Source organism: Microcebus murinus, chromosome 5, assembly GCF_040939455.1.
Source record: "Microcebus murinus isolate Inina chromosome 5, M.murinus_Inina_mat1.0, whole genome shotgun sequence".
Classification (NCBI taxonomy): domain Eukaryota; kingdom Metazoa; phylum Chordata; class Mammalia; order Primates; family Cheirogaleidae; genus Microcebus; species Microcebus murinus.
This window is the reverse complement of record NC_134108.1, coordinates 95759928-95832016: the sequence shown is the minus strand read 5'-3', so window position 1 is coordinate 95832016 and position 72089 is coordinate 95759928. Positions and strand designations below refer to the sequence as shown.

The following is a 72089-nucleotide window of genomic DNA, read 5'->3' as shown; positions in this document are numbered from 1 at the left end:
ATATGGCTTATATAATTTTTATGTAAGCCCCGTCTATGCCTATTTTGTTGAGCGTTCTTATCATAAAAGGGTGTTGAATTTTTTCAAATGGTAGACTTCCACTATTGTGTATTGGCTATGTATGGAATAGGAAGAGTAGGAGGTATGAGAAATGGCTATGGTTTTGAGTTTGTGAGACTGTTGGTCCCCCACTGGATCACATAGAAAGAATTGTGTGTTATCCAGAGATACTCAATCTTGAGCAGATGCACTAACTGGACAAGACATTTCATTGTATAGTGTCTTTTGAAGAAGGAATACTTTTATATGCAAAAATATACACAGATACTTGTACATACATACTTGGATGGCCAGAGTGACAGTCTGTCAGAAATCATTAATTTTCTCTAGTTTTTATTCACCAACTCTCCCCCCACCACCTCCTTTTAGCAATAACATCTATTGATTTTTAGTTGGGTACAAGGTATCTAGCTAGAAAGAATACATTCTCAGGCCTCCCTTGCAAAATAGGCCTTATCATACATTTATCTATAGCCAATAGAGCAACTAAAACAAATATCTGAACTTTTTGGATCATGTATTTATAAGAAAACTGATTGCCTTTCAATAACTTACCCCCTCAGGCTGGTAATCAAATATTAAAAGTTTGGGCATTCACCTCATACACATATTGAACCCACTTAATAAGAGCAACCAGGTTTGTTATACAGGTTTTGTTCCCCAGATGATCTTGTAAAGGAAAGCCCAAATATTTGCCCTGGACTTTCATGTGAGACACTAGTATGTTTGAATCTTGTTTCAACTCCTGAAATTTTGGTTCTTTTTTAAAATACTGAACCATAGCAGCTATATCCCTGGGATCGGTATAGTATTATTAACCTTCTCCTTAAAAATATGTTGATGTTTCAAGGGTATTGAGATTTATATTTGAAGCTCAATTATTCAGAATACTGAATACATAAAATTGGAACATAAAATGTTATATGGAACATAAAATATTATAGCTGAGAAAAGTGACTCTGTATTTTTACTCTTAATTTTTTTTAACAAAATTGCCTTGTACCAGCTCTTTGTCTACAGAACAAGGCAAAATATTTTTCAGTAATTTTTTTCATTTCTTCTACACTTATTATTTTATTCTTCTAGCTTCTAATATAGGAGAGTTTTTATATCTCTGTTTTTCCCATTACTAAACTAATTATATACATATTTATCTCAAAAACTGAGCTTTAGGATTTATCAGTTATATTATCTATTTATCAAATAATATCTACTTTGAAAATAAAACAATTAGTTCTTTATTTACAACCTTGGTTTAATTCATAGCTTCTTTTCTAACAAACATATACATGTACTCTTGTGTGTCCATATACGCACAGACATAATTCATTCCTTGGGTTCCAATTTCTTTTTTTTAGCCTCTTTAGCTTAGTATTTTTCATTTCTATTTTTTCTTATTTAGCAAAGAATTTCATGGGTACTCGTGGTGTTATGATATATGTATGTTGATTTTTGTCCACAGTCCCTGGCTCATGAGTGCCATAGTCCTTGTTATAAGCTGGGAGCACTTTAGGCCTTAGGAGCAGGTCTCAGGAGATAGAACCTCTCTCTCTGACCTTCTCCTGCCTTCCTTTCCCCTGCCCAAGGCAGGACTCTAATCTGGTTGTGGGTCCAAAGCCCCTCATTCCAGAGGAGGTCCTGCCCCACACCCTGGAGGATGGAATGCTACCCGGAGAGGCCAGAAAGAATCTGGACAGACAGGCCTTGCTGGGCTCAGATCATGAGCTTTTTGTCCAGTCACATCTCTACATGGTTGTCAATCATGCCTATGTAACGAATCCTCCATAAAAACCCAAGAAAATAGGGTTGGGAGAGCTTCCGGATAGCTGAAAGCATGGAGGTTCCTGGAGGGTGGTGCACTTAGGAGGGCATGGAAGCTCTGCACCCCTTCCCCTGTACCTCACCCTATGCATCTATTTGTCCATATCCCTTTGTAATATATATCCTGTGTCCTTTATAACAAATCAGTAAACATGTTTCCCTGAGGTCTGTGAGCTGCTCCAGCAAGTTAATCAATCCCAGTGAGGGAGGGGGCCCTGGGAAACCCAACTTGAACCCAGTCAGTCAGAAGCTCCAGAGGCCTGGACTCATGACAGGTGTGGGAGGGGGCAGCCTTGGGGACTGAGCTCTCACCCTGTGGGACCTGACACTATCTCTGGGTACATAGTGTCAGAATTGAATTAGAGGACACCCAGCTGGTGTCCACTGCTTGGTGTGTGTGGGGAAAACCCCACATTTGGTCACAGAATTTCTGTTCTGTGTTGATCATTGTGGAGTTTAGAGGAAAGGATGGTTTGGGGAGTGTTTTTCCCAAAGCAGTACCCTCTGCTTTAATGGTACCCATCCTTGAGTTCTTATATGTAATTATATTTCTCAGTTTATTTGGGCACTTTTATTGTTTTTTTTTTTTTTTTTTCTTTGAGACAGAGTCTCGCTTTGTTGCCCAGGCTAGAGCGAGTGCTATGGCATCAGCCTAGCTCACAGCAACCTCAAACTCCTGGGCTCAAGCAATCCTGCTGCCTCAGCCTCCCAGGTAGCTGGGACTGCAGGCATTCACCACCATGCTCGGCTAATTTTTTCTATATATAATAGTTGGCCAATTAATTTCTTTCTATTTAGAGTAGAGACAAGGTCTCGCTCTTGCTCAGGGTGGTTTCGAACTCCTGATCTCCATAGATCCTCCCGCCTCGGCCTCCCAGAGTGCTAGGATTACAGGCGTGAGCCACCTCGCCCGGCCATGGGCACTTTTATTGTTTAACAGTTTGTCAACTTTTACCCAACCTTGTCCCAACAACTTGGGTTTTGTCTTGTTTCTATGTTTCAAAAAGTGAAACCATAACAAAGATAGGCTACCATAAAAAGAGAGATTCAGCTTATTCTACTCACTTTCTTTAATAGGCAACTTAAGAATATGTCCTCCCTACAAAGAGCAATGAAGTTCAGATGAGATCTTGGAAAGAATTGGCAGATGCATGACCGAACTAAAATGAGTTGAATTGCAGTGCTGATGTTAAGAGTTGCTGATGGCCCACTGCCTGTCCATTACCAGGGTCTTGATCTAGGGGTAGTTTTTAACAAAAGTCAAGTTGAGATGTACAAGTATTAAGCTGACCTAAACGCTGTGGACAGGAAACAGGAGGATGTAATAGTCTTTCAACTACACGTTGCTCAGGGCTTCTACTCCAGGAAGGACTTTGCCTTCCAGAAGCTCTAGACTGGCACCGCCTCCAGTGCTCACATGGCTGACTTTGTCTTCAGTATTCCATTTGGCACAGCAAGTTGCAGTGTCTCCGCCTCCTATAATGGTGACGCAGCCCTTGGAAGTGGCTTTCACAATTTCATCCATGAGGGATTTGGTTCCCTTAGAAAAGTTATCCCATTCGAATACTCCTAAAGGTCCATTCCAAACAATTAGCTTTGCTCGGGCCACGATTTCAGCATGCTTCTTGTTGCTCTCAGGACCACAGTCTAAAGCCATCCAGCCGGAAGGTATGCCAGATGCTACAGTGGCTTGCCCAACCTGAGCTTTCTCGTCAAACTTGTCAGCAGTGACAAAGTCAACAGGAAAAGTAATAGTTACACCATTCTTAGTTGCTTTGGCCATGATATCTTTGACAATCTTAGCTCCCTCTTCATCAAACAGGGAAGCACCAATCTCCATGTTGTTGAGTACCTTAAGGAAGGTAAAAGCCATTCCACCACCAATAATCATTTCATTGACCTTGTCCAGCATATTTTTGATGAGTTGGATCTTGTCTGCCACTTTGGCTCCACCAAGTATAGCCAGAAAGGGTTTCTCTGGGTTTTCCAAGGCTTTGGCAAAGTATTCCAGCTCCTTCTTCATCAGGAATCCGGATGCCTTCTGGGGAAGATTCACTCCCACCATAGAACTGTGAGCTCTGTGAGCAGTGCCAAAAGCATCATTGACATAGACATCCCCTAGTTTGGAGAGTGATGCTCTGAAGGCTTCTATTTGATTTGGCTCAGCTTTAAGCTTCTTTCCAGAAGGATCTTGTCCCTTTCCTTCTTCCTCCACGTGAAAGCGCAGGTTCTCCAGCAGGATGACTGAACCAGCAGCTGGGTTGGCACAGGCTTTCTCCACTTCTGGGCCTACACAATCCTTCAGGAATAGAACTTCTTTGCCCAGTAAAGATTTGAGCTCAGCAGCAACAGGTTCTAAGGAGTATTTGTCAGGCATGGGAACACCATCAGGCCTGCCTAGATGACTCATAAGAACTACTGACTTTGCTCCATTATCCAGGCAGTACTTGATACTTGGGATGGAAGCTTTGATTCTTTGGTTGTTTGTGATCTCTTTCTTGTTCATGGGAACATTGAAGTCTACCCTCATGACGACTCGCTTCCCTTTAACATCCAGTTTGTCCAAAGTCAACTTTTTAGAAAGAGACATCTTGATATTATAAAGGCATAAGATGACACTTAGATCCCAATGCTGAAGAACCGGTTGGCTGCTGGGAGGCTGGGTGGGTGGTGTTTTCTAACGCTCTTCCTCTTGCCCCACCCCTTACAACCTTGTGCCCCACCCCCAACTAAATCTCCAGGACAACAGCCATTATTAGACTGGGAAAGGAAATCTAGCTCTGCGATTGGTCCATGGTCCTGTCAATCTGGATTTGCTAGGTACGCATTGAAACTGCGACTGCTTAGTGAGTAGGCGTACCTGCCTTAGGGTACGAGTTGGGGTGGTGAAGAAACCCTGGAATAAGAAAGGTCCAGAGGACTGAGACTCCTGCTGGCTTCTCCACCCCCTGACCCCCCAATCTCTTTAATAGTTACTCTTAATCCTAAAAAACAAAACAGAACACCTCCAATAACGTGCACACCCCTTATCCATGTCAAATCTTAATTATATTGATATGCAAACAGCTCTGCAGTGCCAAATAAAAGGAATTTGAAATAATGGATCTACAAAACCTTATTTATTCAAGGCAACATTGTATGGTTCTGTTTTTTCTTTATTTTGATAAATACTTCTATTGAGGGTGTAGCTTGGTGTTAGCGTTCAGTCTTAGGTATATTCTATGGTGGGATGGGAATGATGTCATGTTTTCATTACCTTGCTTCTTTCATTCTCAGGTTACCACGAAGGAGTGCATGGTGACTTCTGCAGGGGAATCCATAAGATCATAGTAAAGAGAGTATCAGTAATAAGTGCTGAAAGTAATGGTGACATTTCTTTCAGACTACAAAGTTATAATGAGGCCCATTTCTTCTCTCTCTACTCCAGCTATCTTTATCACATAGAAATTGAGCCAAAAAAGAGACATGGTTTTTGTGAAAATGAAAATATCTATTAGAATTGAAAATGAATGAGAGATTTTAATTTTGGAGAAAGCAAATACATGCGGCTGATTGTTGTAGTAATAAAAACTGGCTTTGCAGTTTTTTCATTCAAATTCCTTCATAAGTTGAATGAACTAAATATGTAGCATGAAAGCTTTGATAGAAATATATGTGAAGTATCATCACCCACTAAGATGGCGCTAATAAAAAAAAGACAAAAATTAGTGTTGACAAGGATCTTGTCAAGGTGTTGACCAAAAAATGAGTGTTGACAAGGAAAAATTGGAATCCTCATCTATTGCTGATAGGAATGTAAAATGATGCAGCCACTTTAGAAAAAGGTTTGGCAGTTCCTCAATATGTTTAACATGGAGTTGCCCTATGACTTTGCAATTCCATTCCCAGGTATTTGCTGTGCGATATCACTATAATGGCTAAAATTCAAAAATCTAACAATAACAAATGCTGTCAAAGATGCATACTAACAGAAACTCTCACTTGTTGCTGTTGGGAATGAAATATGCTACAGCCACTTTGGGAACTATCTTGGCAGTTTCTTATATATAAACATAGACTTATCATACAAGTCATCAGTGCTACTTCTTTTTTTGAGACAGAGTCTTGCTTTGTTGCCTGGGCTAGAGTGAGTGCTGTGGTGTCAACCTAGCTCATAGCAACCTCAAACTCCTGGGCTCAAGTGATCCTTCTGCCTCTGCCTCAGCCTCCCAAGTAGCTGGGACTACAGACATGCGCCACCACACCTGGCTAATTTTTTGTTTCATTTTTAGTTGAGTGGCTAATTTTTTCTATTTTTATTAGAGATGGGGTCTCACTCTTGCTCAGGCTGCTCTCGAACTCCTGAGCTCGAGCAATCCTCCTGCCTCAGCCTCCCAGAGCTAGGATTACAGGCATGAGCCACCATGCCCGGCTCATCAATGCTACTTCTATTAACAGATGTTTATACAAGTACATCAAAACCTATATTCACTCAACATTCTGTTTACATGTTAGAGCAGCTTTGTTTACATAATTACCAAAAATTGGATGTCCTTTAATTGGTGAATGGATAAAGTTGATAAATCTATACAATAGAATGTCCTAAAATAAAAAGAAACAAGCTATTTACTTACACAAAAGTCCTGAATAAAACTTAAATGAATCTTGCTAACAAAAATAATCCAGGCAAAAAGTTATATAGATATTATATAATTCCATTCATATGACATTTGAAAAAGGCAAAACTTTTGGGATGGTAAACATATCAGTGGCTGTTACATGTTAGGTGAAGAGGAGGTGGTTGACTCTAATGGGATTACACAGAAAGAGTTTTAGTGTGATGGAACTTTTCTGTATGGTACTGCAGTGGTAGATACAAGAATGTATACATTTGTCAAAAACCATACAGTTGTACATTATAGAGAGTGAACTTTAATGAATACAAATTAAAAAATTGAAGTAGGATGTTGGAAAATGCAGCCTCTGGCAAATAGGCCTAGCTGTCTTACAATGCACAGCAAACCAGTGGCCAAAAAACGTATGAAAAATGCTCGACATCTGCAGTCATCAGGAAAATGCAAATCAAAACCACAATGAGATATCATTTAATTCCAATGAGAATGGCCTTTATCAAAAAGTCCCAAAACAATAATTGTTGGAGTGGATGCAGAGAGATAAGAACACTCATATACTGCGGATGGTACTGCAAACTAGTACAACCTCTGTGGAAAGTAATACAGAGATACCTTAAAGAGATACAGTAGAACTACCATTTGATTCAACAATCCCATTATGGGGCATGTACCCCAAGGAAAAAAAGGCATTCTATAATAAAGACATCTGCACACTAATATTTATAGCAGCACAATTCACAGTTGCAAAGATGTGGAAACAACCCAAGTGCCCATCAATACATGAGTGGATTAGTAAAATGTGGTACATGTATACCATGGAGTTCTACTCAGCCACAAAAAACAATGGTGATCTAGCACCTCTTGTATTATCCTGGATAGAGCTGGGCCCCATTCTACTAAGTGAAGTATCACAAGAATGGAAAAACAAGCACCACAGGTACTTACCAACAAATTAGTATTGATCAACATTTATGTGCACATATGGTAGTAACATTCATCGGGGGTCGGGCAGGAGGGAGGGGAGCAGAGGGGATGGGTATATTCACACCTAATGGGTGTGGTACGCACTGTGTAGGGGATGGACATGCTTGAAGCTCTGACTTGGGTGGGGCAAGGGCAATATATGTAACCTAAACATTTATACCCCAGTAATATTCTGAAAGAAAAAATATATATATTAAAAAATAATAAAAAAATAAGCATACTCCTAAGCAAACTTGTAATTAAAGAGGAAAATAAAACTGAATTTTTTAATTTCACAGAAAAACAAGAGGGCATAGAGGCAGTGACTTATAAATAAATAGGCAGTGGAGAAGGGACAAATCCTCCCTATAGAAGAATTCCAAACAATGTGTATAGATACTTTCCCCTACTAAAGGTAGGGCTTAATTAATCCACTGCTTGATTGTGGATAAATAGGTTCTGAGTATCCACAGTATTATATACCATGATTTATAGATATTAGATTTGAAAGACACAAAAAGGAAATATACTGTTCTGCTTTGGCATCTTTCCATAAGGAAGACTTGCAGTGTGCCCTGCACTGAGCTAAACCACAAGGGGATTTTGTCACCATTCCCCTACCCCCTTACCCTCATGTAACAGGATCAAACACTGAGGATCTTGTCTTTCAAAATTAAAAATCCTGATGCTGTGTATCATCCCACATAGAGGTCAACCTGACATGTGTTCCTAATTAAATCCATTTAATCTATGTTTACAGGATAAATACCTCCACATCCTGCTGTTCTTGGGCAGGTTTTCCAGGTTTTACTTATGCCAATATCCTCTAAGGGTTATTCTAGCAGGCCCTTTCAGGATTGCTTGCCTAGCTACTAGTATTTGCCCATGTTGGTGACTGAACTCTGTGGTGGGAAGGTTTCATTACAGGTTATCAAATAGCAGAGATTAAAAAAAAATTATATAAAATTAACACATGTTGTAGGTATAATTTATTATTTCTGTTTGGAAGACTTTGAAAAATTTAGAGCATTTTAGCTTGAATTCACCTTTCTGTTGACTGTAAATATAAAATATACATTCCACTATGCTATGCATAGTTCTGGGTGCTAAAACGACCAATAATCTATGTTAGATATATAGTTTCATCATTTTAGTCACTAATTTTTATGATTTAAAAATAAACCAATCTCTCCTTTAACAATTTTTAGAACAATTCGTAATTGTTGATGAATTGATAAATGTTCCTATTGATACTAGTAGCAAACTATGATTTTTACATTCTAAAAAAATTTTATGAGCACTTAGGATCATTGTAAAAGATTAACGAAGGGGAGTGCAATGCTGTATAACAATTTACGCAGTGTAGAATTAGTTTTTAAAAAGCTAAATAATTCACACGGTAACATCATGTACAGATTAGCCAATGTATTTATTTTAAAGGATAATTTTTTATACTTTATAAAAGTATTATCCTATTTGCCTGTTCATCTATTCTTCTAACATGGTTCTGTTACATAAATTTTAAGTAAAATTTAATATCTTCATATTTTGTTTTTATACTCTGACTTTTTTAGACGGTACAAAGCACACTTGCAAATATGGCCAAAGTTAAATGGCCAAGTTAGCCAAATTACAAATATGTAATTTTTTTAGGAATTTTGCATATTGAATTCCTACAGATCTCTGTTTTTGGTTATTAATTGAAGTAGGCACCGAATAGGACAAAGTAATGATGTAAAGGCTAAGATAATAACTTTAATGTAATTACAATGAGGTTAATAAAACAAAAATTATAAATATTATATTATAAAATAAGACAAATCATCACCAGTTCAAACTAATCCTAGGAGAAGATTGATTTGTTTCTAAGATTAGGCTTTGTTTTACTTTCCCCAAAGTTCAAATTGTAGATGCAGTCGCCCTAAACAAAGAATTGTATTTTAACAGTTGTGTTTTAAAAGGGTGTTTCAAAAGGGACCACTTCAATTACATTTTTAACAAAAGATATTAGAAGCTAGACAGTTTAAATTCACAGTCCCAAGTTATTTTGGAGCTATTTTTAACTAACTAATTAATAACTTTGAATTATTATTCTAAAGATATTTCAATAACTATAAATATAAATTTATTAATATATATAAAAATATTATTAAAGTGGTGAGGAAAGGGTACCTAAATAAAAGTGAAGTTTCTACCCTTCATTCAAAGGGACAAAACACTGATATGAGTAGACTGTGATAATTTATGTGTATATATTTTAATATCTAGATTAACCACTAAAAATATTATACACTCGACAACAGTATAAATTGAGGATGGAAACACTAAAAATATTCAAATAACTCATAGGAAGGCAAAACAAGAGAAACAGAGGAACAACAAACAGGAACAAACAAAAACCAAATAACATAAGGCCCACGTAAGCCTAAGTGTACCAATAATTTTAAAAAGATGGAAGTGAGAAGACAATGGGGCTGGGGAATCAAGAGAGATCATGACAATTCGTAAAGGATTGACTCTGAAGCTTGGTCAAGATAAGAATTCTGGCCAGGAGCGGTGGCTCACGCCTGTAATCCCAGCACTCTGGGAGGCCGAGGCAGGCGGATTGCTCGAGGTCAGGAGTTCGAAACCAGCCTGAGCAAGGGTGAGATTCCCGTCTCTACTCTAAATAGAAAGAAACTAATTGGCCCACTAATATATATAGAAAAAATTAGCCGGGCATGGTGGCTACATGCCTGTAGTCCCAGCTATTTGGGAGGCTGAGGCAGCAGGATTGCTTAAGCCCAGGAGTTTGAGGTTGCTGTGAGCTAGGCTGATGCCACAGCACTCTCTCTAGCCTGGGCAACAAAGTGAGACTCTGTCTCAAAAACAAAACAAAACAAAAACAAACAAACAAAAAAGATAAGAATTCTGCTACGACAGTATCATTTGTCAAATTTTATTTTGACATGTACATGGATACATTTTCAGCAAAGTTTATCACAAGGACATCACAAGAGAAATTTCAATGGCAATTGAGTCTTCTTGACTACCTCTGTGAGGCATGATGGAGATGTGAGAATAGTATTCTAATTAGGCAAAGAAATGGCTAAAATGAGACAGAGAACCTCTACGGAAAAGCTTGTATAGTTCCAGACACAAAGAGTGGTACCGGGGCTGAGACTCCATCCCAGCTCTGTTCTCTAAATTGAAACAGGTGTCTCACCTAGAGGCAAATTCCCTATCATGTTTATAATATTGCAATTACTTCCAAGCCAGCGAATAGCTCAGTGTGCTACTTAGTTTAACAAATATATAGAAGTCCTATTTATAAAATGTTTGGAATGGATGCAGAAGAAAAGAATTTCCAAATCTAAATCTCATGTCTCTATTTTCCACATCAAAATCTTTTAATAGCTTATTGCTCCATCTAGCGGTACACTGTTTCATTGCTTCTACATTTTTAGGATCTCAGAGCAAGGGTCTATTACTTTCAAGCTATTTAACCATAAAGAAAGAAGTCATACAAAATTTTGGAATTTCAGTGTCCACATATGTATAATTTTAATAATAAATCCCACCACAGAAAGCTATTGTACAGTTGAAGTGATGTCATATAACATAGTATATTCTTAACAATCAGCATAATTCTAGACACCTGAATATAGTTATTATTTGAAATAATTATTTCTGTTATTCACAACCTCAAGCCAGAAACCTAAATGCAGTTAAGATTTGCAGAAGTGAAATCATTTCCTTGCCTTTTAAGAAATAATTAGGCTTTATTTACGGCAATACACTTTTGAGAAATCCTCTAGTAAATAATATCCTCAAGTTTTTTGTAATATCATTCATTCTATCTGCCTAGAGAAGTTCCAATATTTGCAGAATCTTACCAACAAATGTTAAGTTTTTCATACATCAGAAGCACTTAGATAAATGACACACCAAAAGTTTTATAAGGGTAGCATACAGATTTAAGTAAAACACCAATGATGAGCCCAAACAGTTCCTCCCCCAAAAAGATTACTAAATGCAATGTGTATTGCCACAGAATGCAATAAATGCCATTTTGTGGTTTCGTTTTGAAATTTCTTCTCAGTTTGAAACTTCTTTTCTGGAAGACTTTTGTGTTTAGGTGGTAGTGAATTCTGAACTTTAAGTTCAAGGAAGGCTGAGCAAAACATCTCTATTTCATCTCTACATTAGGCCATTGGGTTCACAGATGTAAAATGTGCTGCTTCATCATTTTTCTTCCTGTAAAAAACATACAGTAACTACACATTGATCTAAGTTTAGGGGATGGGGACATATCACATCCCCTGTTACTCAAGTTTGCTATATGGGATCCCAGAGCTGTTCCGGTATCACCATTCCCTTAGCAGTGAGGAAAGACTAGTACTCTCCCATGTGAAGAAAAAGATAGTATTTTTTTTTATGATATACCAACTATTTAAGCTTTGAGCACATTTTGAAAATTCACTATTAACTTTATCGCAAGGCAGGTGTCAGTCTGGGTACCTTCAAAGACTATTATATTTGTCTCCGTATAAGTCTATACAGAACACAGCTTATATTGTAGTGCTTGTATAATGCAAAGTCAAGAATGTGTTATCTTTGCCCAGGGCATCATTTGGCTTTGTTTTCAAGTTTCCATGTATTCTATGTCTATTTTGTGCCTTCTTGCCCTCCACTGCTATCTGACAACTTAGTCCAGTTTGTATACTGAATACTGATCTTTTCTACCTTTGCTTTACATGTCGTCCTGACCTTTATTTATATATGTACACACACACACAGAAACATATATCTGTTTTGGGCTTCTGAATTCTATCATGACACTTCTCCCTGACCGTGACCTTGAAATATACCATAAGAATTTTCCTCCTATGAGCCAGTGTGCCACTGTGTCCATAACCACTCCTGATAAGCTATGACCATGAGGGTGATATGGGAGAGCATTAAAAAAAAATGCTTCATAGATAAATGCTAGAGGTGATGGATATCCCAATTGCCCTGACTTGTTTAATACACATTGTATGACTGTATCAAAACATCACATGTGCTCTATAAATATTAATATATACAACTGTGATGTACCAATAATAATTAAAAATAAAAAAAAAATTTAAATTTCACTATAGATTGCCTCACATTTCCTTGGAGATTTTAGCCTCTAAGGCATATTTAAGTCACTTAACCAATTTTCATCTTTGATGTAGACCTGGTTTCTACTACCTCTTACAAGGGCTACGACAAATGAAGGAAACCTAGGGAAACTTTTTAACATAAACTTTCAGAAGGACAGAGTGGATTTCTGAAAAAAAACCTACAGAAACTAAAAAGAAATGCCAGGTACTGGGCTTTGTTTGTAGCTGTATTATTTGCCATGTTTCTTTAATATTCAAATTCACAAATATTTGTATCCCCACTTGTGCTTCTAAATTATTGAATATATTGAAAACACTTTACAACACTAAGGACTCATCATTTATTATTTTTCTTCCACTTTGTATTTCTTTTCTTACCCAAGACTTTAAGTTTGTGTATAAAAGAATTTATCTGCATTTTTTCAAATTATGTAATTTAATAAAATGAAATCAAAAGATAAGGTATTCAAATAACTCAGCAGCATAAGGTGTTTCCAGTTATGATGTTAGAAATAGAAAAATCTGAAAATGCTCAGAGTGAAAGGAGAAAATGAGAGAGCAACGGCAAAACTGGAAAAGAAAGGGGAAGGCTAGATAATGGGATATGTATATACATAAAGTAATTTAGACTTTTTAAAACCTGTACCTCTCATCATTAGAATATGAACATTTTTATCACTTTTCTAACTACTTGCATAGCATTCCACATAGTGGATCACTTAATTTATTTAACCCTTTCTCCACTTATGTATATTTTTATCTCTTGATTTCCCTTTATTGCAAATAATACCCACATGTTGCAAAAACATACCGACATTATGTTTCATAGAAACATAATTTTGCATGTGAGTATTTCATTATAATATATGCCTTTATGGGAATTTGATGGACTCAAAAGCATGTTCACTTTCGATATCACTTTATTACCATTGAATAGGGGGTTTTCTACAGATTTTTGGTTCCATCAATGACGTATGAGAGAGGTTGCTTCTTCATACATCATTTGTAGATTTGTAGATTTTATCATATACATAAATTATTACTAGTTTCACAAAAACAGAATTCTAACTATATTTGAAATTCATTTTATCATTATTAAATAGGTAACTTTTCTATGTTTAATGGTCTGTGAATTTCTGAATCTATTTAGTGGTTTTTCTTTGCTCTGTTTTCTAACACAGCACTTTCCATTGTTAGCAATCTATAGATTCTTTTTTATGTATTTATATAATATATACATAGGTCCCATAGATCAACTATGTGCTGACCTTTTAAAACAAAATATTTAAAATTTAATCTTGATTTCTTTCCCTTGCTTTACTTCTTCCTAGAGATATATGTTTTTTAAATTTTTCCAGAAAAATTATGACATCTTCAAATAAATGCCTTCAAGATTTTGGTGTCACAATTTTGTGCAAATCTCCTTCCCTAGTATTTTAAAACTATTCTCTAACATTCTCTTATTTATACATAAATATTTTTTATTAGGAAAAGCATATCTTTTAATTTAATTTAATTTGGAAGGGTCAGTACTGAATAATTATTTTTAAAATGAATTTAGGATACACCCATAAATTCTATAAAAGCTATCTTTGGTATTGAATTATTAAATAATGTGGTGAAATAATACATTTCTCCTAAGTTGAACGTTTAATTTAATCAAAGGTGATTTTATACTATAGATTTCTATGAAAAACCCTTTGTTGTATTAAGAAATTATCCCATACTTTTAATTTTATTTGGGTTGGGGAGGAGATTGTTCATTTATCACCATAACATCAATTCAGTGCTGAGTTCCCAAAGGGGAAGAATCAGGGAGTAACTTTCAACTGTGTCTGAAAGGTAGTGCTCAAGCACTGGGATGTAAAGAAAATGAATATAAATTGTGAAACGTAATGCCATCTAATATTTTTTTGAGCACATTTTAAACACCAGATATGTTTCTTCATTCAATCCTTATAACAAACCCATGAAGTAGGTACTATAACTATCTCTCAGTGCAACTTACAGTTGAGGACAAAGAAAAGTCATCTTGGTTAAGGTCACAGGGCAAGTCAGTTGTTATACCCTGAATTCACCTTAGCTGGGCAGCATCTCTGCCCATGCTCTTAACCTCTGTATGATACACTTAGAACTAATTTATTTACTACTGTGAAAGTACAGATTGCTTCACAATAGTTTGTTCATATTTATTTATTTATTCTACATTCAGTGAAATTTGGAAAGAGATGTAGGACTTCTCATTTTTTAAACAGGTGTCACACTATAAATGAAAGTTCTCTCCCATGTCATCTAAAATATGAAATAGCTCTTTTTATGATTTTCCAAACGATAACGGTTGATTCTAAGAGCCTTTGAGATAAAAGAAGAATAATGTACATGAGAAAGTTCCCTCACCTCTTCCTCCTTACAGGGTACTTTTCATGCAGTCGATTTACTTAGAGATTTTTTGCAGAAAGAAAAACTTTTTATATTTAACAAATATAATGTGCTATGAAATAAGCCAGCACATTATTTAAAATTGTAGAATACAAAGTCATAGTTTTATTCCTTGCTTATTTGAACTTTCATTATACAGAGACTTATCCTTCCTCTTCCCTCACCCACCTGCAATAAATATGTGAACATGCTCACTCTCTCACAAGGTGAAAAGAGTTGTAATTGGAATGCAAATTTTGAGAAGCCTCACCTTCCTCCTCGTGTTAACGTCTAGAGAGAGCACAGGTAGTGTAAGAGTACAGTAGCAGTCAACACTGATACTGCCAATATGTTACAGTAAACTTCATGAAAAATTCAGAAATCAGGGCTGGTATTAATCACTCCAAACCCTAACGCTACATTGGTTAGCTAAGATAAATCATAATACCTGATAATGCAGAAATGAGTAAAGATTTCCCACAGCACATACATTTAATTTTCTAGGTGTAAATTATTACGATTTTGATACTTTTTTTTAAAGATGAGTTCCAGTTATTGAATATTTCAGCCATAAAGTCCCATCCTATTTACAATGCTCCTGGGATGAATCACTGTTCTGCTGACATTAATATGCCTGATGCCTATGCTGACAGTAATTACTCAGAAGACAGAGATAATCAATTGGATAGACCTAACATGTGCAGACTAAATAAGAACCGAGAATTGTTCTGAAGCATTTACACGAGATCGATGTTCATGGATCTAGATAGAAAGGCATGGATCATGTCAAAAGGGCATCATTCTCAAAATGCCTTTTTTTTTTCTTGGAGCCTCACAGAATTTTTGCAACTGGGACAAAGTGCCACTGTATGACACAGATGGGGTGAGAGGCATGGCTTACTTTGGGAAAGCACATATTCATTTTTTTTTTTCCTGAATGTTGTATTCAAATGGGTAAAGAAATATAAAAGTAGGTAGAACCAGTATCAATTTAATCTCAAAATATTAAAATTCGAGCAAATATTTATAGCCTTCACTTTGCCCACATCAGACCCTTCGATGTTCTCTAAGGCTTCAATGCATTTTAATTTAGCAGGCCTTTTACCTGTGCTGTTTTGTTGTCTTGAAATAATCACAACCTTTCCAACCCTTTTTGCTCAAATAATAATCCTCATGCTACCTTTGAGGCTTCCCTGAATCTCTAAACAGAAGCAATTATGCATATCTGGCACTAATAATATCTTACCTGTATGTCTTTAGGGACTTATTTATTTCTCACTTCATGCTATGTTTCTCATATATCTTTTATGATTTCTTTGCAATAAATGAGACAATATTCTCTCTCTATAAATACACATATCTTGTATGTAATCAGTGCTGTATACAGATTTTGTTAAATTAATGGTACACGTTTTTTTTTTTTTTTTCCTGCTTCACAAATGTGCATATAAATGTGGTAATGAAACAATGAGACATTTAAACCACTTCCGATTAAGTAATATTGACCTTCCGAGTTGACACTGGACTCTTGGTTTGCTTTGTGGATTCTTTTTAATGATTGATTTAAAGTAGAAGTAAAAATAAAAAGTTAAGAATTATTACTGGATATTAGCTGTGCAGGGAAGCCAAACATCAGGTGTTTGGAGACTTGGGGAAAGCAGAGGTGGGAGTTCAACTAGAGATGACTCTACTACAGCACAAAGTGCTGTTGAGGGCCCAGTTATGCCATCAGTTGAATTATGTCAACCTAAGAACTTAAACTTGAGACTGATGTTGAAATCGAGCTTTTATTCCAGCACTGAGGAAGTTTAAAACTGTGTTTTAAACTTATATATTTCAGGATATATTGGGACAGAAGTTAGGATCTTGAGCATAGTTAAAATCAGATGAAATTCAGCAGAAGATAGTGAAGTAAGTTGGTAGAAGATGTGGCCCAGCAGGCATCTCCTCATCTTCACAGCACAGTACAGTTGCACACGACAAAGGGTTATCTTATCTCAGTTTTACACAGACAAGTAGCTTGGCAGAATAGCTTAGTTGATACGTGGTTGCATCCAAAACCTCTTACTTGTTGCTCACAGTGGGCATATTCATCATAGTAGATGCAGGGGTTAGCTGAAAAAGAAAACAGTACAGTTACACAACATTGTCTTAAAAAAAAACCACATTCACAGGAAAGAGACCATTTTCTGAAAGACGTAAAGAAAAATTTGATTAAAAATAGCTAATTAAATCTTATTAATATGAGTGAACTAAACCTGAAAGTAAAACTGGTGATGAGTTGAGATCATGTATTAAAAGAAAAACATAATATTCTTGTCTTCCTATAAAACATGTTTTTTATCACAATTTTTAAATCCAATCTAAGCAGACTGGAGGTGAATCATTGTTTCAATTACACTGTCATTTTGAAAGCCTCAATGCCATTAGCAATATAAAATAAAATGTTAAAAGTTTCATTCATTTTTTAGCCTAAGCATCTAATGCTGTATCATTTAATGATTGAAGATCTGCTTTGGACTATTTGAAATAATATATAACCAGAGTAAAAATTGAATCAAAAGCACATATAGCATAGGCATATAATCTCTCCACCAAGAGGTCATCTCAGTCAACATTATAGTGATTTGCTTCACCTTAGTCTATCCCAGGAGCACGCACATACCTATATTCAGGTACGTACACATGAGAAATACACACAAAATTCTCTAATCAGTATGAAGATACCTAATATTTTAAAATTATGGTCATGGCTATTAAAAACTTACCAAAACATTCTTTAACTTGAATTTCTCTATAGAAACTAACGAATGGATCTTTTTTTTTTAATATATGAAGGCAAGTATAACTATAACTTACTTCTCTCCCTTTAAAATTTCCTTAATTCAGTATGTACTCTTGAGTCTTAAATCTTGGTAATTACATGGTCAATTTAACTCTTTCCATTATATCTCTTCTCTTTCAATTATAAAGTCTAGTCTAGTCATTGTATTAAGTTTATAACAGTCTTATACATTTTACATTTACATTTATGTTGTACTCTTTATTATTTTCATCAATATCCTTCTATGCAATATGTTTTCCCATTTCTAAATTATTAAACTGGCTTACCTTTCAGTAACCTGGAGAATGACTATAGTAGATTTATCAAGGTAAAACAGGAGACAGAGTGTGGATGTTATGTAGGGCAGAGGAATTTGTAGGACAGAGGAAGGGCAGAGAAATTCTTCCAATTGTCGGGAATTTACTTGGGTGGGGCAGTGAGCTAACCGCAAACCTTTGCTTCTGGTCATTGCTTGCTTGCTACACCGCTGTAAGGGGAATTATGGGATGAGGTCATTGAAGCACGGGCGACTGGCCCATCAGGCAATAGAGGGCAACCAACCCGCCAATTATTTCAAAAGGCAATAGTGGGCAACCAATCATTTTAAAGGACAACACATGATCCATGCGTAGTCAGCTTGTGCGCAGCTTGTGCACCATGGGGATAAAAGGCATGCCGTTGTTCCGGTCGGGGTCCCTGCCTGTGAGAGTGGCCACTGCGTTGGTGCTCTGGGGCTTGGACTCTGGCTAGCCAGAAAATAAACCTCCTCTGTGTGATTGCATCCTCAATGTCTCTGCTTTTCTGTCCGGTGGGGCTGTGGAAGGTCGGTCCCTAACAGTTATACTACTGCATGAGCAATTGATAGTGTATTTCTGCTTCTTTTTCTCATGATCGATAATTTGCCAAGGTTATTACTACTATTTTTTAAAATCATTTGCCCATTGTTATCCCAATGTATTCTGTTTTATAGTATTCTGAGGAAGTATGATAACAGTGGATATTTTTTCCTTCTATAATAACATGGTTTTTCTTTGAGTCTGAGTGGTGTTTTAGTTCATTTTTTCTTTTATTTTTAACTTATATAATTTCCCAATATAAACAAGAAGTGTTGTTTTCATAAAGTTTATTTGAAATACATAAAATGGATTAAACCTGCATATTCTTACGTTTCAGCATCGTTTTTGCCCAATATATCCCATTCTTAAGTTTGTATATTTCTTTATCTCTCATCTTCTCGTGCATTTATTGGGGAATAAAGGGCTTGTGAAATATACCTCCTTGTCATAGGTTTAATCTTCTTGAATAATATTTCTCTCTTTCCTACTTTCCTTCTACTTCTATTACAGTTTTCATACCACTGCATACATTGCTTTTCTCTTCTAGAATTTAAAAAGTTGACTTGCTCATCATCCCTCCCTCCCCTAAGGCATAGGTAATTAGTTGATTCTTTTCAGACATGGAGTAAACAAAGTTGGGAGAGAAATGGAGAGGGGGAGGAGAGAGAAGAAAATGAAAATGAGAGAGAAAGAGAGAGAGAGAGAGAGAGAGAGAGAGAGTAAAAGAAAAAAACAGAAGAAGAAATGAGAGAAAGAAAAAGAAGAGGAAAAAGAATCCATTTCCCTTACTTTAAAACAAATAGAATGACCTGGTAAGGTGAAGGAAAGTAAATTTTCTGGCCTTCCAAGGTTGAGGTTGCAGGATATTTTTCTCGGGTTTATTATCTCTCCACAGATTTATGAAATTTAACTTAATCAACAATATCCCCAGGGATTAAGAAATGTTTGCAGAGAGGCTCTAAAAAAAAAAAAAAAAAAAAAAAAAAAAGGAAATTTTACCGTCTAAGGGAATTAACATGTAAATGGCACTCATTTGGTTAATACTTCACTTTAGGTAAGACTCACTTGAGAAATAAAAGGGAGGGCTATAAGAGATGCTGTGAGCATCAGCTGACTTTTTAGCAGTTCCAGAAGAAACAGAGTAGGATAAGGATCATTCAGTACAAAAACTTCATGCCCTGAGAAGTGATCAGGCAACCAGGGTCACCGAGCAGCAGGCAATCTGAGGACACTGGTAAACTGAGAGCAATGTGTGTAACTTACGGGCTGCAAGAAGGGAGCCCTAGAAACATTTTAGAGAGCAGAGAAAAATCTACACTTGCATTAACATTTTATCCAAGTTGACTCTAATTAAATATTTTAATGTTTTGAGTGAGAACTCAAATTCTCAGACCTAGACTTTCTAATGTCCACTGACATAGGTTCAATCAACGGTCTTCTTTGGTTACTCTGGGGCTGGGGGAGGGACAAACAAAAATAATGTTGATATTTTCTGTGGTAAGATTGAGATGAAAGTTATAGGAAAGTGCATCATTGTTCAGTGCTTAATTAAAGGGACGCATGGTTCCAGATCAATGCGTTACTTTAAAGCAAACTGAATTTGTAAAACTTACTACAAAGTTTATCTTCACAGTCATTTGGACAGTCTCCACATATGGTGCCTGTCTTATAAGGTCGATTCTTTGTGTCAGGATCGTTTCCCCTTAAAGAAGGAAAAAAAATGATCTAATAAAATCCGTCTTTGGAAAATGAATATAAAGTTTTACTCACTGCGTACAATCAATTTTAAAAACAAATTGTGTAAACATTCTCATAAAGAACCAATAATAATTTTTAAGATGGGTGCAAGATTTCTAGATTTACAGAAATGATTTTTTTTTAGTATGTATAATCAGCAAATACGGGTGTCATAAAAATATTTTTCAGGCAATGTAAATGTATGTCTCTTTGGACAATCAAGAAGAGCTAACAGTACTTGGAACCTTTGGATAGTCAAATCCTAACAAGCAAAAGGACTGTAGAGTCAATTCCAACAGAACAATATTCCCTATTAATACCTAGTAATGCCTAATTAATACCTAGTAATGACTAATTAATATCAAATAAGAACTTGGTAAGCCATCGTGTAGAAGGGCATGGCTTTCATCAGTGTTAAGAGAAAAATTTTAAGCGAGGCAAATTGGAGATGTTCTAATTCCATCTTGTACTATGTCGGGAGAAACCTGATACCTGTTAATGTCTTTTTGTCAAAACACATGGTGTGTATAAAAAAGGAAAATACATCCCCATGAATGAACCTAAAGTGTTGGAGTGAGGAAAAGAGAAAGCAGATGAGAATCTTCAATTCTGGGCTAATTTGGAATCTTAGAAAAGGCAATTCTGAACCTGCAGATGTTTAAAAACAGTGTGTAGATAATACAATATCTGCTTCTGAATTAACGTAATTTTAGAAAGAAAGTAAATGTTCTGGTCTAAAAAGCTTTTTGTCTGATGTTTGTTTCTTCGATATCTGAACCATTAAAATTTCACTTTATAAAAGAAAGTTATTACTAAATTTAGGAAGGAATTTAGTCAAAGAGACTTGGACTAAGCTTCAACCAAGAAAATTCCCCTATCACAGCTGTTCATGTACTTTTCTTTTTTTGCATCATTTGGAGTTCACCACAAATCACCAACCCCTGCAAAGACGTCGTGCAAATGATGTGTTGTAGCTACCAAGAGATCTTATTGTCTTCAGCACATATTCCGTAGATAAAATGCCAACAAATTTTAGCTATTGAAAGCAAGACATAGTAAGACCAGATAATAGCTCATATAGAGTTATATGAATATATTATATTCTAGGGAATATATTGTGATATTTGGAGGCCCCATTTAAAATATAAGTGTGGTAGTTATCAAATCAGTTATGTTCATTGATTCAGACTGAACATCTTTCATTGTGCTACATACGTGGGAAGCAGTGGTTACACACCATTCTTGGAGCTCATATTATGGAGGAAAGGCTTATGTGTGAACCTAGAAAATACATGTAGCTGAAAGAGACATGTAGAGACCGGACATCAACTTTCATCAGCAGAAGTGATAAGAAACTGGCATGTGTGGTCAAATATCAGGGGGCTCTGTTTTCAGAGCAGGATAATCGCCTGATAATCACCACTTAAGCCACACAAGTGGGCCTTGCAGTCATCCTTGTCTTGTGTGGTCTTGCTTTATAACCACAGCTGATGGGATGAGTGAGCACATCTGACCCTCACTGAAACAATCAGATTACCTTTTCTAGGATTTGTGAGTATTAACTGTGATAGAATCTACAACATGTAAATTTAGTTTCTAAAGAGAGACATATTTCAGTGTTTGAACTAGAAAGCTAACTACAGGGCAAAACATTAGGCTTTTTCTATGTGTTCCCTTCCTAAGACTCCATGGCATTTCTACCCTTGTGTTCTAAAAATATTTTTGTTGTGTTGAAATATCTTTGATTGTTTGCTTGAGCTAGCTCAAAATATCCTTGTTTATTTGCTTAAGAATTTGTTTCCTTTATGTAATAGCAATATGAAAAATCAATGGTATACAGGAAGACTGCTGGTAAGTCATTCTGAAAAAATATTTGATTTTTAAAAATAATGTTTACAAAACTAGATTAGGTTACTGTATGGGGTTATATTTTCAAAAGTTGTGAGAAACTAGTAATACATACTCATGACAATAGTGACAAACGTAGATATACCGAGGCAACCCTCCTTTGCGGCATGATGTAATGCCACAGCCCACGAGATAAGAAGTGGCCCAAACAATCTGCAAAGATAAAGAGTTATTTTGTTACATATTTGATATATCACCAAATAACCACAATATCAATATTTTTATCCACAACTAAAAGTAGACATGTTTGCTTTTATATCTATTTGAGGCATAGCTTAATAAGAAGTCACAGAAACAGGAAGGATCCCACATATCTAGGTAACATACCCATGCACATAACGGCTGCAAAGAATGGAAACCAGGTGAAGAACATCAAGTCAGGTTGACAGGACAGGGTGACTTGATAATCGGCATTTTCTCTCTCTATATATATAGTCAGCTAAATTAGTTTTCTTTGGGAATATGCTGGGCTTCAGGATGTACTTCCTAACTAAAAAAAACAATCCCAATATTTGTTTTCTCTGGGATATGAGAGATGGATAAAGAGAGAGAATAGGTAACAAGGAAGTGATATTGATCATTTTACAATGAACAGGCTGATCTTCAAAAGGGCCTTCAATGCTGCCATTCTGTACATGGGCTGGTCGTGGTTATGCATGAGATTCGTTTCTCAGATCATATTATCTGATATATTTAGGGATAATCAGAACCCTATGTCAACCATCCATTGCTCATTCTTTTTAGAACTAGAAATTTTACTTATGAATTTTTACTAAGAAACATGACAGCCATCATCAACTCTAGCTCATTCTCTCTTTCTCCTCCAACCTATGTGGAGAATCAGTCAATGTGATGAAGGCTGCTTGGTGTTTATATAAAAATCAAAGCATGGAAGGAACTTTTTTTATTGGCCAGAAAGCAGGCATAGTGTACAGTACTGAGTTGGCTTTTGAGGCAAAATGACCCTGATTTAAATTCCATCTTTATCACTTCTTGGCTGGCCAGTACTTAGCAGTCTGTAAAGGTTCTCTAAGCCATATTTTGAGGGAATCACACTTCCTTTTGCTCCAAATTATAAGAGGAGCTCCCCAGGTTGAGTAAAGATTGCAATAAGCAGGTAGAATGCTTTGCAGTTGTTTCTCACTCATTCCCCACACAAGTTTATGGTTTCTTGACCAATGTGTGTATTTGCAGTTGCACAGGTTACCTGAGTGTAATGGTCAGTAGCCTTGTCATCATCCGTTGATGTCCATTGACCATATTTGAAATATTTAGACTCATTGTACCAGGTTCTAATTACGTGTGACCATGAAACAGCTTGAGTTGTCATATGCATATTTTCCCCGCAAAAGGTACCTGAAAGGAGGAGATAGGGCTGATACTCTTAACAAATTGGAAACATTATGCGAGAAGACTTTCTTCACCTTTATTTCACATAATGGTTCACTTGCTCGTCTTGGTAACATCTTATAAGAACAGGTAAACACAGTTGTTACCCTACTAAGAGTCTTCTTTCTCATTGATTAATGAGCCTGTGGTGCTCAAGTTTAGTGAGAATTTGGCAATAGGAGATAATAAACAAGCCTTGAAATCAGATCAACCAACATTCCAGTCTCTGGCTCTTCCAAGCTGATGGAGATAAGTGACACCAAATTCAGAGAAGCATAGGAGTTGTAACAGGGTCCATGATTAAAAGCAGCCACACACGAGTATTCATTACGCAATGACCTTGAAACATTTGTTTATTTAGCCATTCGTTAATGGAGTGGGCTCTTGGTAGAACAGGGGTGTTTAGGAGTGATCTGCCTTTCCCTGGAGCAGAGAGGACCTATGTTGCTAATTCACTTTTCAAGAGCATTGGGCTAAGAGTCCCAATGATCTGTAGATACGAAAGTTACACTACTACTTTTTAATTATTTTTAATAAAAAATAGTTCTCATAAATGTTATTAATGTGTACTGTGTAGGAAGTTTTAACAGTTTTTTTTTTGAAAACAGCAGTAAATTACCTAATTCATATGCCTTAAAATAGGCTCATTTTTTACTATCTCAGATTGTTTTATATGCAGCTCAACAGAATTGCGTATATTCACTTCTCAACTGTACTAGTATTCCAAATTGTGGGTACCTGAGGTACCAACGTAGAATGGAAACCTTCTAGGTCTCTAGCTGCCCTCAACTCTTCTGCAATACTGAGAGCTTTGATTCTTTTCTCCTAATGGTTAGAATTTGGGATCTGAAATTTTGAATACCCAAATTTTAAACTTTAATAATAATAGGCCACAGTTTACTGCCATGTATGAGCAAGTACAAATAAAAACTGGATGACTTAACTTATTCTTGCCAGGTTACTTAACAATATTTTGTTTTACATATTGTTTTTAGTACAAAGGTGGTTCATATAGACATATACTTACTTCCAATTCTCCTCTCAACTGGGTTGCTCTCAACTATATCACAATATGTCGAAACAGCTCTGGCATTTTGTGCAGCCCCTTCACTCCAATTCTACAGTGAAAAGAAAAAAAAAGCACATGATCTAAGTAACATTTCCATGATAAAATTCTATTGTTTCTAAAAATCCATACTTGTGATATCTTCAATTGTGTAAACTAAAAAATTACAAAATGAGATTATTCTTAAATATTCTGATAGGAAGAGAAAGACAAAAATTTCAATTCATTGTATTGAACCTCAGAATCACAAATTCAAAATTCAATAATGATGTTTAGATGTAGCTTCTATCCCAGATGTAGTAAGAAATTTAAGTAAATGGCATCTGCCCCAACGGAAAAGAAGTCATTTCTTCAAAAAGACACCTGCCTTCTAATGTTTATTGCAGCACAATTCACAATTTCAAAGATGTGGAATCAGCCTAAGTACCCATCAATTCATGAGTGGATAAAGAAAATGTGGTATAGATATACTATGGAATACTACTCATCCATAAAAAGGAATGAAATGATGCCATTTGCAGCAACTTAGATGGTATTGGAGACCATTATCCTAGGTGAAGTATCTCAGGAATGGAAAACCAAAAACTATATGTTCTCACCAATAAGTGGGAACTAAATGATGGGTACACACAGACACAAAGCAGTAGAAAGGACATAAGAAACCAAGAAAGGGGGAGGTTGGGAAGGTGGATGTGGGATACAAACTTATCTATTGGGTAGGTGAATGATATTCTAGTAACAGGAATACCAAAAGCCCTGACTTAAGCAGAATATTAGTACAAGGTATCTTTGTAACAAAAACACTTGTACCCCCTTTAATGAATATCTTCAAATAAAGGCAAAATGAAATTAGGGCAGGATAAAAAAAGATTTTAAGTAAATGCTTCCAGTAAAACAGACCAGTAATTTATTAGTGGTTTTAACTCAGACATGCTACTTTGCCTCTTTGAATCTCAGTTTCTGCATCTGTAAAAGCTGACCTGTAATTCATACCCAAAGATTTGTTGAAAAAGTTTAATGGGATAATCCACGCAAAACAATCTATGATCTCCTAAATCTTATGCTTTATGCTCAAGAAATAAATGATCGCTGTGATGAGAAGCAAGTACAGTCACACATTTCCGTCTGAAAGTATGAATACTAATAAGAGCTAACACCACATGCCAGAATCTGTCACCAATTCTGTAGGTATTTTCTGTCACTTAACCCCACAACAACTTTAGGGGGGAAATGCTATTATTATTACCATTTGCAAATAAGGTGACTGAGTCATAAAGATTTTAAATAACTTAAGGACCACACTACCAATAAATGACAAAAAGAATTTGAATCCAGTTAGTCTCTGGCTTCAGAGTCTGTGTTCTTTACTCTCAATATTAAAGAGTTGAAGCATTTTGTTGGGTACGACTCAGGAACATCTGTTCTCTAAGAAAGATGAAAGGGGAAAATTCTGTACGATACTCTTGTGACAAAGGGTCTTTCCCAAATACTTCATCATCATCACGGTGTTTACATCCACTTAAAAGGCTGTTCTTATATCTACATATACCACATTAGCAATAAAAGTTGTAGAGTTTGTTTTTACTACATGCTTTTATGCAAATCTTTTAGCTACTCTTTAGAATGTTTGGAGACACTCAGATTTTCAATATTCTCCTGGGCATGAAATGAAATTTAACTATTACGTGTATATGCTGCCATCTTGTGGTAGTTGTCTAGATTTACCCTTCAGGTTAATGAATTTACTAAACCATGAGATGAATTAAATGTCAGCCTAGCAATGAGTAAAAACGTGGTTTTGCAGGTTTTGGCTGTTTTATTCAAGAAAAGATGTATTTTATTCATGGATGAGTCTAACTGAAGGGGCAGAGACCAACAACACAACTGTCAGGGTGTAGGATTTCCAGGCAGGGGGAAATGCTATCATGCTCACTAGTAAAGAAAATTTGCCTGTTATGATCAAATGACTAGATGCTTAGAACTGGAATTTATCAGGTTGAATCACAGCTAAATGCTTATAGTGAATGCTTTGATGGACCATCCAGGTACCTATGTACACTGAACAATTTATTTCCCTAGCAGCTGGAAGTCCCCACCGGAGATAGCTCTACTGTCTGCCCTCTCTGAAAATTGCCATCATCCATGGGATTACTCCCTTCACTGGGGCAGCCTACATTTAAGAACTGGTAGATATAAATGCCAGGCCCTCTTTCTGTAGTTCAGGACAACTCAGAAAAGCTTTTCTAGTGTTATAGCCTTCCCATGGGTTAAGCAGAGGCTTCTGCTGTGAGTACAACACAGACCAATTTCTCCCTGCTTCTCTCCTTACCTCCACAGGTAGGTGTAAATCTGGAGATTGTTCCTCCATAAACATCCTGGCTGCTAATGTCTACCCTGGAGTTTGCTTCTCTTATAAAGAGAATTTACCTGCAACACGCATTTTCATTCTGCAGTTCAGACCACTTTGAAGAAGCTGCCTAGGACATTACCTCTGATTAATGTTGGTAAGGTCCCCCTTCTCTGTGATATATCCAAAATTAAAACTACAAATGAGTATTCATGGCTGCCGTCCCAAAGCTTAACAAGAGGCTCTACCCAATCAGGTCTTAATCTTATGTACACATGCTTTTTTTAAAAAATTTTTTACAAAATCTCTGTTGGTAGTTGTGTTTAGCTTTTCAGTCCTATTGTTGTTCCTTAAAGGTGCTGCTGCTAATTCTTTCAGTTCAAACCTATACATATCCTATAGGAACAATTCAACCTTCATGTTTCCTTTGAAATACTACTCAGTTTTACTGATCCATTTACGTTACTATCTTGCTGATATTTCATAACTTTGTACCTTGGCTCTTGAATATATGCATTCTCATATTATTTCCCAATGTTTCCTTTGTATTTGTCTTTCACCTGTAATAAGGTCTCTGAACTCTAAAGCTATATTTTTCATTTTTCTTCAACCTCTTTTGTATCTCTTGGCCACACGTACTTTCTTCTAGCAAGCAAAGAGTTTGGAGCCTGTTTTTCCTAAGGGAGGTAAGTGATATTGAGAACAGGATCCTCGGAGCTGGTCCACTTGCAATTGAATCTGGGCTCCAGCACTTAGGATTTTGAATAAGCTACTTAGTTTCCCTGAGGCTCATAATCTGTAAAATGGAGATGATTGTATTGGGGGAATTAATGAGTTAATGTAACAAGTTACTAGAAGATTGTCTGTCAATAAGAAGCACTATATACATGTTAGCTATAACTCTTACAACATAAGAATGTCTATGATAGCTGTTGATTTTTATTGTTTTGTTCAAATAACATTTTGCATGCTAAGATGACCAGGATAAATATTTCAAAATCCTTCTATTTACTTGCTCCCTTCCCTATGCCATTTGCATGAGGAAGTTGTCCATAGAATCACCCTCCAGAGCCTGCACTATTTCTAACCCTTCTTTCTCTAGGCCAGTCCAGGGTTCAAGGAAGCAGGCTAAGGTTGTCTATATAGACTATAAACCTGAGTGATGCTGCTGGATGGTAAATGTGAGGTTAATCACTTCCTACATCTGATACTTTCCTAAATTTGTTGTAGCAGAACTCACCAAGTTCATAGTGGAAAGATAATTTCTCTAAGCTTTATGAGGATGCAACAAAACTGGGGAGTAGACTTGCTGGCATGTATTTACATGGCCACCTCAACTAGTTAAATATCTGGGATCTTGGTCCTCAGAAGAGTGTTTTAGCCTCTGGGCTATTGCCCAATGAAGACAGCTACGAAATACCCGGGGAACTTGTTAATCAACATTTGCTATACGGTCTAGCAGCATCACCTGGGAGTTTGTGGGGTCCCAAGTCAGACTTCCTGTATTGAGATATCAGAGAATGGAGTCCAGGAAACTGTGCTTTACCAAGTTCCTCAAGTGCTTCTTAAGCACACTGAAGTTTGAGAAGCTCTGTCCTATGGTACATAAGAATGAAGCTAAACCTGTTAGGGTGGGATCATTGCTCTGTCGTTGATTAACTGTATGATTGTGGGAAAGTTACTTAACCTCCTCTGGGTCTCTGCTTCCTCCACTATATCATAAGTGGGTTGTGAAGATCAAACGTTTAGTACATGGAAAGTGCATAGGACTTAATAAAAACTCAGTGAACCCCATTACAATGATTGCGATCACTGGTGTTGCTGTGGTTTGACCTTACCATCTTCAGCATGTTGCTGGCTGGTGGAATCACTCCTCTCCTAAGGGTGTTGTGTGTGTTAACGATTTCTTCTCGTACAGCTGCCAGTTCAGTGACAAGTTCGTAAAACAGGATTTTAGGTGGTTTTGCCTGTTACCAGAAAAATATTAATTAGTGTTCCTTCTTTTAAGTGGAATTTGTCACATATGTATTTGCAGACCTATAGGCAATGAGAATTTACAGTTTATATTTATATTGAATAAACTGATCTACCGCATTTTTGAATGTAGGGTATCTCAGTATTTTAGATTCCATTTCTCCAGTTCTGGTTTTGAGGATTTCTGAATGTCAGGCTGACAGTACAGTAGTCTTCAAAACAGTGTCCTGGTGACTACGGTTTTTCAAATTTATGATATATACTTTGGACCGCATTAAAGGACTTTTTATTGGACAATAAGGACCGTAGTGGGAGATGTCTTGAAATCATACCTTTTACTGATGGACTTCTCTTCCACGTCCTCCACCCCTCAACAAGTGTTCTCTTTGCCTCCCTCATAAGCCACTTGCACTTGAATCCTTGTCTGATAGTATCTGCCCCGGAGAACCCAAACTAAGAGATCCTTTATTGAGTACAAAGACTCAATTGTTATTAAATCAGATTCTGTATCATTTTCCTGTTCATATGAAAAAGCATCAATGTTTGCAAGTGTATGAGTGAGAAAGTATAAAATAGAATTCAAACTCAGCCTACAATCTAGAATTGGAGACAGTTCATTTCACTTATTTATCTTTTATCCTGCAACTCACCAGAAAAAATTTATGGCCAAAATATATTAAGTTATATATTAAGTTAGCATTAATTTGCTATGAAGAGCATCTTTTCTGTGTGTGTGATATATCTCATATACTTGATGCTTTTTTAAAAAAATGTGGCAAAACTAATATACTATTAATATAATTTTAGTGATGTCTCTTTCTTCCTCAATTTCCACATGAGGTAACCAAACAATTTATGAATGGCTAGGATCCAGCACCATATCTTGCTCAAATATAGAAATAGTTTTTGTCATTCATTTTATATCGGCAGTTTTAAGGTGTAGGGATGGGACATAAATATAGAGTTTCAGAAGATCTCTCTAGAGACTGCCTCTGTGGACATACTTATGTGGTACCATTTTATTCTGACGTTGCAAGTAGCTCTGATTTGGACTTGAGAAGAGGCTGAGGACTCACAAGGTTCCACATATGATTTCCAGATTATAACTCTCATTGCTCCTCTAAAAACCCTTGCTCCAGTGAAACTCACGACATTTGCCTCACCAGCTCATCCCCGAACATTCATTTAACATCCTATAATGATTTTTCTTCTCACTTCCTCTCATTCGTGGAAACTGGGTCTCCCAACATAAAGTCATCCCGTCTACCCAAAATTCTGCAGTCACCTCGAGGGACTTTAACATCCGCATAGATGACTCCAACCCTCTGATGTCTTAGGCTCTTGAAATCTTCCTCCTTTAAATTTCTCCTCCAATTCTCTTGAGCTCCCGATTGGTTGGACACCCCCTATATCTCATGATCTTTCCCAGACACTGCACCTTTCAAATCACCTGGTTAAGCATTTTCCTGCCTGACCAGAATTTCCTGTCTTTCCAAGTTGCTAAGGACAACCACTCTGACTATTCAATATAATCTTGCCTTCTACCTCATTCTGCATTTTCTCTGTTAGCCTTCTCTTGTCTTGTCTTTCTTCTCTACCCATGTTCTCTAATTTCAGTAACTCTCTTCCTAAAATACTAATTCTTTTATTTGTACACCCTCACCTAGAAATATTCATTTAGGAATACTCCAACTTTGGATGAGGCTAACAAGCCCCTGCATTGTGGGCTGAGCATTGCCAGAAAAATATCACACGAAATGATGAATATTAGTATCACCCCAAGTCAATATGACTGATCCTCAAATTGTCCCTTAATTATGCTCATCAATTCTAATCAATTTTCTGGTTAAGTCACTCTTTCTCCACATTATTATAGAATGTTTGCATTCTCCCCTATTCACAACTAGCTTCTTTCAGGAGATTGTGAAACACCTACTTCCTTCAGTAATAAGAAGCCATCAGAGGCCAGCTGCTTCAACTCTTTCACCCAGTCCACCAATCTACCTGTATCTGCCCCCTGTCTTTCCTCCTTTTCTGTAGTACTAGAGAATGGGTCATACTTTCTAAGGCTCAATTCTCCATCAGTGTTATTTTAGTCCATGCTCTTCCACCTTTCTCAAAATTTCACGTTATTTATTTTCTTTTCATTTTGTTTATTTTCAACCACTTTCCTTGGCTCTTCTCAAAGGTGTGTTACATGAGCATGCTTGTCCCTTCAAAGAAACAGACATTTCTTCATTTACCTCACTTACCCATTCAACTATCTATCAACTAGAGAGAACAACTATTGTTCTCTCTCTCTATTCTTCTATCCTATCAAAATTCTGGAGCATGTTGTCAATCCTGGCTGTCCACAATTGCCCACCCTTTAAGTAATACAATTTTGCGTTCACCTTTCCTCTATCATTACACTAAAACAGTGGTTCTGTGTCAGGTGACCTCTCCCTTCCTTAGGCATTAGGCAATGTCTGGAGAGATTTTTGGTTGTCACCATGGGCTTGGTGAGGGGATGGTGCTATTGTGAAAAGAGGCCAGGAGTGTTGTTGCTAAATTCCCACAAGGCCCAGGACAGCATGCACCAACAAAGAATTATCCCATACAAAATCTCAGTAGTGCTGAGGCTGAGAAACTACACATTGTAACAACTTCCAGTAAGGTCTCTGGCAAACTCAAGTTGTATATCCAATGTTGTTTTAATAACTTTATCCTACCTGGTCTATTGGCAGATGGCTCCTTTGACTAGGCTTTCAGGATAGAAATTGTCTTGCTGTCAGGGACAACACACTCTCTTCATTTTACTCTTTCCTCTCAGATTTCTCTTCCTTTACCTGGACTGACTGTGGCTCCTTCCTGGCCTTTTTGCTGGCTTTCCAGAATCCACTAATGCTTTATTATCTCGATATTCTCTCTCCCCATCCCCAATCCATTCTTTCCTAATCCATTCTGGAGACATCAACCAGAGTAAAAATTTCAAAACATAGACACAATAAAGTCACTCTCCTGTTAAAAGTCTTCCACAGTTTGAACTGCGGAAGATGAATTAAATCTTGAACAAGGCCTTTGAAGGCCATGCTTATTTCTCAGCCTCTGTTTAAGATGCTGTAGTCACACTGATTTTCTTTTTGTTATTTCCAGTGTTCCCATTCTATCCTGTCTTGCATTATTTGCCCGGGTCTGTACCTCTGGTAGTACACCCTTTCAGCATGCAAGGCTGACTTATTCGTCAGATCTCAGGTCTCCCATGTCCTTGGAGACGTCTCTAATGACCTCAGACAAGGTCGGGCCTGCCTATTACCTGATCATAACTCCCTATGCCTTTCCTTCAAAGGTGTTTTTGTGTCATGTCTGCCAGATTATCATGGAAAACTATATATCTCAGTAGCTAAGTGAGTTAGCTTTGATTAGATGCCTCATATCCCAGCAAATTGACACTGGAGGAAGTTTAAATTAAGATTCAGATTTGGTAGTCTATTTGCTTTCCACTGGAGTCTGAAAAAAGAAAGCATAGTATTATCTTTATTGGGAAAATTGGAACACCTTATTATTTACTTTGATTGGGATTCATGGTTAAAGTTTATGTAATAAATTTGTATTTTGGGCTTAATTTGTCTTAACTTCTTATTTTAATTTGAAATTCTCAAGCCTTCATTTCATGAGAAAACTCTTTATAGAATATATGCAAATATTCCCATAATTCTGCTGTAGAAAGTAAACACTTTTCTTTTGGATTCCTGGTCAGTAAATGGATCAGATTTTGGTTTCCTTGAATGAGAGTTCTACGCATCTACATTTTGCTCTGGGTTTTTAACTAGTGATACTGATTCCTCCTTTCACATGGCAACCTGGGCCAGGCTATCTCCAAGAACTTGGGCCAAGTGGCCTAGACAGCCTAGCACTAGGTCTTGAAGGCAAATGTAGGTTTTGTACTGTCCACCTTTCTCTTGTTCCTCTGGAATAGTGCTTATACTTCCGGTTAGCTTTTCCTAATGTGAAGTATAACAATCGCTCTTCCACATTGGGGGAGTAAAATGGTCAGAGAATAAGAGGGAAGGAAGGAAAGTCTTCTTCAATACTGTAATTCCAGATTACTAGAGGATTATTGGCTATTGGACAAGAGCACTACCTAGTGTCTCTTTAGTGAAGAGGTATAAATGATAGGATCCAAACACCAACCCACCAGACTAATATCTAACAGCCTAATGCATATGGATTCTCTTTCACCAATAACATTAAATGCCTATCACTTTTGGTTTCTCTTACCTGGCCTATGTAAATATAAAAATCACTCATTTTCTATATCAAAGCTATTGACTTCAGCTTGTTATAAAATATTTTGGGTAAATGAAAATGTATATTATTTTATTCACATTATTAAGGTTATTTAAGGGTGAATATTATTAGCTGATCATAAAATATTAGTGACCTACTCCTTACTACACCATTGAATATTTTATTTCTATTTTGTGATTGTTAAAGTTTTGTTTTTAATAAGTAGTGAGATTCAGGCCTTATATGTTGATTCCATTGCTAACAGCCCCTCATATCTCTCTTTGCTGTTGGCACCTTCCCATTTTATATTTCATTTTAATGTGTTAAATTCTTATTGTAAATACAAATTATATAGCTCATTCAGGATAATGATGACATATTTACCCTATCTGAGAACAAAAACAACAACTGTGCTCCCCCCCCATTTACTCATAGAAAATGTATGGGTAGGTTGTAAAGAAGTAGTTTCTCCCCTACATTCTCAGCTTCTTTTGTATTATTCAGAGAGTCTGTAATGAAATAGGTATGGGCCCATGGAGCTATACCAATTAAGTAAATTTCAGGCCCTGCCACTTGCTAGTCATGTGACCTTGGCAGACCAGTCTGTGGTCCTCCCCTATATGATATGGTATTTTATATTAAGAATAGTACTTGCCTAATAGGCCTATTGTGAGAACCAGGTGAATAATGTGTGTAGTGTCTTCACAACAGAGCTGTAACATGGTGAGTTCTGTTAAAATGCTAGCTTTTATCTTTATATAGAAAGTAATTATGAAATATACAATCATTACATACTCTTCTGGCCCAAATAGGAAGGAATCCAATAGCAGCAACTAAAACCAAGAAGTATTTCATTGCCATTGCTGAAAAGAAAAATAATACAATTTTAGATTATTCTCAATGCATAGGATAATGTTTTGTGATAAACCTTATTTGAACCACTCTTACTTATATTTGCATTTTTTGCAAAAAGAGACAAGAAGGGACAGAACAAGCTTTAAGGCATTAGTCATTGAGACCCAGAGAGGAATACAGGACTGTGGTTGGAAAGATAATAGACTCCCAATGATATAAATGTTTTAATCCTTGGAACTCTTGCATATGTTATATATTGTGTGGTAAAAAGGAATTAAAGTAGCAGATGAAATTTAAATTGCTAATTGGCTGATATTAAAGAAGGGAGATTATTCTGGAATATCTGAGTGGGCCCAATGTAACCACATGGGTTTTTAATGTGGAAGAAGGAGTCAAAAGGGTCTATGTCAGTGATATAGCATAAGAAAGACTCGATCAGCCTTTGCTGGCTTTGAAGACAGAGAAAGGGACCACAGCTAAGAAATATGGACCACCTCTGGAAGCAGGAAAAGGCAAGGAAATGAATTGTCCCCTGGAGTTTCCTGTTGAAACTTTGATTTTAGCCCAGTGAGACATATTTGAATTTCTGAACTTCAGAACTATAAGATAATACATTTCTGTTATTGTAAGAAATTGAGTTTATGACAATTTGTTACAGTAGCAAGAGGAAACTATATAAGAACACCGCAAGATTAGATTTGAACTCTTTGTTGCCTACAGAGAAGAGGTGTGATCTTGGTACTAGTAACCTGTATGTGTGACTTAGAGATACACTGTAATATGCAATCACTCTACCAAGCACAATAATCATTGTGAGACAGGTAAACTAGAGCTAATGTATCTTCTCCTTTATTTTTAGTTGATATAGTTAGCTAACTCTAGGATATTAATAAATATAGGTTATGACACCTTCTTTTCACGATCTGCTAAGTTTATTTCTGAATCCATCCTGATGAGTGGTAAGCAGTACAGGCTAACCATTTGGTTCTCATTTTACAGACACGACCACTTTTAAAGAGCAAGCTAACCAATTTGTGTGGAATAATGTATTGAAGATTACTTACGCTTTTCCACCCAATGATGTGGTTTGCCATAACTCTCAAGCTTCCCCTGCCCACTGCTGGACACATTTGATATGAAGGGAACTCCGTAAGTCAATTCTTTTGGGGAACATACACATGCAAACAATTTCACCTTTATTGCTCTTTTTCTTCTACTTCTTTTCCTTCCTTTCTTTCTCCATCCAAAAGTTTACATACCCTCACATCCCGAGATTTACAATAGTATTGTGACATAGATGATGAAATATGCATCTGATTTTCTTACTTAATTCTCACAAAGTTTAGTAAAGCTGATTTTAACCCCAAGTTAATTAAAAAAAATAATAAAAGAAAGAGAAGCTCCTAAATTGAGGGGCTTCAAGATGACTGACTAGAGGCCACTGGTACTCACCTCCTCTGCAAAGAACAATCAAAATAGGGGGTATATAATCATATTGTGAATAGATAGTCTAAGAGAGAACACTGGGATTCAACAGATAAGTGACAGGAAACACCAAAAGCAAGGAAGGAGAGGGAGGCGAGGCAGCCTGCTTGACCAGGATTGGCTGGAATCCTGAAGAGACTCCTCTTCAGGGGAAGTAAAAGACCCCAAGTAGTCCACATCCCACCACAAACTCCTGCAACCTAGCCATGGGAAAACCCCTAGACCATTATAGTCCCTGAGACTAATTTAGGGAAATGCCTGGAGACCACATAAAAGCATTGCTCCAAAGAGGGAGCTCACAATGGGTCTCACTCAACCCTGAGCCCTATGCAATTATACATCAAGGTGGCTTATTGAGAGCCCAGCCCTCCAGACTGCACCCTGCCTGGGGGCCCAACAGTCCTCCTTATCCATATCTCAGGAGCCTCTTTGATATTCCCCTCCTGCAGCCACCACCACAGCTGGCTGCTGCCACCAAGGCTGACATGGGAGTCATTGGCAAAGCCCCATTGTCCCCAGCAGCAAAGTCACCACACATTTTCATGCACCCCCAAAACAAACTCCTCTGCCTGTAGCAGCCACTGGGGCTAGGAACAAAGCATGAGCACAGTGCATTCTCCCACCCACCACAGATGGTTGCTGCAACTGAAAGCAATCTTGTATTCCCCCATATGCAGTGCAACAATTGTCACCCCCACGCAAACATTCTGCCTTGGCCCTGGGGATCAGCCCCTGCATGCATCACCAGGGGGCTTGAGAACAGGTCCACCTGGCTCAGCACTACCCCAGTGCTCAAGTATGCCATCCAGGAGTCTGAGGACCACCCAGCCCAGTTTTCCACTATTGGCACCTGAACACTCCTCCTAGAAGCTTCAAAGTAGGCCCACCTAATCTGACTCTACCATCACAGTGGACAACCACCTGCAAGTGCCACCTGCACAGGCCTAGGGAGTGTCCAAGCCTGTCCAACCTGTTGCAGCCAACATCAACACCAGCATGAACTGCATAGAAGCCAGAGGTTTGTCCCACCACTGTTGCTGCTATTGCCCATGCCAGCTGCCCAGGGGTCTGAGAACATGCCTACCCACCTGGCCCACCACCACCACCACTACCAGCACCTGAGCAAGCTGCCTGGAGTCCCAAGAATCAGCCTACCTAGACCTGCTAACACTGGTGCTAGCATACATTGTCCTGGGGACAAAAGATAGGCATGCTTAGCTAGCTTCTAGCTTCTGCCAATGATGGGGCCCACAGATAAGTCCACCTGGTGTCCTCATCCCCAGGAAAACTTTGCCACAACCTCCACTGACAATCACACCATATGACACTAAGAAAATCACAGACACCACTGTTTACAGCCAAGGAAATCATATGGAGACTACACTACTATACATATCCAGAATCAAAACTAAAGTAACCTACACAACCAACACCATTGATACATCCTCAGAAAAAAGTTCTCCCCTGTGAAAGCAAATCCAAATAGTTAGAAGAAGTGACTGTTACATGAGGTGCACAGATATCAGCATAAGGACAAAATAAATATGAAAAAGCAAGAAAATATGGCATCTCCAGTGTAACACAATAATTATCCAGCAGCAGATTCCAGTCAAAAAGAAATCGAAGAAATTCCAGAAAAAAAATTCAAAATAGTGATATTAAAGAAGCTTAGTGAGATACAAGAGAATACAGAAAAATAATACAAAGAAATCAGGAAAACAATTTAGGATATGAATGAAAAATTAACCAAACAGATGGATACCATATAACAGAACTAAAGAGAGCTCATTAAATAAAATGCAAAATACATTCCAAGCTTCAACAATAGATATGATCAAGCAGAAAGAAGAATTTCATACCTCAAAGGCAGTTCCTTTGAAATAACTCAGTCAGGCAAAAGTAAAGAAAAAAAAATGAGCAAACCCTATGTGAGAAATGGAATTCCATATGGTGACCAAATATTCAAATTTTTGGTGTTCCAGAGGGCAAAGAGAAAATGAAATGATGGAAAACCTATTTAAAGATCTTACAGTCCAGGAGAGAATGGAGTGATATATTCAAAATACTGGGGTGGAGGGAAACACTAACAATCAAGGATACTATACCTAGCAAAGTTATCCTTCATAAATGAAGAGGAAATGTCGTTCCCAGCAAAAAGCTGAGGGAATTCATCACCACCAGACTGGCCCTGCTAGAAATGCTTAAGGGGGTCCTACATGTGGAAGTGAAAGGGCATTATCCACCATCATATAAACACACAAAAGTACAAAACCCACTAGTACAGCAAACACACAAATGAGAAATACAAAGGACTCAAATGTTATCACTATGGAAAAACCACAAGACCACAATGATAAACAGTAAGAGATAAAGAAGGGACCAAAAGATATACAAAACAACCAGAAATCAATTAATAAAATTACAGGTTGCCTGTTATCAGAAAGACAAAACATAACAGATGCTGGCAAGGATATGGAACAAAAGGAACTCATATATAATGCTGGTGGGAATGTAAATTAGTATAGCCACTATGGAAAACAGTATAGATATTTCTAAAGTCATAACTATCATATGATCCAGCAATCCACAATTGGATTTATCCAAAGGAAAAAAAATCAGTTTATCAAATTTATACCTGCACTACTATGTTTATTGCAACACTATTTACTATAGCAAAGATATGGAATCAACCTAAGTGTCCATCAATGATGGTTGAAGGAAATGTGTTATAAAAACACAATGAAATACTATTCAACCAAAAAAGGAATGGAATTCTGTCATTTGCAACAGCATGGCTAGAACTGGAGGTCATTATGTTAATGGAAGTAAGCTGAGCATCGAAAGACGAATATTGCACATTGTCCCCCATATGTGGGAGCTAAAATAGTTGATGTCATGAAGTCAGAGAATAGAATGATTGACCAGAGGCTGGAAAGGTGTGTGAGTAGGGGGAGGGAAAAAGAAAACATAGAGGAAACACTTTAGAACACTGGTCTATGCAAAGAGGTTGGTTAATGGGTACAAACGTCCAGTTAGATAGAAGGAATCAGTTCTAATGATCAACAACACAGTAGGGTAACCATGGTTGACAACAATGTATTGTATATTTCAAAACAGTTACAAGAGAGGACTTGAAAAGTTCCCAATACATAGAAATGATAAATACTCAAGGCGATGAACACCACAAATGCACTGACTTGATGATTCCAGTCTATGGATGTAACAAAATACCACATATGCCTCATAAATATGTACAAATATCAAATATGTGTCAATAAAAATGAGCTTCGAAATATACTAGCTTGATATATACCCACACATCCTACACATTAATATTTATACCCACACATATACTATGTATATACACACATACATGTATATACTTTTTAATCTATATCTACCTACATTATATATGTGTAAGTATATATATATCCACACATATATTACATATGTATGTATTAATATATTCGCTAAAATGTTTTATTTAAGTTGATCTCCATTATGAAGCTGTCTATAAATTCCATTGTTGCATTTTCTAAGGGACACTTTTCAGGGGTGATATGTGCTCATTAGCTTGATTTTTATGATGTTTTCATGGGTGTACATTTACATGTACTTTAATTATACCACAAAAAAAGCTATTATAAAAGGTTTGAAAAACACCAAAAAAAAAAAAATTTACCTGCTTTCCAACAGCTAAACAACCAATACTGAGAGTTTAGAGTTTGTCTTTCTTTATTCTTTCATATCTACAAATGAAGTTCTTAGTTGAATTTACATAGGAAAGCATAATTTATAAAAAAATTATATCCATTTTCCCCAGAGTTTCTATATTATTACATTTTCATTATGAACCTTATTTTGAAATCATGAATAACTTGTAATTTACTTTGATTGACTGAAGTTTGATTTTTTAAGCTGTTAGTATTTTTTCTAGCTGAAGCTATTGTGGCTATTTTGGCACAAATGCCCTTATCAGTTTTAGAATTCTTTTCATGAATTACCATAGAGTTTGAGCCCCAGAATTAAAAGCCAATTAAAATCTGTGGACTATTTTTCAGAATGTTATAAATCTAATTTTACTTCTGTGTACCTGATACATAGTAGGTGCTTAATAAATATTCAACAAATGAATTTATTTTGTACAATTGAAATAATTAGCTATTTCAGACATTAGAAGCCACGGACATGCCCCATACCCCTCACTTAGCCACACTATCTGTTAATTCAATACAGTATACTATAATAAAAATCATACTGATCTTGAAGTTAAAATACTAGTGTTTTGCGCTAGGTTATCCTATTATCTATGGCACTGCTAAATTCACAAATTCTCTGAAAATCAGCTTCCTTTTGTTTAGAATGAAATCCAGCCACATGTTGGAGACACAGATCAGATTCATATGGCTACATAAGACAACCAACTCCTTAGAATTAATTTTGTTTTTTTCAGAATGTTGCAATCTGATTAATGCATTTCAAAATCAAATTTGAAAGCATAATATATTCATTTACTTACTTACTTACTTAGAGTCTCACTCTGTTGCCAGGGCTAACGTACCGTGGCGTCAGCCTAGCTCACAGAAACCTCAAACTCCTGGGCTCAAGCTATCCTTCTGCCTCAGCCTCCTGAGTAGCTAGTAGCTAGGAATACAGATGCGTGCTACTACGCCTGGCTAATTTTTTCTATTTTTAGTTGACAGGCTTATTTCTTCCTATTTTTAGTAGCGACCGGGATCTTGCTTTTGCTTTGGCTGGTCTCGAACTCCTGACCTCAAGCGATCGTCCTACCTTGGCCTCCCAGAGTGCTAGGATTACAAGCTTGAGCCACTGCACCCAGCCTTGAAATCATAATATGTTTTATAAATGGTTTCTAATGAATTCTGACAGAAGGACTTTGAAAACATATGTCACCTATAATATTGGAAATATACATATACAACCTAGATATTTTACATACAGATTTAATATTTTTCTTCTGTCACAAATGGGTAGAAAATTCATTATTATATTATATAAGATGCATAAGGAATTTGATATGATACTGTGTGTAGATGATTTAAGAGTGATTTTGGGATAATAGTGTCAACGGGGATTACGGTTACCTTAGCATGTTTGACTTGTCCAAAGAATTGCTTTTGTTAACAATTTATGTCAACTAACCTGGAAATAAACTATTAAGAAAGGACTCTCAGAGTTTTGAGCCCCAGTTTTGGCGTGGAGTCTATGAATAGGTATATTAAACTTATAGCTTCTGACAGAACAGAAGCTACAAAGAGAATAAGAGGATCACTTTTGTTTGCTCAAGTTTCAAAGAGCCACTTCAGGCAACTGAGTCAAACTTAAAGATAAAAGTTAATAATTAGGCATCAGAAATATATTAAGCATATTATAATAGAATGAGAATTGAATCCAGGAAATCATGTGGGTATCTCTGTAGGCCTGGATTGGCTTTGGGATAGTCCCAGAAGGTACAGCTCAGTATTGGAAGTTAGAGTGTGGAGCTGAAGGGATGAAAAACTACAGGCATTAGTCAGAGTTTCTGGCATAGTGAATTCTACAGATGTAACAAGGATGCAGACATAGAGGTTGGAATTGGAGCATGACTCAATGGTTGAAGAGAGGTTATGGGGGTGGAAATATAAGTCCACCCAGGGTCAGAGACCCTGTGGATCCAGACTGAGGCTTATTCTGGAGTGTTGGGACAGGATAAGTCCCAGGGCTTGGACCAGGGCTAAGCTTCCTGGATGGGCTAAATTATTCCCATTTCCTACAGGACTGCAAAAACAGGAACTAAATAGGCCATTGCAAGCAAGAAATTTTACAGTTGCTTGAACTCTGGTAAAGGTAGCTTTTCTGAACCAAAGTATTACAGAAGAAACATCACCTCATTGGCTTTAGCATCAGTTCGTTTATGACACAATTATTTTTATACAAAAAAGGCAATTTTAAGAGAGTACTCTTAAAATATTTTTAGATAATGATACTGGAAACTGGGTACACTGACTACTTAAATTTATATTCTTATCTTTCAGTTGCAGATTGCGTTTCTTATTGGCAAATTAGTAGACCGTGAACAGCTAAAAGTTAATATTTTACAGAAGGAAAGATCAAGGACGAGGGAAAAGACTGAGGACAATTGAGTACTGCCCTATGGCGTACCCTGGGAAATGCATCTAATATATTAGACTGCTGGAGCATGGCCTTCTCAGAAGGCATTTACACAAAGAACAGTCCCTTCCTTGCCGTAACCAAAGAATTGATAAGAATCAACTCTACGAGGAATATATTGTCTCTCTTTTGTATCTTCTTTGCCTCAACGAATCTATTAATTATTTATTTATTTTTTAAATTACTGAGTTACATTTCATCTGGAGTAAAGCACACAAATCTTAAGTGTATAGTTGAAAAGTTTGTAAATATGTATGTGCCTATATAACCACTACTAAAATCAATATATAGAGTATGATTTCCAGCACCTGATAAGGTCCCTTGTGCCCCCTTTTAATCTGTAGCCCCCAAGAGTAAAAGCTATGCTTATTTTAATAACTATGGGTTAGTTTTATCAGTTGTTAAAGTTTATAAAAGTAGAATATATATTTTTAGTGTTTAACATGTTTCAGTCAATAGTGTGCATATGAGAGTCATCCATGCTGTGTATGAAGAAGTTTGTGTTTGTTAATAGTTCTATAGTATTCCGTTGTGTGTATACAGCATAATTTATTTACTCATTCTATTATTCATATGTGTTTTGATTGTTTTCAGTTTGGAACTGTTATGAATAAAATGTCTATGAACATTTTCTACACATATCTTTTAGTAGACACTGATCAAGGGAATATTATGGAATACAGACTAATAGTCACCTACTGTATGACAAAGGCTTGAATGCAATTGGGTAGGAAAAGGATGGTCATTTTTATAAAAGGTATGAGGTCAATGAGATATCTAATAGAGAAAAGATATGGATTTTGATCTCTGCCTCCCACTATAAACAAAAAACTATTTGACATGAGTCCTAGATTAAAAATTTAAAAAATTTAAAAAATGCGACTATCTTATTCATCATAGATCTTAATGTAGAAACTATCTTCTATTTGTAAGACATAAATTCCAACTGTTTGATGATGGATGATCTGATATTATTTGAAGTATGCAGTCACATTTTTTCCAAACAAATTCTCTTGTTTTTTTATTTTCATTTTCTTTCATTACAGTTAATTTGATCCATGGCATTATATGTCAAAGGTCTCTGTGAAAATGAGAGGAAGGCTGCTTCTGGTGGCCTTAGTATACATTACTAAAGGTAAGATTTTCCGAAAGTAGAGCCTGGGAAGCAGAACCAAAGCAGAGCCGAAAGCTGAACAGGAAGTATTAGTGGGATGGAGATGAAAATTGAAGGGAACTGAGGGAGAAGGAAAAGTTTAAAGGAAGTTGTTGAGGAAGGCGGGGATCACATGGGGTACAAAAGTAAGTGTGTGATTTGTGAAGATGCTGGAGACCTGGAGTAAATTTGGAGACTACTCAGGGGTCCTCAAACTTTTTAAACAGAAGGCCAGTTCACTGTCTCTCAGACCATTGGAGAGTGCGCACTGTGGGCCTGGGACGAGTAGGCTGCTAATCAGGACAGGCAGCAGCAGCAAAAACACCTGGAGGGCCGGGTCGTAGTTTCAAGACACCTGCTATAGGTGGAAAGACTGCAGAAATGAGCCTGGATAGCTTAAAATGTGTCCCACCACCGAGAGTTCTCAATGTCTTCCCCATGCTGCCCTGGTTCTGACAGAGACTATCTATCTTACAGTCTCTGTAAAGTAAAAACTTTTATCTCTCTTATCCGTGAAATGCCTATCAACTCCCCAAAACAAAATTTAAAATCAGCCTGCCTTCAGTTACAAAAGAGACAGAGGACTACTATCTGTTTAAATCTTGCCCCCTTCTACTGGCCGGTTGTTGTGGCAGCATTTTCAAATAGTTCATGAAATAAATGTTGGCTACCTTGGCACTTCCATATCTGTATAACTATGTGGTGATTGTCCCTGCATGAAAAATATTTCTTCTAAGCCTTGCCCTTGGAAGGTCATGAGAATCAACTTAACAAATAATATTACTTTGTGTTTGTAGAGTATGTCTTCGTTTATAAATTCCTTTATTAAGAACATGGAAATAACTAACATTTACTTTTAGATTACAATGGTATCAGAAAAAGACTTTGGATTTAATCTCTTATTTAACATTATAACAATGCTATTGGGTAGTCACTTCTTAAACTGATTTTCAAATGAAGAAATTAACAAAGACATTATATAACTTACCCAAGTCCACACAGCTTGTGAATTTGTGTCCTAATGAGGACCAGGTATTTTGCTATAGAGTGTCCTCTTGCCTTTAAATGATACTCCACAGAGAAGACCTGCTCCGTGATGCAGCCAGTACAAAGAAAATGCCACAACAGATCAAGGAATTGAGAGCAGATAGAAGGCACAAATACACGAGAATCAGAACAAATACAGATTCTGTGAAGATTGGAAATCATGATTATGGGTAGATTTCTAGTTTATAACACAGATAACATCATCTTATTGGAACCTCACCAATCTTAAAGCTTTTACATTGTGAACAAGCTGCAAAGTTTGGCTGCATGGCTCAGCAGAGCTACGATCAGACAGCAAGAACACTGACAGGGATCACTTAATGGTCCAAACAAAAGGGAGCAGCTCATCTGCTTTCTTTCATTTGTTCACTCAATAAGTATTTATTGAGGTATTAATATGAATCATGTCCAATTCTAGATGCTGAGGATATGGAGAATAACTAAAACTTATAAACTGCATAGTCTCATGGAGTTTGCATTTTAGTGCATGGCATGTAGCACATGCAGTGCATTTATGTCAACTGTGTTATATAATATGTCAGGCACATTGACAGGTTCTGGGAATAAAAAGATAAATAGTCCATTTTCCTAAGGAACTTTCTGTTTAACAGATGAAAAATGTCTCCTATGGGAGCATTCTTATAAAGATTGTCCAGAAGTGAGGTCACAGCAACTAACTATCATAAGAAGTCTAAATACTAACCAGTATTATACTAAATATTAACTGGAAAAACAGTAAATATTCTAGATATCCTTTGAGTTAGATGATGATAAATAAATAGGAAATTAAAAAAAAGACGACATATCACATGGACAGAAATCATATATGAAAGTAGAAAAATTATTGCAAAGCTACATATAGTCAGGTTTTTTGATTAATCTTATTATTCTGAAAACTTGGGGAAAGCTTTTATATATGAGTGTGTAGTCACTTATATTGAAATCTCTCTCTACATGACTTACTAGTATCTTTTTTTCATTGTGAAGTAAGTCTTTTTCTTTAAAAGAAAGAAGATATTATTTTCTAATAAAATACTTTCCTCACTTTTTTTGTAAGAGAGATCACTGAATTTCTACAAGAAAAGAATTAAAATAAGGTAAGAAGTATGCAGTCATGAGTTATTTTTGTGTTAGTATTGGGGTGGAGGTTAGGAAATAAAAATTGACAGAAAGGCCTGGTGCAGTGGTTCACGCCTGTAATCCCAGCACTCTGGGAGGCCTAGGCGGGTGGATCGCTCAAGGTCAGGAGTTCAAAACCAGCCTGAGCAAGAGCGAGACCCCATCTCTACTAAAAATAGAAAGAAATTAATTGGACAACTAAAAACATATAGAAAAAATTAGCCGGGCATGGTGGCTCATGCCTGTAATCCCAGCTACTTGAGAGGTTGAAGCAGGAGGATTGCTGGAGCCCAGGAGTTTGAGGTTGCTGTGAGCTAGGCTGACACCATGGCACTCTAGCCTGGGCAAGAGAGTGAGACTCTGTCTCAAAACAAAACAAAACAGAAATTGACAGAAAGGTTGGAGGCTCATAAGACAGAATTTTCTGGCCTTGCTAAAGAGTTTATAATGATTGTCTGTAAAACAGTGTGTAGAAAAGGAAAATTAAATATCACTCAGAAATTGCTCTCCCAGAGCCAGAAGAAATTTTTTTTTTTTTTTTTTGGTTGAGAGAGATGATGTTAGACTGAAAACATGTCAAAGCTTATCTGTAAATTCTTTAATATTTTGCAGAGACTTTTACATGATCTCTGAAGTGAAACTCACAAATGATTGAGCAACTTTTCACCCCACATTGTAAGAAGAAAGTTGGAAAATAATTCTGTTAGTTCACCAAACCAGCGTTTTTTATGTATTGGAAATGTATGATTGTCATTTATTTCTTGCTACACTGCTGTTTATAAAGAAGAGTGTTGATTCAACACCAAGTCAAGTGTTTATGGAAACTTAATTGCTTCGGTTTTATCTGTTGGTCCTGCCAATTCCTGGCATTGCTCTACCCAACACAATGCTGTCTGTATTTATACCACTGATGTCTTCATATAGAGCTGCTATCCTGCTTCAAATATGGTTTTAAAAGAATTTTGGAAGTGTTGGAAAGCAAAGAATAACTTGATTTGCATGTGAGCCCCAAACATGGGTGCCAGTTGGCTGCTTCTGTTCATCTCTCTCCTATTTTCATAGATTGTTCTCTTTCTGCTTAAGCTTTTTAGCATAGCAGGGAATTATATGCAGTGATTTTTCCCCCCTAAAACAAAAAATCAAAACACATTGATCTAATATATAATATAACAACATGATGGGATACTTTAAATTGGAACTGCCCCAGAAAATCCCTGGAAGATAGATAAAGACTGACATTTTTGTAAGCACATAGTATTTATTAAAATATATGTATTTTTTAAAAATAAAGCTCCAAAAATCTATCACTCATTCAGAGGTTGGCTGCTCAAAATGTTAGCAAATACAAATATGTAATATACATCGAAGGAAGAAACCAATAGCCATGGAGTAAATATTATTTGAAAATGATATTTGTACAAAAATACTTACATATATTCTGGTTGTAACACCCTAAGGGAAGATTCAACCTAGTAACATCTCCTGTGAGACAGTTATTCATTTATATGTGTGTATATATTATATGTATACATTATATATATATAAAACATATATAATATTTTTTTCCCAATTCAATGGCTTCATTCCCATTTTCCACTGGGTACTGATATCCCCTCTTCTCCCTTCTCTTCCACCATAGCTGAACTCTTAGCTATGAGGGTCCCATTTGAGACTAATTACTTCTTCATGTGACTCAGTAAAATCATGCTTATGCTTCAGCATCCTCTTTGTTGCAAGACCTCAACAACTCTAGACTTCCCCAGAAACTACTGCCCACACACCTGAAATATTCTAGACCCTATCAGATTGAAATATCTGTCATCCATGGAGCATAGCCAATGTCATTCTGTGAATTTGAATTCTAAGAAACCTCATGGCGTTTATAGACCTTTGAACTTTTCCCCCCCTCATGTCCTATAATTTATAGCTTTCAGAATCAGGCATGAAAGTCAATATGCAGTTATTCTTCTATTCAACTTTGCTTTGTGTGTTAGTCTACTTCTTATAATAAATAATCCCAAAGCTTAATGGTTTAAAATGAATAAATATGATCTCTGACAGTTTCTGTGGATCAGTAATTCTGTGGGTTGACTGAGCAGAGTTGGCTTATGGTGTCTCATTGGTTGCCATCAGATACCAGTTGGGGCTGCAGGCATTCATCTGTCTGATGGTTTAACTGTTTCCAAGTTGGTTGACTCACGACTTGCAAGTTGTTTCTCTGTTGATGAGATGCTTTAGTTGCTTTCTAGATTGGGCTCTCCATGGGCTGCTTGGATATCCTTACAACATGGCAGCTATCTGCTCCTTGAGCAAGTGATTGAAGAGCACAAGGAGAAGCTGTAATGCCTTTTATAAGTATACATTAAGAAGTCACAAAGACTAGCTCCTATTCGATTAGGGAGACCACACAAGGGCATAAATACTGGGAGGGAGGGATTATTGCAGCCACCTGGAAGTTGCTATCATAAATCCCTACCTCTAGTTTGTTTTTTCCCTATTTCTAGCTTGAAGAGTCTTATAATTCCTCTCCAATTATCAGCAAGACATAAGTAGGAAGCTGGAAATATAAAAGCAGTGTATTCTTTCTTTCTCAGGAGTAGAAGTATTTCAACATCATGCTGAAAACTCAGCATTGAAAAGAAAGGTACTATGAGCTAAATGTTGGTGTTCCCCCAAAATTTATATGTTGGAGCCTAACACCCAATGTGATAGTATTAAGAGGTAGGGCCCTTTGGGAAGTGACTAAATCAAGAAGGCTCTTCCCTTATGAATAGGATTCATTCTTATAAAAGAAGTTGAAGGGAGTGTCTGTGTACCTTCCACTATGTGAGGATGCAGCTAAGTGGTGCCAGTATTTCCCTACAGTTCTGAAGCTATGTCTTATAAGAAAAATAAATAAATAAAAAAATAAATAAGGAGGAAGCATTTTCAGTCAATGGTTGAATCTTAACAAGCCAGAAACTAATGTAGATACTTTACCATCAATGACAAATCATCTTTCAGTAGTTATTGAACAAACACTCTGGCATTTCTGAATAATGTTAGTACTTAAAAAATTATAGTTTCTGAGGCAAGTGCCAATGCCTGATGCTATCTAACATTTGCAAAGTGGACCCAATTGAAACACTCAGAAAAATTGTGATTTTTTTCCCCTTTAAAATGAAAACTGGTAACCTGCAAAGAGTAATGACATTTGACTTTCAATGTAAATGTTAGCCTTCTTTTTTTTTTTTTTTTTTTTTTTGACAGTTTAAATAAATTTGAGCCCTTTATAACTCACCTCTTGCCTTTTGGTCTTTACAGATTTATTTAAGTAAAGTTAGTATAATCCTACTCTCATGTTATGAATGTGGTATCGTACCATGGGCAATATGTCCAGTGATTCTTTCTGGTTCAGAAATTCCAAGCAGGTTAGAAGCAGAGATGGAAAATGGGCAAGAGTGAATCATGGTATTGGATTCATAGTGGCCTCAAATCACTCTCTCCAGAATGGGAGGCTTATCAATAATACAGATGAAGAGTCATAGCCTTTTATAAATTTGGGAGCCATTTTTAATTCAGACCACAAGCAGGAAGACAGTGTTCCATATAACATCATTTCCATTAATGTGACCCAAAGAAAAACTCCAGTGGTCAAAATAAACAGTCAAAAATTGCTGATTCTTGGTAATCTGATTACACAAATTAATAGAATGATACATATATCTGTGAGAGTATGCTACATATTACGTAAATATTTTTAAAAAGCAAGCAAAGGCAAGGATGCTAACTCAGCCTCTCATAAAGGAATGCGCTTAATTTTACCCATTCCAGGTTCTGCTTTCCCATCCCCTTATCTGTTATAGGGACACTTTTCTCTGCTATTATAAGAAGAGGAAGAATTTTCTCAATCCATTTACAGTCTTTCCCTAATATAGTTTAAAAAAGGTAAATGTTCCTGAGTAACAGAAGCTCTTATTATCTCCGTTTTACAGATGAATAGAGTGTGGTTTTGAGGAGCAACTTAAATAAAATCTCAGAACTAGTAAGTGGCAGAATGGAATCCATTCCCATTAGCTTCAGAGTCTAGACTTTTAAATACCACCCTCTACTGCTGCACGTGATTTCAAAACAGATAAGTAAAATGAAACAAAAATTAAAATGCCATTTCTCTCTTGCATACTTTTAGTGAGGATGATATTTCTAGCTCATTCATAAATTGGTCACTAAGAACAACAATGAGCTCAATAATAACTTCAGAAGACTAGGAAGACCTTTTGTATAGAGGAATAAATTTGTGGCGAAAAACTCAACGAAATGAAATGGAATATTGATAACTCAATTCAGTGTTGGTCAAGGTGTTAGATGTGGCTACATTAATGAAATGCAGATTGAGTTTTGCCTATAAGAAATTCTTGGGTCCAGAAGTGTTTTGGATTTCAAATTTTTTTGGATTTTGGGATATTTGCTTATCCATAATGAGATGTCTTGGGGATGGAACTCAAGTCTAGACATGCAATTTAATTATGTTTCATATATACCTTATACGCATAGCCTGAAGGTAATTTAATACAATATTTTTAATAATTTTGTGCATGAAACAAAGTTTATGTACATTAAACCATCAGAAAGTGAAGGTGTCACTATCTCAGCCACCTGCTTGGACAATCTGTCATTGTTTGGCCAGCACCATCATTCCTGACTCTGAATTGTTATGTTATCAATAAGAAATCATTTTCTTACACTTATTCACAGTAAAAATACTTATTTTATTTTATTTTTTTACTTATTAATGACATATCATTAACATGGTGAAAAAATGATGTTTTGGGTAACTAAGCAACGCAGTAGCATCTCTAGAGCCCCTGAACTGGCTGTTAAACCACAGCAACAACAAACAATGGCAGACTTTCGTCTCCACCTACAATGCTGTGCTCTGGTTAAAAGGTTATTGTACACTGTATTTTGCTGTTTTTTTAGATGAGAAGAAACATCAGAAGCCGTTGAGGGGTCAGGAAGTGGGTACTCAGGAGATGAGGAGGAATTCTGCAGGATGGCTTTTGAAAATGTTTCCTCCAGAGTCATCTGCCTCGTTAATGATGGCTTTTGTCTTAGAAGTCTCTCTGATTTTATCAACTGACATGATTTCTTGTTCTGTTCTGAATGCGTGCTACTCAAGTCCTTTCATAATCTCATCGTACATTTTCACCATGTGGACTATAGACACTTTTTTCCTGTAGTGTTAATAGCATCATCTTCATCACCGCCATTATCACAATCAACTTAGTTCAGAACCATTTCGGCTATTTCACCACCACCGGTCAATGGATTCACTTCTCAAGCTTTGTTATTGATGTTAAAAACTTCTTCGATGGCCACTTTTTCTAGCTTATTGATAGACTCTCAAGGTTTTTTTTTTTTTTCTTTGCATATGTGAAAGAGTTAGACATCATTTATTTCTCACTTGATATGTGGAATCCTTCAAAGTCACAATCTTCATCATCACTACTGAACAAAGTTTCAGGCCAGAGATTGTACCAGGCATGCACAACTGTGTCTTTAGTCACTGTGCTCCAAGTATTGGCAACAGCATATACAGTGTCCTTTGTGCTAAACTCCTTTTGAGAACCCTCTACATTCATGTCTTTGTTCACTGACGCCAGCTCCTTCTTCAAGAAAATGCTTTAAGTGAAGTATCCCAAGAATGGAAAAACAAACACCACATATACTCACCAGCAAACTGGTATTAACTGAGCAGCACCTAAATGGACACATAGGTACTACAGTAATTGGGTATTGGGCAGGTGGGAGGGGGGAGGGGGACGGGTATATATATACATAATGAGTGAGATGTGCACCATCTGGGGGATGGTCACGCTGGAAACTCAGACTTGTGGGGGGAGGGGAGGAAAGGGCACTTTTTGAAACCTTAAAATTTGTACCCCCATAATATGCCTAAATAAAAAAAAAAAGAAAGAAAATGCTTTTATATTTACTCTTCATTAATCTAAGTATACCCTGGTCACTTGGATGAATTAATAAAGTCACATTTGGGAGAAAGTACTTAGCATAAAAATTATTTTATTTATTTATTTATTTTTGAGACAGATTCTCACTCTGTTGCCTGGGCTAGAGAGTGCCACAGCATCAGCCTAGCTCAAAACAACCTCAAACTCCTGAGCTCAAGCAATCCTGCTGCCTCAGCCTCCCGAGTAGCTGGGACTACAGGCATGCACCATCATGCTTGGCTAATTTTTTCTATATATTTTTAGTTGTCTGGCTAATTTCTTTCTATTTGTAGTAGAGAAGGGATCTCCCTCTTGCTCTAGGTGGTCTTGAACTCCTGACCTTGAGCGATCCTCCTGCCTTGGCATCCCATAGTGCATTAAAGATTATTTTTAATGAGAATTTCTGCTGAAGGATGAGCAGAAGAGTTGTCAAGGAATAACAGAATCTTGCAGTTGTCATTCAGTCTAGCTCCCCGTAGTGAGCATGAGCTGCTGGTACAAAATGTTTGTAAAGCCAATCATAAAAGATGTCCCTAGTAACCCATGCCTTTCTGTTAGCGTAATAATGGGGTGGTAGGAAATTCATTTTTTGAAAACATCAAGGACAGGAGCTTCTTTCTATCACAGCAAGTTTACACTTATTTGTGCCTACTGTGTTAGCACAACCCAGCACAGTTATTCTGTTCTTGACATCCTTAATTCCCATGGAGTCTTTCTCAATAACTTTAGTCAGTGTCTCTTCCTGGAGCAATAACACAAAAACAGTGACATTTCATCAGCATTAGAGACTTGTTCTGGCATCGTATTTTTCTCAGCAATGACTTTGACAAACTCAAAGTCTATGAATTTTTCTGATGCTTTGTGATCAGCAGATGCTTTATTACTACAAATACTTAAAAAATTTAATATATATTTTCTTAAATTTCTGAATCCTTCCTATTGACTATTCCTAGTTCCCTTCCATTTTTAGTTCACTGTGATCCATCTTTGCTTGCTTCATGATCAGCCTACCACTAAGTGTCATGTGTTTATTGAGACACTGACAGATCCACTCTTTTAACACATGATCAAGATCTTCATTTTTAGGTTTATGCAGTGTCCTTCTATTTTTCTTTAACTTCTGTTCATCACTTTTAGCCTAGAACTTCAACAGCTTATCCTTCTGTTTCTTCAAGTCATATATGGTGGCCATTACAACCACTGTCCAGTTTCTCCAATAGCTTGACGTTCTGTGCTAAAGATAAACATAAAAGCTTCCTCTTTTCTATACCACCGTTCACCACAGGCATATCTGTAGGCTTTCTTGTTTGGTATTTTCAACAGTATCTTTACACCACAGAGCAGATAATAAACAAAAAAGAAAAAAAACCCCAGTGAGTAATGCACATAAGTCTAGGACCCACGTAGGACATCCTGGGGAATCTGCTGGTTGGCTTGTCCACCCTGCACACGTGCCATTCCATTACCCTTTGTGTGTGTGAGCTTGCATGGGAGAATCTGGGAGTGTGCAGAAAACATACATCCCAGGTAAATGGGGATAGGAGGATCTTTTTCCATTGAGAATGCTGAATAAACTGTGTGTTGTGCACCTGCATTTTGACTGCCACACTACACATGAGGTCAGGTCTAAAATTTTTCCACTGTGGCCTCATGTTGGTGCTTAGAATTTTTCAGATTTTGAAGTATTTTAGATTTCAGAGTTTTGGATTAGGGCTGCTCAACCTATATGTAACAAAACAAGCCACAAAAGCGTTTGGTACATTTTATGGTCAGAAACACGGAATGAGAAACTTGCACTTGGTGGCATGTATTTGGATTAAGCTAATCCTGCGGCCCTCTGCTTCATGAAGTCTTTTTGTCTGTCTACTCCTTTATCTCCGTGATTGGATGTCCTTCTGTATTTTCTCATAATTATGCTTATATTTAATCTCACAGAAAGCAAGGCATTTCATTGTAGCTTTTTTAGTGCAGGTGTTTTAAATTGTGTGTGCTCAGGGAAGGGGGTTGATGTACCTATTTTGAGTTGAGTATGTTAAAACACATTTGTTGAAATGCAAAAAATATTTTCAAAAATGTCATATAACATTATCATTATTATGTCCACAATTCTTATTTTGATTTGTATGAAATTTCTTATTTTTGTTGTTCATTTCTGCAGTAATAATTTTTGTGAGCCTGTTTTATTTAAATATCTATTTAAATAAAATAATAATGTATGTAGGTATATATTTTATATTGTAAATCTGCTTGTGGAATTTCTGTGCAGTCTGTGGCTACGAAATTTGGAGTCATAAGGAAACCAATATTCTCTCCCCCTTATAATGTCTAATATATGCCAAAATAAGATTTGCATAATTAGAAAGCTTATAAAATGTAGAGGCATTAATTATTTAAGAAACTTTTAATGAAGTAGAAATCATAAAGAGGAAAGTACGCATAGTGTAAGTATATAATTTATTGGATATTTACAAAATGAACATGCCCACATGTAGTGATTTGAATGGTGGCCTCAAAAAGAAAAGCCCACATCCTAATGCCTAGAACTTGTGAATGTGACCTTATTTGGAAAAATTGTCCTTGCAAATGTAATTAAGTTAAGGATCTTGAGATGTTATTATTCTGGGTTATCTGTGTGAGTGTTAAATCCAATGACAAATCAATATAAAAGACAGTAGGGGAGAGGATACAGGCGCAGAGAAGAGATTGGAATTATGTGGCCACAAACCAAGGAACAACTGAATCCAGGTGGAAGAAGCAAGAAATAATTCTCCCTGAGAACCTTCAGGGGAGCATGACCCTGCTGACATCTTGATTTCAGACTTCTGGGCCCCATAACTATGAGGGAAAAAGTTCTGTTGTTGCAATCAACTTAGTTTGTGATAATTTGCTACAGCAGCTCTAGAATATTAATATAATACATAACCACCTAGGTCAAGAAGTAAACTATTACTGGCACTTAAGACTCCCTTCTCATGCCTCTCACATTCTCCTTCCTAACAGCATAGATTATTTGTAGATGCTTTTGAATTCTATCTGAAGTCGTACAATGTTTATTTTTATGCCTGCTTTCTTTTGCTTAATATCACATTTGTGAAATTTGTTTATGTTGCTATGTGTAATTGTATGCCATTTATATTTTATTTTTGAATAAATAATTCCATGTTACAAATACATGACAATTTAACTATTTACCTGTCAGTAGACATTTTATTCATTTTTGATAATTTTGAATAATGCTAAAATTTTTGGTAATAATATTTCAAATTCTTGGGGTATATGCATATTCTCTTATTCAGTACAGAAATTATATTGCTGGGCCACATTCAACTTTAGCTTAGTTCCTGCTTCCAGAACTATCCCATAATACCTAATATCCTATACATACTAAAGTTCCCCCTTTATTTACTCATTTACTACCTACCCACCATCAGATCATCCATTTGGACAAAAGAGAAGCAACTTCAGCCTAGATTGTTAGAGTAAGTAGTTTCTCCTTTGTTCTGAAAGATGTATCTATTTGATATAACTTCCTGAAGTTATCTAATTATAACATTGAGAAATAAACCCTTTGCAGCACCCATTGCTTAACCCGATAAAAGTCCAATCTCAAGAGATTTTCAGTATGATCCAAATATAATTTTCCACATTTACTCCATAGTCAACATTCATCTATAATCCATCAAGGTCCATTCTGGGAGGTAAATAGACCTATTTCATGACTCCCTCTTGTTTTGTCCAAGGTAGGTTTTGCTTTAGCAGATTTTTTTCAGTACTTAGTGAGACCTTCCCCCAGTATGAACTCTACACATTGCAACACAGTTGCCGTTAAAAATTGCTATTCTTTTAAAACCAGCTAAATGGCAGAATAATAGGAATAATATCTAATTATTATAATATGATTGTATTTGTTATCCCTTTATGAAATAGAATTTTGATTGTCAAATAAGGACTTTTCTGTTCCTTATCTATCAAATATCTAAAAGTACTGAATAGTCTGATTAATTTATTGTCAATAACAGAAATTAAAAAAGAAGTAGGGGCTCACAGCTAAAATGAAGTAATGGAGTTTTTAGACTCAATGTAACAAATGAATTATTAATGAAGGTAATTGCAGTTGACTCTTGAACAACATGGATTTGAATTCGGTGGTTTCTTCTGCCTCTTTCACCTCGAGACAGCAAGACCAATTCCTCCTAGTCCTACTCCTCAGCTTACTCTACTTGAAGATAATGAGAATGAAGACCTTAAGGATGATCCACTTCCACTTAATGAATAGTAAATATATTTTCTCTTCCTTATGAATTTTTAAAATAACATTATTTTCTCCAACTTACTTTATTATAAGAATAAAGACATGCAATATATATAACATATACAATATTTGTTAATTGACTGCTGTTTATGTTATCGATAAGATTTCCAGTCAACAGTTGGTAATTAGTGGTTAAGTTTTTGGAGAGTCAAAGGTTGTACATGGATTTTCAACTGTATGAGCGGTAGGCTCCCCTAACCCCCATGTTGATCAAGGGTCAACTCTACTTTGGTCATTTCAGAGAACAGCTTTTATGTACAAGAACTGGTACTCTTCCTTCTTTGACTTTCTTACTATTGTTTTGGTGAACAAAATGTATTTTTGTGGGAGAAATTATTGCTTATTTCTGTATTAACCTAATTCCTGCCCATGGGCCCATAATTGGAACTTAAATTTTTCACGTGAATATTGTTTAGTGAAAATTTCTCCTGGCATTTAATAGATCTGAACAAAAGTCTAAATTTCCAGTGCTTAATTCCTGCTGATGTTGAAAGTTTGTATTTCCTTTATGAGTGTTTGTACTTCGTGCTTCTCAAACATAGTACTTAATAAATAAGGGTTGTGCAGTAAACATTTGTTAAAGAAAGAAACAAAGACATGAAAAGTGAAGGTGAAAAAATGGAAAACACTTCTTTTATTTTTATAACACATTTGGGCACAAGATTTTAACATAATTTGACTATGTTACATACACACTTTCTTGATACATCAAATTAACATTTCTTAGAATACTCTCTTAAATATGCATTTCTTGGAAAGCTGTTGACCATGACCGCTTAACATTTCCCTCAGCCTGACTAAACTTTAGACAGGCTTCTTCCTGACTATAGGCTTCTGATCTCCCTTTTCTTAAAGCATTTACTTTAGAAAACGTGTAAGTTCTTTCTCTGCCCTTTTGAGATGCAAACTTTATACTACTCAGGACCATCTTTCTCAAGGACCCTGGAACCATCTCTTTGAAATGTAATCATTTAGAAAGATAGAGGTCCTGTCTCTTAGATTCTGCAGGAGCATAAGAGCCTAATTTCAATGAAAAATTAGTAAACATAGATGATCTAATCACACTGACCAATCTACCCTCTAATGTCCTTCAGTAGTCTCCCATTAGCTGGCTTTAGTGTATAAAAATATTCCTTCCTTTTGTTTCAATGGAGTTGAGTTCAATCTCTTTTCCTTATTTCAATATAATCCTAAACTCTATCGCAATAGCCTTGAATAAAATTTTCTTCGTGATTTTTAACAAGTATTATATATAATTTTTCCTTTATACTACCTCCCTTGTTGTTTATTTATCTTATTGGTTCCTCGTCTTTTATACTCCAGGTCAAATGTTGTGAGGCACCCATTTCTAGGAGACAACAGAGTAATGAGATTAAAGTGAACTGAAGAATGCAACTCTTCACACCCAGCACTGCACTACATTAAAATTGAAAATGTCAACATCTTTAAGAGTGAGGCACTACAGATACTCACTGGAAGCAGGGTATGTGAGGGCAGGCCTTACAGACAGGTGAAGTTCATCATAGAGTAATCAAGTGTCTGTGTGTTTTATATCATGGAGACCAACCCAGGATACTCAGTGAATTTACCTATAAGAGCCAGGTAAAGTGCATTGATAAAAAAAGATATCTAATCGGACGCTAAAGCCCAGGCATGTCTTTTCTTGGCTCACAAAGTATATTTTAAGTGATGACAGAGCCTTAACTTTGCTAACTCTTATTCTAGCCTTTTCTCTCCTCTCTTTTGATTTTGTGTTTTTGTTTCTGTTTGTGACCATGTACGACCATTAAATTATTCTCCCTTAGTGGCGGCAAAGAGTTTGGTTTTATCTGCTGCCCATTTAATGCTCTTGGCTGATGGAGGATAGAAATCTGTTCTCCATTAGGAGAGAGGTGATGGAGGATCCAGTTTGTTAGCCTTTTACTGTATTTATTTATTTGTGAATACAAAGCAATGACTAATGTCATGCCTCCTGGGAAGAAATGTGTGAGTTTTTAATGTCTGTTTACTTGTAATCTGTGGTTGAAGTTGTAGAACTGAAGCTGTAAGCTCTCATGTGTTTCTAAGTCAGAGAGTCTGTGTGTCTATAATCAAGGAAAGCTTTGACCTACATTATATGACTATACAATATTTTACTACTTTCAGGATTTATTATACTAATACATTATTATCAAAAGGATGTTCCTGGCTGTAGTAAGTTGTGTTATGTGAAAGACAAGACATGCTGTATAATCTAGGAGATGATTTCATTCAGTCTATTGAAACAGAGAGCATGTTCATTGATGAGGGACATCTCAAAGAAAAGGAGGAGTCTGGGGGTTGATAGAAGCAGAGAAATGAAAGGTGTCCATAAGTGTGTGTAAGAGTCCTGAGAAAAGAAGGAGAAAACATGTGAGAGTGGAATGCTCCTTTGCCTCAGGACACAACCCCACAGGGTGAGGGATTTCTTGCTGCTTGCTGCTTTCTGGGAACACAGAGCTCAGATAAAATGCAACATGGTCAGCTACATGTACTTAGCTAATCTTTTAAGAATGTTCTCACATGACAGCCAATTATCATTCATCCACCTCCCATGTTTTTTTTCTCTGTACAGTATAAGTTAGACTATTTTGGTTAAAATTTAATTGGTTAATATCCATAGTGGAATCTATATGAGGAGCAATGGTGACAGAAATAGACGTATATGTGTCCCTTTCAAGGAGAAATGGAATTTTATCTTAAAGCATCAGTTTGTTCTAGACTATGAAAGCATATATAGCAATTCACATAGAGAAAGGCAAAATGATTTTTTATCATAGCTGGGTCTGAAAAGAAGCTGTGGCACATATTAAAATTTTTACAAAGTTTGCTCACTTGCAATGGGTTTCCTCTTTTGTCTTATTGATTCATGCCTTCCCCTTCAAAATGAAAGATTGTTCTTTACTTTCCATGAAATGTGCCTTGATAGTAAATATTTCCTGTATTATTAAAACTATTTTTATTTATTTCAAAGAACATAGCAACCTTATCTCCCAGTTTCTGTGGGAAGGTAGGAATCTAACTCTGGTAGACACCTTGCTCTAAGTTTTAAAATCACTTCCTCCCATAAAGATATAGGATGCTTACTCTTCCTTTGAATAAAGCCAATTACCAAGCACAGATGCCCTGTGACTACACTCTCCCATTTTCTGGTACTTTTCCACTAGCTCACCCCAGCCTTAAAAACCCTATAGCCCTCTGGTTCGGTATAATTGAATTCAGATTTAGTTCTGGTTGCTTTCCCTGTTGAAATAATCATACTTGGTGTTTAGATAATGCTTCCTCTGTAAAAAAAAAATAAAAAAATTCTAGATTTAAAAAAGAGAAAAAACCCAGAGATTTTAGACATTTGGATATATAAACAAATCTGGTGACTAAAAGTTTGCCATGTATTTGATCAACAAACAAGTATGAGGTAAGTACTGTGTACCATCAGTGGTAAATATAAACTTTGAATGTCATAAATTTATAACATAATTTGGAAAATACAAATGTATATAAATTATTGAGATATAAGTCTTAGAATGATTGATTGAAAGTCCTTCTTTAGAAGAATTAAACCTTCCCCCTGCTTCTTCAGTGCCCTCCTTTACCTATAGAAGCAAATGAGGCCTCCCCTGAAGAAAACAGGCGGCTTATAAATTGGAGAAATTAAACAAGAAGAGCTTTGAATTCAGAAACCCAAAATGAAGCACATTACCCTTCCTTGCAACAATCCTTTTGAGTAAAAGTCTGTCTTTATTAAATTCAGGGTTTTTTTATTTGATATTATTGACACATGTTAGTTATATTTGTATAAAAATCATGTTTTTTGGTTTGTTTTTTAAAAATTCTCTACACATCTCAAATGTCAAAATGTGGAGCCTCTTACCACTGCCCCTCCTTGTTTCATGGAAAAAAACTCTAATTTAAAAGTTAGGAAAGAGTTTATAGAGCTGGCTGCTGGTATTCTAGCAGCAAAGTGGAAGGTTAGAACTGAGAATTCTGATTCAGCATGTAGAGATTACCATAGAACAACCTCTCTTTCTTTTTGTTCTTTGTAATCTTTCATTGCCTTGTGCTTCATTTCGGGTTTCTGAATTCAAAGCTATTCTTATTTAATTTCTCCAATTTATAAGCCTCCCATTTTCTTCAGGGGAGGGATCATTTGCTTCTATAGATAAAGGAAGGCACTGAAGAAGCAGGGGGAAGGTCTAACTCTTCTAAAGAAAGACTTTTAATCAATCATTCTAAGACTTATATCTCAATAATTTATATACATTTGTATTTTCCAAAATATGTTATAAATTTATACCTTTCAAATTTTATATTTCCCATTGATAGTACACAGTACTTACCTTATACTTGTTCGTTGATCAAATATATGGCAAACTTTTAGTCACCAGATTTGTTTTCATGTCCAAATTGCTAAAATCCCTGAATTTTTTTTCTCTTTTTTATATATGGCTTTTTTTTTTTTTTTTTTTTTTACAGAAGAGACATTATCTAAACACCAAGTATCATTATAATTGCATCTATGAAGCTCTGTATTTCTACTATGGCAACCAAGTCAGATCCCTCCAGCACCAATTAAAAAAACAATTAATAATAGTGGGAAATTTTTAAATGTGAGAAGAAAGGGATCTTTATAGTGAGCCCTATAGATGTTCCACAAAGGGTTTCCCTAAATCTAAAAGGAGAAATGACTGAGGAATTCCTCCGTTTAAGAATAGAGGGTGAAATGTGTTGTAATTTTAGCAGTGCCAATGAGTGGTACAGATGGGATGCAGAGATAGCCAGGCAGATGGTGCCAAAGCAAGAATAGCAGCTGTTGGTGAGTGAGAGCTGAGCAGATGGTGCGATGGCATAGGCCACGGCAGCCATCAGCAGTGAGAAGTATTGTAAGTTCATGTTAGAAGATTCTGGAACAGCTGTGCAGAACCTAGTACAATATGAGGTCATTAGTTTCAATGATCACTTGTTAGTATGCACTGGTGGCGAGTGTTGGATAAAGACAACCAATGATTATTGAGTAGAATGGTGCCTCTATAAGAAAATAATCATTGATTTCATATTTTCAGTAATCTAATTGAGTAAAGCAAATATTTTTCATTATTTGTATACTTGCAAGTATAAGAAACAAACCTAATATCTGCATCAGGCATTACAATTGATATTTTTAAGCATTACCAAAACATAATTTCTTAATCCTTATAGCTTGTTTTCCTTATGATATGAAAACCTTCAGATGCATAGGAGACATATTGGGTATTAGCTAAAAATTACAAATTCCTGGGTTCTTTCCCAAAACTGTTAAATTGGAAATTTTAGGAGTGAAGCCGTAAATCTGTCATTAACAAGCCTCTCTAGAAAATCTTATGCACGCTAAATTTAGAGTTCCTACCTTAAGAATATTTAGGGAAAAAATGGAAAAATGTAAAATCTCTGTAAGGATAGCTGCAAATGAGAAAAATTATATTTTTGACTTATGTATATGGAAGTTGACTTCCAGATGAGATGTTGTTGACTTCCTATATGTCTAGATGCAGGTGCTCAAATGCTCTTTCTCTTTATTATTATTCATTTTTCAGGTCTCATTGTCTCTGCTGGGCTTCTCTTTAGGGAGTAGGAAGGTTTAACCTTACAAACAACTCCTGTACTGTTCCTGAAAATGACTCTTTTTAATTTGGTTATATTCTCATCCTGGGAAACCATAGTTTTCAGGTCTGCAAAATGGGGAATTTTATTGTAGGTCACAGTGTAAAGACTAGGGGCAAGTGAATGTGGATAATTTGGGAAATTGAATATAGTTTAGTGTAACTCAAACTAGAACAGCACAAGAGAGATGAATGGTCTAAAATATAGAGAGCAGATCAAAATAGTCACACACTAAAGAATCCGAACCTTATTCTTGAAAAAATTCATACTCAGGTGGTTGGTAGTTTTAGATAATCATTTTAGAAAGATTATCTGTATCATTCCTATAATCCTTAGAAACAAATATTGTTCAAAGACTTTCTGAAATTTAAGAAATCTTAAGATGGAACTCCTCTCCCATCTCCCTCTTCCTGCCTCAAATTATGTTCTTTTGAAAATTAACAAAGGGATAAAAATTAAAAATGTTCTACATTGGTTGGCATTTTTTGTCTCCTTTTCTCTTGAAGAACCAGGTTTTAGGCACACCATGACTCATAATTAGCAAAATGCCACCAGAATATCCCCCCCTTTTTTGTATAAGGTCTAAATGAAGAATAAGATAGCAGTCACTTTGTGTTTACAATATTAATTATGAACTTTCTACATAACACAGTCATTTTAGAGACTTTTTTCCTTTGCCTCTTATTTATGTTGTAATTTTTGGGAGCATTTCTTGTCTCCATGATTTCAAGAGTACATTATGAAATCATAGTTAACCTTTTACAAATATTCAATCAGTAAGCACTTATTTTGCCTGCAAATTTCCCTGCTTCATTACTTTCTGTCAGCACACAATAACCATAACTAAGGAAATATTAATTTCCATTCTAAGAATTCCTATAGGAGCAACTGATATTTTTCTGGCAGTGTTGATGAATACTTGAAGACATGCCAAAAATAAATCATGAGAAAGTGCTATTTGTCAGGATGCTTAGCCCCAAAATGGGTTATTGTCAGCATCTAGCAGATGTGAGGTGATGACACAGTGGCAGGTCATACCCCCCACTAGACTTGGCAGTCCTTTGCGTAATAGAAGCCAAAGCATGTTAACCTTGACTTGGGCTAGAATACCCCTCCAAAAATCTTTTTTTCTCACTAACATGTAAGCAGCCAAGGCTTCTGTTCTCTTCTTAGGCTAATGAGCATATCTGATCCTAAAGGTAAATACCCAAAGGAGTAGATTATATTTAACACCTGTGTTATTTGTAAACTGCCTCTTCAGAGGATTTATGGTCTGAGAGAAGCCATCAGACTTAGGGGAAGTGAAGTTTATTCTAGACAAAAGGATATTAAACTTGTGATTGGTTATAGTCCCTTCATGCCTATGGGGATCTTTGCTATTACCATGACCAGTTAACCTAGAACTTGTTTCTAATTATTTTCTGCTTATAGATAGATATGAAGGTGTGGTTATAGGAAGTCCATTTATTTTAGGGGAACTAATTCCAAAATACCGTATCTAAAATATGAGACTTTTTTCATGTATGCAAGACAAATTTAATTCATCATTTAAAAACATCTGCTTCTTTGCTCTTTATAGATAGCTGCTTCAGAAATTTTAAAAGGATTGAAATTAATTTACTCATATTTGATAAGTAGACAGTCCCAAAATGACATCATAGATTTATTTTTAAGAAAGGTATAAGAAAAAATTATTTGATTTTCATTCTTGTTGTCACCAGCCAAACTTTGTTCAGAGAAATTTTCCTAGTTACCAGCTTTCTAACATGCTTTTTACTCTTCATGATAGGTAACTCAAAAAATGTGTATACTGTTTCTGAACTTAGACAGTAAGACAGAGACACACTATTTTGCATTTAGTGTTGAGGGTCTGCCTTTATAAGTATACTTATAGCATAAAAGGCATTGATTTCTCTTCGATCTTGAACATGTAAAGAGCTTTTCAAAATGTTTTGTGAGACAGAGAAATAGCATACACCATTAGAATAATTTTTATGGCAATAAGAATGAAATATAAAATAATCTATTGTGTATATTTTGGCACAAGATATTCAGGTAGTCAAAAGGGTTTACTTTTAACTCTCAAAAAAACCTGCAGTGAGTTTACTTTCCAAAATAAATAAATAAATAAAGAGGTTAAATAAGTTGAATACTTACCAAAGATTACACAGCTATAAAATTATAAAATTCTTAAGGTAAGATTCAAACTCAAAGTGTTTTATTTCTCTTTCATGATATTTCCAGTGCATAATACTGATCTTTTTCTCAATATTAGATATTTTTCCATCCAGACACCAACATTTTGATGGAACTCAAAGACCTATACTTTCAGTTAATAAATAAAGGGTTGACATGTAAACTAAAACACATAAATCGAGAGATGCATGGTAACTGTGTTTATTGCAAGCATATTAAATTTCATCCACCTAATGAGGTTTGTGCTTTTGTTAAGTAGCAAGTTTATAAAGCATTTTAATGCCTGAGATATTTAATCTCTCAGTAGTGATATTGGCTATTAACAGTGCGCAGATTAAGAGTACATGAGCACCAACATTTTATGCCTCTGATTTTACACAAAGCTTTTACTGTTCTTTGATTTGGGTTTTTACTATTAGGATACTCATCAAGTTCCCAACAGAATATTTGAAATTTGGTAACTGTACTGGCACATTGGCATGTGATTTTAACTCACTTTTTTTTTTTTTTTTTTTAGCATGGCAACTAACAGGAAAAGAAATGGCAGGATAATGAATTAGTAAGGATTAGGGATAGAAAATATTTATTACAAGTGCTGTTTGAGAAGAATGAATAAGAAGATACAATATTGTAATGCAAGTGAAAATAAATTCAATCTGATTTTTGAGTCCTCCTTTTTCTTTTTTGAGACATCTACTCAAAGTAGAGTAACCTTCAATGGCCAGCAAAATGCTATTGTTGTCAACTCAATATTTTTTTATTCCTATCATTCTAACTTTATCCTTCAATCCAGGGCAGGGACCAGGCCTTACTGACATGTAAAAGTTTGAGATAATTAAAGCAAAGGGATTAAACTGAATATGCATATGAAAAGCTTGATATTTTAAAGAATAAGAAAGGATCTTTAAGAAAGATATGGTTGGAAAACAACACAACTTCCCTTTATAAAAATGTGCTTTAATTTCAAATAAGCAAAGACAATTGGGAGTGAGTTGGAAATGGATAGACTTGGAAACAACAGTAGCATTTCATTGGCTAGTGAAGGCTAGTTGGCTAAATAAATGAGGAATTCTCTTTCTCTCTCCTCTCTATATTCTGCTTTGAGGAGATGTTACAAGGGAGAAAGAGGAGGACTCAAAAGAGGACTAAGAGAAACATTGACACATAAAATCTCTGTGATGTTTTCTTGGAAAAAAAGACTGTCTTCCAAGTCAGTCTTGTAAGGCCATTACTTCATACACATAGAATGATGGTGGATGCCATGTAATCAAACACAAAAAACAAAGTGTATATTGTTAAGTTATCCACACATTCCCAAGGTGTTATTAGGGGTAGAAAACAGAAATTTAAGAGAGAGAGAAGAGGGAGTGGTGAGAGCCTGGTGGTTGGAATCACTAAAATAGAATACTGCGAGTCCCTTAAATGGAATAATTTCAAATGATGTGGGTTTCCTTTAGTTACTTACATTCAACAAGTATCCATTGGATGCTGGGCAAGTTCTCACTTACATAAACAACTTGTTTCATGTGAGAGTTGCTCTCCTTATTGGAAGTTGATATGTGAAGTCAAATATTCCTCAAAGAAAAGTAATATGTAGACAAAAACACAGACGACTACTATAGCAAAAAGTGTGACTTATTTTGTGTTCCACTTAAAAACTAGCTATACTCTATACACTGGGTGGTCCAACACATTTTTTAGCTAAATAAATGAAATTTATTTTTATACATTCTCATTGTAAAATTAGCATCAAAAATTTTGAGAGTTTGGCTGGTGTGAAATTTTGACTTGCATTAGTAAGATTAGTACATAGATATCAAAAGAAATGAATTTTCCGATGAAGGAAAAAATAATATTCTACCTATAACTGAAAAGTATGTCTGTTACCTCCTTTGGCTTCTGCAATTTTAAGCTTCATAAACCAGCAAGTAATATGATCCATGCTATTGCTTAGCCTGAATACTCATTACTAATTTAAGCTCATTTTTGTATTGAGCAATAAAGTATTTTTATGCAATTTTTAAAAATTCAACCTTTTGTGACATGTATCAATTGATGATGCCTTAAAATATTTTTATAGAGTAAGACATTTCATGGAGTAAGGTACTTTATAAAGTAAGACATTTTATAAGATAAGGTTAATTGCACTTAATTGATAGCATTCTGAACAAGATTTTTGTTGATGAATTGTACATTTAAGAATCACATATTCAAGCCTCACAGTCTCTTAGTCTGTGCTCATTTTCCTTTTTTACTCTACTCTGTCTATATTTTCTCTCTAAACATAAAACATTCCATTTCTAATTTTTTTTTTCTTTTTTTTTTTCTTTTTTTTTTTTTTGAACCAGAAAGGTAAGAAACCATTTCTAATTTTAAAAACTATCTTCCTGTTCTGTCCACACTTAAGTCCAGGAAACTAGTGCTCAGGTAAATACCTTGAATTCTTTTGTGAGCTAATATCATCTGTATTCCTTCTGATCTTTGGACTTTGTTAAAGACAGAGCGTATTGTAAAGCTGTCCAAGGTTAAATAAAAATAGATTTAAAAAAAACGTTTTGGGGACATCTCCTGGTAAGTACACTACAGTTAGCTCACACTGTATCCCCCTACTCAAAACACACAGCATAATTGACAAAATATTATTAGTACATATTTTTAAAAACATGCTCATGCTCAAAAGCAGATTAGATTTATCTGGGAATCAGAAATGGAATGAAAACAAACAGAATAGCCACTTTAAGCACCAAGCCAATAAGTAGGGCGTCATTACTGGAAACGATTAGTTGCATCTTGGAGTTCAACCCCCAGGGGAAGTGGCTTCAACAGTGGCCCATCCACAGTGATGGAACGAGTACTGGGCCGAGACCACCTATTTGCAGGAAGGTAGAAATAACTTTGACTCAGGTTAGGATGTTTAGCCTATCGTGAGCAATATCCCAGGAATATCAGGGAAAGGCAGTGGCAACCTCTGAACCGAAGCCTAGGCCAAGCCACATGCTGACTTTGAAAATGTATTGGTTATATTTCTGTAAGACAACAGCACAGAACCAGAAATCTAAGAACTGGTTCTCACTTGTGAAATCTGGGGTCCTAGAAAAGCAAGCATAGACCAAACAAACACAGAGAAGTGGGCATGAAGATAAAACAACCAGCCAGCCAAGAAATTCCTTTCCAAAATATGGTTGCCATAAGAACCATTAATTTCATGGAAGGATCCCAACAAGAGATCACTGCTGACACAAAAGAAATAAAAGAGTAATCTAAAAAGGAACCAAAGTAAGACTGATTAAATTTCTCAACAGATATGACTAACATTCTAAAAATAAACAGAAGGCTCTGAAACAAAATCAATTGGATATGTATCAAGAACTGTTGGATATAGAGAGGGAACACATTATTGATCTCAGAAACTATGCGTGCGTGCATGCGTGTGTGTGTGTGTGTGTGTGTGTGGTGTGTGTAGTTTCCAAGTGTACTCACTTGGAGAAGGAGTCTTTAGCTCCTTCAAGATCGAATGGATGATGACGAGTCTGTCGTGTAAGAGCCTGGGATTTCACAGCGTTATTATCCACAAAATAACCCCATATTTGAATCTCCCTCAATAAATCCCTGAATTTCCCTGGCAGGAAAAGACAAAGCATTAAGATTCGACATCCATGCTTACTGAGTCAATGAAAACTCTTTCCTGTGACCCAGACTATAACAACAGCCCTTGACTTATCAATGCTTTGAAGGGCCTACATTGTTTTGAGCTGCCTTGGGGAGATCGAAGCTAGGAGAGAAAAAGGGCATTTATTGAAACCTTAAAATCTGTACCCCCATAATATGCCAAAATAAAAAAAAAAAAAAAAAAAAGGAGCATTGTATGTCTCAAGCACTTATTTCAAAGTCAGGTAAACTTGCTATGCATGTACTTAGGTCCTTAATACCTAAGACTCCAACAGTTATGCACTTAAAATAGACATAAATCTTAGTCTAAGACATGATCTGCCTATGTTTAATCCTTTATAGTTACATGCACATTATATTACTCCATCTAGGCAGCATTTCTAAGAAAAAAAAAGTTATCCATCAGATAACCATCAGAATACTATTCTTATATTAAAGAGTATATTTAGTGTGCTAGCTTAAATGGTTATGGAACATTTGTTAAAATTATTTTATGCATACATGACTTCATTGAATGCTAAATCAGAAGAAAAACGTAGGTGCAGCCCATTTAGGCCCTCAGGGTCTGGATTGTGTGGTGAGTGTTGAAAATGTTCAGTGAGCCAAGAAGCTGTCAGCACCAGGATTTCTGGTGCCAAGAGAGGCCTAAGCAGACTGCTCCCTGCTGGCATCCTTCCCTCCCTGACAGGGATACTGATGGTGACAAGGACAGCGCTACTGCTGTTCTGGTTCTTGTCAGAACAAGAAATCACAAGTAGATCTACAAATAGCCATTTCTACAGTATCTTCTAGGAACCAAACACAAAACATTCTTAGTTTGTCTAAGATAGAGGAAGATTTGAGGCAGGCTGAAGTCTTTAGCTATAAATGGTAGATGAAATGCTTTCTCTTCTACAGCTATATTTATATCTTATGACAAATATGATTAATGAGAAGTTGAGAACACATTCACCCTACTACCTAGGTCCCAAAATTATGTTTTCTGTTCTGCCACTAAGATTTTTTCCATAGCTACCCAGAAAATATACGAAGTCAGATAACTTTGGAATTCATTTAAGTATTCCGTTTTTATGATAAATAGAAGAAAAAAATCTCAAATATATAAATAAAGAATAACTAAGGGACCAACTAAATGGGACACAATCTGTTATATTAGAATTCATACTGTTTGGTCAAGGAAGGTATTTCAGCAACAAGAATTTAAATAAATAATTATTCAGTAATCAATCAATTACAAAATTTTTCACTGATTGTAATTGACATTCTTAATTTTAATATTATATATATATGTACATATATATATATATATATTTTTTTTTTTTTTGAGACAGAATCTCATTGTCCTGGCTAGAGTGCCATGGTGTCAGCCTAGCTCACAGCAACCTCAAACTCCTGGGCTCAAGGGATCCTTCTGCCTCAGCCTCCCGAGTAGCTGGGACTACAGGCATGTGCCACCATGCCTGGCTAATATTTTTATTTTCTCTATATATTTTTATTTGGCTAATTAATTTCTTTCCATTTTTAGTAGAGATGGGGGTCTCGCTCTTGCTCAGGCTGGTTTCGAACTCCTGACCTTGAGCCATCCGCCTGCCTTGGCCTCCCAGAGGGCTAGGATTACAGGCGTGAGCCACAGTGCACGGCCAATATGATATCTTTTGTATAGCACTGCATGGATAAGTTTTGCAATCTGGTTTTCTTATTAAGACTGGAGTTTAGATAATATTTGCTACTGTTTGCTTGCATGTTAGCAACGTCTTTTAGAGGGCAAACAAACATGATATTAAATAGGATTCTGAGAATTTTTTTTAACATCAAAGCAATTTCTGTGCTATTGCAATACCTGTGAAACTTCCTAACATAGCCAAGGCAGATTATTTAAAAAATCTATGCAAAATAGTAGCTCTACATACTGTGAAAGTATGTTCATGCTTGTACCAGCCCTCTGGGTAACTGAGAGGTATTTGGCATTCTGAGTGGAATAATTGGCAAGATGACACACCCACAGTGCAGTATACCTTTTACCATGAAAGCAAAGCTTTTTTCCCTTCCTTCCTTCCTCTCTCCCTCTCTCCCTCCGTTCCTCTCTTCCTTCCTCCCTCCTACCCTTCCTTTCTTCCTTCCTTCCTTCCTTCCTTCCTTCCTTCCTTCCTTCCTTCCTTCCTTCCTTCCTTCCTTCCTTCCTTCCTTCCTTCCTTCCTTCTTTCCTTCCTTCCTTCCTTCTTTCGTTTCTCTCTCTCTCTCTTTTTCTCTCTCTCTCTCTCTTTCTCTCTTTCTCGACGGGGTCTCACTATGTCGCCCCAGCTTGCAGTAGCCTCATCATAGTCCACTGCAACCTCAAACTCCTGGGATCTAGTGATCCACCTCCCTCAACCTCCCGAGTAGCTGTCACTATAGGCACATGCCACCATGTCTGGCTAATTTTTCTATTTTTTGTAGAGACTGGATCTTGCTCTTGCTTAGGCTGGTCTTGAACTCCTGACCTCAAACGATCCTCCTGCCTCGGTCTCCCAAAGTTCTAGGATTACAGGTGTGAGCCACTGAACTCCTGGCTCTTTTTTTTTCACCCCAATTTTAAAGAGTATTAAAACTGCTAAATTTTTTTACAAAAAGATTTTCCAGATGGAATATTTTTTATCCTTTACCACTCTAATGGGTTTAATCACATATCAATAATAATATGCTAAAAACTTATTGTGTCCTGGAGTTATTTTGAAGAACATAAAGCAAATATCTCCTTTACTAAGGATTTTACAATCCAGCTTGATCAACAGATTTTTCATAGAAACACAAGACAGGTGCAAATGATTTTATTATTTAACTCTCGGAATTCATGACTCTTCACACTCTCACCCTTCCTTACTCTAACATATCTTTTTGTGACATAAAGAATCTAAGCAAAACTTTTGATATCTTTCTTCAGAGAACTCTTTTAGCATTTTCTAAATATCTATTCACCAGGTACACAGACTATCCACTCTTTAATTATTTTTGCATGTTCTTATGCCCAATCTCTATGTCCCAGTAAGTCTTAAAGTCCCTACATTTGTTTAGTCCATGCTTAATTTTTAATAATGTAGATTTGTACCTATTCTGAAAACCTAAATGTATATCTTGTGGTACCAACCATCCATACAATTTGGAGCTCACCTGGACTTGTCAAGTAGCAAATAAGGAGACAGAGGTATACTATATATAGAATGTAGGGCATGGAATTTAGAATCAGGTTCTTAGGGTTCTAATCCTGGCTCTATACACAGGTCTAGCTTTTTGATCATTAGCAAGATCCTAGCCTCTCTCTACATCAGTTTTCTTATCTGCAAATTGAGATAATATTGTCTATCTCATAGATTGCTGTGAAGCTTATAAGAAAATGCATATAAAATCCTTAGGGCAGTTTTGGGCACATGAACACATTAAATATTTGAGAGCTCTCTCTCTCTCTTTCTGTCTCTCTCTCCCTTTCTCTCTCTCTCTATATATATACATTGTAACCCCACTTTGTATATATTGTAGTGTATAACTAAAGTTTTCTGATAATGAAACGAGGTTACAAATTAGTTTTGATATATACATTTAAATTTACTTATATTAAATCTGCCATATTTAATTAAATATATATTTGATTATATACCAAAACTATATATTTATATTATTTAATTATATTATATTTAATTAATATATAAACTTAGACATCTCTTTTACTACTTACTGAGTGTTTTTCTCTCATATGTTTTTCTCTATGAAATATTAGATTGTTAATATGTAGCTGGACACTGAAGTTGACTTTTCTAATAGATGTGAGGTATACATTTCAACATTAGGTCCCAAAAGGCCAAATTTTATTGCAGAAAATAGCAACTAAATTCCCATCCCAAATATTTATTCATTAAGCAAACAAAAAAATGTATCTGATAGTGGATTCTGACATCAAGAAACTGGACTACTCATAGTGGCATATCTTTTAGAAAAAGAATGCTTGGCTTCCAACTTAGCCAGAGATCCTCTATAGAGAAGATTCAAGGAAAAGCAGTTTGAACAATTTGAATATTTTTTCAAATGAAAATGTTTGGTTTGAGCTTTAGATACCTTTTTTGACTACATGAATAAAGATAATATCAAGATGAATAACCATTATATTCATCTTTACATAACTATATTAATTACTTCTAGATAGAATCTAAGTACCTACATAAAGAGTAAGAGAAACGTTAAAAATGAATGAAGAGTTATAATGTGTTGATATGTGCTCCAGAAGATGCACCAAAGGCTACATGAGGAAAGATATGGAAAGTGTGCTGATTCTGGAGGAAGACTTACACACATTGTTGTCACATGTAATTAAAAGCTTCAAGTCTTTGACATTGCTATTCAAAGCTTTGTTCATGGATCAGTACATCAGCATTGTCTGATGCAGAATCTCAGCCCATTGTGATCCTCCATGTTTAGATTGTTGAGAAACTTATTTCTTCTTGTATTAGAGAAAAGTGGGCTTATAAACATTCTTTGTTTTATGTGTTTTGGGTGAATATTCGGTATGGAAAGATAGAATAAACACATGTATTGGTTTCTCGTCCTATATCTGTAGGTGACTGAGATGCTATTTAAGGCCTCGAGAGTCCAAATATTATCAGTTTTTATTATCCACTCTGAGAATAAGCTTAGAAAACATTATTTTTCTAGATCTCCTCAACAAATGTAGTACTTAGATGACTAAAAGCTCATGAAGTAAAGCATAGCAAAGAATGAAAGGAAGTGGGAGAAATGGTTTATTAAATAGAGTGCTAGACAACTTGTATTTACATTTATTTACCTTATCTAAAGGTAAATGAATGTAAATGCATTATAAATCTGTTTATCTATATAAAGGAATTGATAGCTCCATACCTATACCTTATGTAGATCAAACAGGTCCCAAAGAAAACAGAACTTAATTCCAGAAGGACCTCAAATCTTACATTAAGAATGATAGATTAAATTTTACCCTGACTTTGCTTTATAGAAATTGAGAAGAAAATTTGGTAAGCAAGTGTCTTGGAGCTTTTATGAAAAAGACCTCTAAAAATGAAAATTCCCATTTAAGCTGTAA

The 72089-nt window shown here is 36.1% G+C and overlaps 2 protein-coding genes across 2 annotated transcripts; both read right to left on the bottom strand.

Annotated features, from left to right (window-relative positions):
- Nucleotides 1-2933: 2933 nt before the first annotated feature.
- Nucleotides 2934-4606, bottom strand: PGK2 (phosphoglycerate kinase 2). The gene has a single exon (XM_012760895.2). The coding sequence runs from the start codon at nucleotides 4469-4471 to the stop codon at nucleotides 3218-3220; it is 1254 nt and encodes a 417-aa protein (XP_012616349.1). The 5' UTR covers nucleotides 4472-4606; the 3' UTR covers nucleotides 2934-3217.
- A 12385-nt stretch (nucleotides 4607-16991) lies between these two features.
- Nucleotides 16992-50805, bottom strand: CRISP1 (cysteine rich secretory protein 1). The gene is made up of 9 exons (XM_076003582.1): nucleotides 50628-50805; nucleotides 31914-32028; nucleotides 31022-31127; nucleotides 28950-29078; nucleotides 24726-24816; nucleotides 23517-23665; nucleotides 22365-22462; nucleotides 20278-20366; nucleotides 16992-17119 (listed from the first exon to the last, which is right to left on the bottom strand). Exons 1-9 carry the CDS (start codon nucleotides 50803-50805, stop codon nucleotides 16992-16994), a joined length of 1083 nt encoding a protein of 360 aa, XP_075859697.1.
- Nucleotides 50806-72089: the final 21284 nt, after the last annotated feature.

Excerpts from the sequence above, each read along its gene's own strand:
- CRISP1 (XM_076003582.1), bottom strand. The coding sequence starts at position 50,805 with ATGAATGTAGAGGGTTCTCAAAAGGAGTTTAGCACAAAGGACACTGTA. Across the intron at positions 22,463-23,516 it reads CTACTGACCATTACACTCAG|ATTGTTTGGGCCACTTCTTA; the intron begins GTAACCTGTGCA and ends TTATCTTTGCAG. Across the intron at positions 20,367-22,364 it reads GTTTGTCACTATTGTCATGA|GGGAAACGATCCTGACACAA; the intron begins GTATGTATTACT and ends TCCTTCTTTAAG.
- PGK2 (XM_012760895.2), bottom strand. The coding sequence starts at position 4,471 with ATGTCTCTTTCTAAAAAGTTGACTTTGGACAAACTGGATGTTAAAGGG.